Source organism: Toxorhynchites rutilus, chromosome 3, assembly GCF_029784135.1.
Source record: "Toxorhynchites rutilus septentrionalis strain SRP chromosome 3, ASM2978413v1, whole genome shotgun sequence".
Classification (NCBI taxonomy): Eukaryota; Metazoa; Arthropoda; class Insecta; order Diptera; family Culicidae; genus Toxorhynchites; species Toxorhynchites rutilus.
Window position 1 is genome coordinate 125142042 of NC_073746.1, and position 72089 is coordinate 125214130.

Sequence of the window (72089 nt, forward strand, 5' to 3'; positions counted from 1 at the left end):
GCAGGATTGGTGGAAAAAAATTTGATGTCTAAGATGAGTTGAATAAAATTGCGATCAAACCACATTTTCGGCGCTTCGATGCCTTGTTTGTGACGTTCTCGCTACGCCTCACCCCTTGGAATGTTTTTTTCTGAATATAATCAGAACAAAAATAAGTTTCGAAATCGGCTCAGCAACGATACGATGAACGCTATTTTGAGATCTAAAGATCTGATTAAACATGATAGCTATGTATGAGCATCATCAAACATACGAATGACTTGCAAATGTAAAGGTAGTATTTATAGTAAATGAATGAGTATTTTTTTCACTCCAATATAAAATATTTTTCCACAACTAATATTTTCGATTTCGATCGTACAGATTTTTGGAAGAAGAAATACAGATGGGGAAGATTTTTAACCCCTCTGGTACAGATTAAAATGTTGCAACACTGGTTACGAGTTAATAGTAATTTAAAAAAAAATTAAAAAATTAAAAAATTAATAGTAATTTTTAAAAAAACATGAAAAAGTTCTTGTTCGAAAAACTTTTTTCCTATAAAAGGCTATTGTCTATTTTTCAGAATATTAAAAAAAAACATGTTTTGGAGAAAAATGAATTTTAGTTTTCAAAATATTTTTTTTCAATGATTTTTGTTGTTCCATATTTTTTAAAGAAAACCTAAATAATTTCCTTCTTTGAAAAATTACTAATTAAAAAAATGATGTTTAATTTATAACATTTTTATGTATAAATTTTCGTGATTTACATGCTCTGTTAACTTTTTCCAATTAGAAACACGTCAAGAACATGTCAAACGTTTTACGAGTAAAATATAATTTTTTTTAGGAGTCTCCATACAAAAATTCCAAATATTCCTGAAACTATAAAAGATAGAAAGTTGACGTCTTAGACAAAAGTTCATATTTTCATAACAGCTAAAACTTTTTCCAACACACTATATCGCTATCTTGATTTTAAACAAAATTAGGATTATTTCTATTTTTTTCAAAAGAGACATGAAAAGTTGTTGTTAGGACATTTTTTTCCCTGTGAAAGTGCTCATCTTCCGATGTATGGACGACTTGTTGAAAATTGCTAATTGGGCTATTCATATTTTTTTTTTGAGAATTTAAAAAAAAAATTTTTGAGAAAAATGAATTTTAATTTTTTAAATTTTTTTTTCGGCGAATTTTTTTTTAAAGCTGTGTTTTTTTATGAAAATCAGAATAATTACCTCCATTTCATCATTTGACCAGAATTTCGTAAGTATCATAGTTTTTTTTAAATAATTTTTTGTAAAAAACAAGAGATTTTTTTTCCCTTTTCAAAAAAATAGTCTTATTCTTTTTTGAATATTTCAAGCATATAAAGTTGCTTAAAAGATCCATGTGTTTACACCCACAATGTTTCACTGCTATCTGAGATAATGTTGCCAACGACCAGTCGAGATGACATGAAATTCGTCTGCTTGGAATAGAATGAAATGGCTGATTATAAGAAAAAAGTAATGTTACATACGTCCAGTATGTGAAATATCAATATCTACATAATCCGCTATTTGCTCCTCACAGGTTTTTCGAACTTCTGAGTCTTCAATACAATATTTTACGTTTTTTTAGTCGACAGTCTCTTTGAATATACGAGGGCTATCGAAGAAGTAGCAGACGTTTATATAGCAGCGCACATTCTATGTATCACATGAGACTCTAAACTACGACACGATAATTTAGTTGAGTATTGGTTTACCAACATTAACATTTTTGAATGATTTAGTAAGTAAAAATGATAAGCAGTAACATCTCGATTCTATCACATTCGAAAAAAAAATGTTTAGCGTGACATAATGGAAACGTCACATCAGATATTTTTTTCTAAAGTAAAATTTTTTTCTTTCTTTTGGTTCAGTATTATTCCGTACAAGATGAAAATATTTATTTAAAAAAACATTATATCTCTCGTGTTTTGCTATTAGCAATTTCTCCTACTATTCTCAAAGATAGTGTCGTAATGCATCGAAATACCGATTCATAAGCATTTACGACTACCGTCAACTACTGTCGATGGGGGTGAGATTGGGTCAAACGGAGAAAGTTACTATTAGTAATATCTTGACAAATATTGCGAATATTTTTGTCAGCTGTCAACCGTTTAGTAGGAGACATTATTTTCACTACTCTCAATGTATAATACTTAACTGTAGTACAAATAGTTATTGTTCAATAATTCATCAAAGTTTGATGTATTTACACATGTATTTACAGTTTTGGCAGTTCTGATTCCTGCAATGTTTTATTTCTTACCAAATGAGTTAATGTAACGTTTTAATGATTTGATAAATAAACCAGATTCTTCGCAATTATACACTCTGTCCAACTTCTATAAGACCACCCTGATTCTATTTCGTTGCAACACAAACAGTTAGAACTTCAACAACATACATTCATACATTGTTGAATGCTTAGAATAAAGTATATTTAGCGTAAATTTCGTTCAGTTGTTTGTTTATTTATTGTGCTTAAATATGAAAATTTCACCTGTCCAGTTTTATATAGTTTAATTTTATATATGTAGATTCTGCGTACAAAGATTAACCCCCCACCCTCCTTAGATTTTCAACAGGATTAAATTCTGGAGAGCGAGCCGGTCAGTCCAAAAAATTAAGTTTTTGGTCCCTAATACATTGCTTAGTTTCCTTGCTGATATGAATATGATATGATATGTAATTTTTTGGTGACGATATCCACGCAAAAAGGGTAGGAGAGAGGATTCCAGAATATGTATGTAATCCTTGAATGATGTAAAAGCTATCTTGGGCTTTCCGGTTGCACAGAATCCCGCCCGAACCATGCACGAGCCTCCACCAAAATTCCTGGTTGAAAATTACTGTTCCTTATTCCGTGAATCACACCAGTACCCGTTGAAACCATGAGGACAATCCAAATTGAACTTGTTTTCGTCAGTGAAGATAACCCATACTTTGAAGAACTTTTCGTTATGGTATATAGCAAAATGTATTCTTTTGTAAACATTCTTTGTTACAACATACCATGTCCCACTGTCGGTTCATGTGAGCTTTAGCAAAATTTAGACGTTTCCGATGTGAGATGGTGTAATATGAGGAGTTTCAACCTTTTAGGCTCTCTTTATGTGAGGATTTTTTACCAAAATTTAACGAATTGTCACCCGGGCAGTTGAATAGTTGAAATATCGCTTTATTTGCACATGCAATTTTAAGGTTTTCGAACCTGTTCTAGCTATTTCCAGCTTATCCCTGTCAGAGAGCTTCAATTTACGTGGAGCTCTCTCCTTCTTACCGTATCCTTGAGGATTCGTCAAACAATTGAGCATTACTTGATGGGATCGTCCAATCCGACGAGAAATCTCTCTGATACCAACATTTTCTTGCTGAAATGCATCGATTTGTCTTTCTTCTCTCTCCGTGAGGATTTTTCCTTTCGACATTTTCCAGATTTAATTGATCAAAACAACTAAAACACACTTTACTTAGTCGCGGCAATACATACACACACTCTGTACAGATACACGGGCCGAAGGTTGTGCAGTACACTGATCATTCAACAAGAGCCAAAGGTTGCACCGCTCATGACAACTCTACACGAGCTGATGATTGCGCCGGATAGTGACCATTCTATCCTTGATTCCTCGGGTTGAGAAAACGCATCAAGCTAGATATGGGGTACAGACTAGGGGGGCGTTGCTGATTAACCCTTTCGTCGCCCGGTCACCCAGATATGGGTGACACTTTCAACCTAAATGTAACTATAAGATATGTAGAAAAATAATAAAATCATAACAATATTATTGTAATGTTTATTATTAATTTATAGTATGGATGATTTGTACTGCAGTTTTTCGCGAAAACCATATAATATGAATTTGGCATGTGTTATTGTTATTAATTTGTCTTCAAATTAAAAAAAAAGTTAGATCATGTAAAAGTTGACTACAAACTATGTTTGAGCTACATTTAATCATTTATCCGCAAGTTGGGCCCAGTAAGAAACTCAAAAACATCGCTTTGGGCGACGAACATGTTAATGGTCAGCTGCATCCTAATAGGATGTATCCCGTGTCTGGCACACGTACAGAGCATTGGAGACAGCAACATCCCAATTACGATAACACTTGTAATACTAACCTCGAGCCAACCGCGAGTAATCGGTTACATATTACTAACATAGATAATAAGAAAAACTGTCAAAATATTGAACTCCCGGCCCCGTCAGGCTAACGCCATATGAACTTTGATAAACATAAATATTTTGTAAAAAAAAAGATAAAACAAGGAAAATGTAACTGGTCTTATAGAAACTTTGTAAGTAAAAAGTTTGAACAGTTGCCGTGTATATTCAATTTATGTATTGTAATAGATTATGTTCTTCGTTACAAGTAAATTTGATGAACTTCCTTTTACGTTTGATATGATGCCTAGAACTACCAACAATATGTGAACAAAATAATTTTACATTTCCCTCTGAAATTATTGCATCTCTCATGTTTACGTAGTTCTCGAACCGCGAAAGTTCATTCACCTCTAGTATCTGAAGGTACGATTTTCTCTGGCTGCTCGGTTTAGAAGTACGTTTTAGGGAGACATATTCCGGTGTGCTCAATGATAAGGAAGTACAGAGTACGCGCAGCTTGCATATATTTGCAATATGGATTCCCTCAGGCAACTTTGTTTTGAAACACATTTTTGTGGGAACAAAAATACCCCCGACTTACACGTATTGGCAAAGCGGATTCCCCAGTACACATTGATTTTGAAGTCCGTGTTAGGGAAACACATTATGGGCAAAAAAAACCCACTTGCATGTAATTGCAAAGCGGATTCCCACAGGTACATTGATTTTGAAGTCTGTGTTGGGGAAACCGTAAATCGGGCCAATCAAAACGAGGCAGTTAGGGCGTTTAGATAACGCTTAACATTTGATAGTTATTCAATTATTTATCTAAATAAAAATAACATTTTATCAAATGTGATAGATGCGTAGAAATAATCCATATCAATTGATGCAAACATCTTTCCGATCCAGTGAGAAATGCTCGAGTTATAAGCATTCGAAATCTTTCATTTTTTCCGTCATGTTCTGTGTTTAGGTTTTTATTTTACCTCCCATATATTCCGGTTAGACGTAGTCCCACGTCAAAAATCCTTCAACGAATATGGTCGAACTTCAACGATGACAGAGTTATAGAAATTTCTTGTTTTAAACTCTGTTTGCCTCAAACTACAGTACGCTATGTAAGATTGTTTTGTTGCTTGCGATTGAAAGATGAGAAAATTCAGTACAGCAAATAGTTATGAAACGTCTAAATTAGTGGATTTAAATAACATTTTGGAAGTAAAACGTGGTTTTGAACAGGATTGTGGAGTCGGAGAAAAATTCCCCGACTTCGACTTCGACTTCAAAAAAAAAAAAAAAAAAAAATATAAACCACGTTTTTCATTAGATCGTTTTACTATTACTATTATTAGACAATAAAAATCCACGTCAAAATTTGGGATGCCTGTGAAGCAATTTTTTAAGCAGAAAACAGCCTGTCTACGGCGAAAATGAAACTCATAAGAACCAAACCGATTCTTTTTTCACATATTTATAACTTTGATTGTGTCCATAAAGTGATCGTCACAAATTTAAAATAGATATAATTAAATCTACGATTAACCGTTCCTACAGGAACAATGATAAATATTTATTGCATCTCACAACCATAGCTTTCGGTCATGAATTGACGACGTAAATTCCTCCTGTTGTGCTTCTACTATAATTTCACAAATACAATCCAACCTTTGTCTTTGTTTGTCCCTGGTTGGGTGTATCGTTTAAATGGATAATTCACAGCGTTTTTATTCCCATTTTGTTCGCATTATTAATAAACGAAATGAACATGAAAGTATCCTTATCATGAAATAAAACATTGTTCAATGATCTAAATATTTTGATTCTATTAACGAATTTACGCAAAGCTACATCAGTTCATGCGACACCAACACTAGAGCTCAGAACCACAAAAGTGGTGATTTTTGTATTTCTGCGCGCATAAAAGCGAGATTCGGTCATGATTATTTTTATTTTTTTCTAATAAAATTCATTTTGACCATGGAATGTTGTCAGTAAATGGTAAGAAAGTTACATTTCTGTATATTCACAATGGATTGCACTCGCGATTTGGGTTTCATTTAACTGTTTGTATGTTTGGCGGATTACATATTTTCTCGAAACCCCATAAATATGGGTATCTAATGAAAGAACTTGATTAGTAGGACATAGTTATCTATGTAAAGTGGAAATCCAAGATGGCGGCCGTTATAAAATGACAGACTACTAATTTCGTCAAAACCCCATCAATATGGGTATCAAATGAAAGGGCTTGCCTAGTAGATCACAGTTATTTATGAAAAATGTAAATCCAAAATGGCAAAATATGTATTTTTTCAAAACCCCCTCAATATGGGTATCAAATGAAAGTACTTGACTAGTAGAACACAGTTATTCATGAAAAATGTAAATCGAGAATGGCGACCGTTACGAAATGGCAGACTACATTTCCTCTGAAAAGCCCATCATATGGGTATCAGATGAACGGGCTTGACTGTTAAATCACAGTTATTTATGATAAATCCAACCCGCATAAGGGTATTGAATGAAATGGTGCGACTAATATAATATAGCTAATCATGAAAACATTCCATTCGAAATATTTTAAAAACGTTTGAGATATAAAACGGGGAGAAAACTGTGTCGTTATCGAAAACTGCTATACTCTCCCGACTGATAATTTGACATGATCAACATTATATGGATCAAGAGAAATCAGTTCTAGTGATTATAAAAAAGCTGTGTAATGAATTGATTTCTGAGCTGGTAAAGTTATTTACAAATCTTGAGTTAGACGAATTAGTAGCCTAACCAATACTGTTAGATCCTCGTTTCAAGCAGAAAGGTTTTGGGAATAACAGAAAGTACAACTATGCACACCAGTGGTTAAGGATGCTAATAATGACATCCATAGAATACACATTTACGAAACTACCACAAATCGTTGGTGAAGCGCTGTCATCTGTATGGGAGGAGTTTGATGCATTGGTTGGCAATCTTCGATCCTCACATGATCCAAAAGCTGCTGCAACATCTATTGTAGATAATCATTTAGCGAAACCACATTTGCTGAGACTAAGCGACCCTTCGTTCCGGTGGAATGAAAGGAAATTTATCTCTTCGCAGCTCTATCTTTTTTTTTTTTTTAAATATTATTTGTTCCGGCGACTTCAGTACCATGTGAGCGAGTTTTTCCGAAAACAAGACAAGTTTGCAGTGAAAGATGTAGTAGACTTTATATATCAGAGAAAACCTTCAGTAAAGTAATATTTTTACTTTTCTCTGCACTGATTATTGTTTAAAACATTATTTTTTACGTCTTCCATTATTTACATATCCGAATAAACCAGTTCTTGAAAAGAGCCGTCGAGCCGCTCAAATGAGCCGGCTCTTTTCATTGAGCGCACGGCACTGAGCCGCTCACTGAAACGAACCGTTTTGACCATCTCTAGCATATAGGTTATAAGTATTTACTTCCGGACACATTTCAGAAGCTCATGCTGTGGATAATGGTGATGATATCGATATCATATTAAGTTGTTGAAATCATTGATTATGCAGGGTATGCCTTTGGGCCGATAGATGAATGAAACAATGTAAAAAGATGATTTTGTAACTTTCTCAGCGAAGAAAGAATACTTGAAACCAGGAAATTCGAAGAAAAATTCAGATTTTTATGATTATGAACAATTCCTGGTGAGAATTCGATCAAAATCTTCAAAAATCACGACTTATTATCCATTGTACTTATAATAGCCAACTAAATCTCACCTTCACGTTGAAATACAGGTCAGACTCGATTATCCGGAGACTCGATTATCAGGGATTCGATTATCCGGAGTATTTTATTTTTGATTTTCGGAAATTTTGATTAGTTTGTATAATAATTTCATATTGAATAGCTAATATGGGTCTAATGATACCCATCAAATGAAAGAGCTTGACTAGAAGAAAGCAGTTATTTATGAAAAATGCAAATCCAAAATGGCTGCCACCACAAGATGGCGGCTTGTATATTTTCTTAGAACATGAAAGTGCTCGACTGGTAGAACACAGTAGATAATGAAAAATCCAAATCCAAGATGACCGCAGTTCCCAAATAAACAATTACTTTTCAATGGTTCCATTCAGTGGAGGCGATCAGGCGTAGTGGTAACATCCACACCTCTCACTCTAAAGATCACGAGTTCAATTCTCACTCCCGACATTCTTCCGAAAATGGAAGTAAAAAGTGACGAACCAGCCAAAAGTGTTGAAAGTCACTATAATACAGATAAAAAAAATGGTGCCATTCAGCTTGCCCTGTTTGTATGTAAATCAATAGAAAATTGACCCCGTTCCTGTTGACTGATTGATCTGAAAATTAGAATATACCTTCAATTCTATTGTCATAATGAAACTGCGTATTCCATGATCTTGAAAAATTCAATTTGGCAAATTTAAAAAAATCATTTTTTTAATGGTTTTAATGTAGAGAATTATACTAATGATACAGATAATTTACTAAAAACTAGAAAATAAAATAAGTAAAAAAAAATTTTAAGTTAAACGGTTCAATGTACTAAAAGCTAGAAAATAATTAGACAAGTAGCAGTAAGTAGTTATCACAACCGTTCCTTCATTAATCTAAGACCATGATGAGACTAAAATAATATCATGGGGTATATTATTAAACAACTAGCTGTGGATAATGGAAATCCAACGTTTATTTCTTATCTAGTTTTCTTCGGAATATTTTCATGATGTACTGTATTCTATTAGTCAAATCATTTCATTTGATACCGATATCGAGGGGATTGCAAAATATACATAGTCGACCATTTAGTGGCGGCGACCTTTTTAAATTTATGTTGTTTATTATGTTTCGTGTTCTCCAAGTCAAGTCATTAGTCATTTTTTAGCGACGGCCAAATTGAATTTTTCAAGATCATGGAATACGGAGTTTTATAATGACAGTAGAACTAAAGGTGTTTTCCGAATTTTAGATCAATCAGTCAACAGGAACGGGGTCAACTTTCTATTAATGTGGGACAACCCTACAAACATTCAAATATACGTACAAACAGGTCAAGCTGAATGGAATCATTTACAAATGTAATTATTTGTTTTGGAACTGTGGCCATCTTGAAATTGGATTTTTCATGATCTTCCTATGTTCTACTAGTCGAGAACTTTCTTTTGTTACCCATATTCATGAGGTTTTGAAAAAAATGGCGCCATTTTGTGTGGCGCCATCTACTAGTCAATCTCTTTCATTTTATATACATATTGATGGGGTTCTGAGAAAATTTGTAATCCGCCATTTTGTAGCAGCCGCCATCTTTGATTTACATTTTTCATAAATAACTGTGTTCTTCTAGTCAAGCCCTTTCATTTGATACCCACATTGAAGCAATTCTGAGAAAATATGTAATCCGCTATTTTATAGCGGTCGCCATCTTTGATTTACATTTTCCATAAATAATTGTTTTCTTCTGGTCAAGTCCTTTCATTCGATACCCATATTGATGGGGTTTTGGAAAAACCCATATTGATGGGATTTTGAGAAAATATGTACATAATCCGTCATTTTGTAGCGGCCGCCATCTTAGATTTTCAAGACCATGGAATACGCAGTCACCAGACATCAGAGATGAAGATGTGTTCTAAATTTCAGATTAATCGGTCAACAGGAAGAGGGTTAAATTACTATTAATGTGGTACAGCGCCACAGACAAAGTTACAAAGTTACAAAGTCACAAACATACAAACGGGTCAACCTAGATAAAACCGTTTAATAAATAAGTGCAAATCATAATTATATTATGTTTACCGAGAGAAATGTTTCGGAGGATTCGATTATGCGGAGTGAAAAAAAATCAATACTCCGGATAATCCGGACCGGACCTGTACTACATTTTAATTTGTAATAAGTCATATTTGAAATATAAAAAAACAATTTTTCTACAAACTGCATATAATCGAATCAGTAGATGATCAAGTCTGTATATAATCGAGTCAGACATGTATCTTTAAATTGAATTTAAAACATTTCTCTTGAGTCATTTCACGCCCTCAAACTTGTATCTAATTCGATAAATTTATGGCTACTCTTTACATCATCTACACTAAAGTAATTTTGTGCCTCAAACATAACGACGCATAATTTCCTCATATTCGGGAGATATTCTGGTTTCACAGAATTATCCATCAGAGTTTGGAAAGTTACAAATTATTTGAGTGTAGTGAAAATGATTCGGGATTTCAACTCTGGAAAAGTTTAGTCAGTTGATTTATACAACTAACAAAATGTTAGATAAGAAAAGTTAATTACAGTTTCGTATAAGCAGTATTTAAAGCGGCCCATAGACGTTCAATATTATGGCGCAATATTTTGTATAATTTTGATCAATAATATTGAATTTCTATGGGCCGCTTGATGTTTCGTAAATTTGATTAATTTATGCGTTCTCAACGCGATCTACGTTTATGGCAAACCCGAAGTAAATCTTGAGTGAATCTAATCGATCTAGTCAAAGTATGCAAAGTATGTTTTTTTCACAATGTTTGTAACATTCAGTTATTTCTTCAACACTATATACAGGTCGGACTTGATTATCCGGAGTATTGTTTTTTTTTTCACTCCGGATAATCGAGTCCGACCTGTATTCAGCACTATTGTAAAAATAACTGTCAGCCGAATCAACATAATTCCGCTGAGCCATAATGTTTATTTTGGGAAACATGTTTTGATAATGATGAGCTTGTACGAAGTTTTGACTAAAACACGGGAACAGGCGGGAACCGACAATATGTTGATGCTGTTTACATTAGTTCACCACGAAATCCTTTTTCTTTGAAACTGGTAAAGGCTTCTGATCACCCCTCTTTTGCTGATTATTAATTTGAAATGTCAAGCGGTATGTTCAAATCGAATGCTTGACTCGCTCCGCGGGGAAATTTCTCGATTTCAGAAATTATCTGTATTCAAACATAAATCAATATTGCAATCTTCGAATAATCTTGTTTTGTTTTAAATGAAATGTTGTAACAATCTTTGAATTAAAAATATACGTATAGCTTAACGCCAAACCCGTGGCCGAGTGGTTAGCGTCATAACTAACATAACGTTCTGGTCGGGGGAATTTTTCGTCAAAAAAATTTCCTCCGACTTGCACTGTGATCACGCGTATTCTAGAACTTGCCACTCAGAATGCATTCAAGGCGTGTTATTTGGCATAGAAATCTTAACTAAGTACTAATAAAAATGACGCAAGTAATACTACGTTGAGACGGCGAAGTTCCTCTAGGAACGTTAGTGCCATTGAAGAAGAAGAAGAACGCCAAACTCACAATTTCCGTTTGTCCAACTCGTACTTTTGACCCAATATTTCTTGCAAATTTAATTTCTTTTTAATTTTTCCGCATCGCTCAGTTCTGATTCCAATTCACTGACCACTTTCGGTCTATCGGTTGGCAGTGGCAATATCGCCACTCCCCGTTGCTATCTGGAAAGTTTTTTTCTCCACCAGCCGGACGGGGGAAATAAAAAGTTTTACCAAATTGACCGTGAATTTCATCAAATAATAGACAAACCAGAAAAGAAATGAAAAGTGTTCCGTATGCTTTCTCGCTACGAATGGTTTTGTGAGATGTGTGGGATTGAAATATACTCAATTACATAGGAAATGAAGCAGTCAAACATTCGCAGCTGTGTTTCTGTATGTTCTCGTTCGGCATCGGATTAAAATTAGTTTTAAGAAAAATGGAATTTATTTTGTGGATGTTTTCAGAAGTTATTGCTTTGCGATTTTATTGTGATTTAATAATTTGTATTTTCACTCTTTTCCCGATCAGATTAATCATTTTAATCTCGTTTCCTTTCTTTCCAGGTGAGTGAACTGCAACTATAATATGAATGCTCCCAATTCAATAATGGTAAAGTATATTTAAGAATCGACGTTTTCTCAATATTCTATTCATTTAGATATGATCGGTATCGGTTGCAACTAAAGGCCCATTTATACGTTGCTAGTAGCTGACTTGACAATGAGCAGCTACTGACCCGGTGGACTCGCTTGACAATTGGTTGACTCGCCTTGTCCGTTCACACAGTGTGAGCTGCTGGCGAGAAACTAGATACTACGGCACGGGTTTACCAGGGATGCCAGGCGACTTTTCAAATGTCCATCAAATAGTCAGAAACAGCAATCAGGTCCGAATTTGTCAAATGATTGGTCCAAAATCGACTTCTTTATTGGCAGTTTTCATCTTAGGTTTTCAGTTGAATGTATCATCACACAATTTTATAGCAAAACAAACGCTGATCGTGTTTAAAAATACATACTTTGTGCTGAATTTCTTTGAACTGAAGGTACTATCCGAAAAAGCAGAAAGAGAAAAGGATTCGGGCCAGGAATTAGATGCAAAGAAAAGGAGCAACAAATACAATATTGAAGGAACTCTACGATGAGGATCCCCGAGATTACAGAGCAGTGTTGATAATAACACCTGAACAAGTGAAAAAACTGTTGGATTTAATTGCTCCACGAATACAACGCCAAGATACAGTCATGAGGGATGCTGTACCTGCAAGAGTTAAATTAGAAATGACATTGATGTGCCTTTGTTTTGGAATATCGTTGGGATTGTTGTCGATATTTTTTAGAATCTCGAAAACATCCATAGCTCAGATAATTCCGAAAGGATGTGATGTTATAAATGGTAGTCTAAAAGATTTTTTTTTTTAATTTTATTTATTTTGTGAAATGAAAATGATAGTCGATTTGCAGGTGCAATAAATACGCTTCAAAAATTTTAATAATGAATGAAAATGTACTTTTTTAAATCGAATATGTATTCTGTTTCTTAGAACAATACTTTTTTTTGTAAGTTGTGATCTGATAATGATTCTATATTAGAGATTCTCAAGAAAACTATCTCAAAAAGAAAGCGTGCCCCGCCAGCGTGCAAAACGAAATAACAATTATTTCGTTTAGAAACTATGAGGGTTTTATTTGTTTTTCCAATAATTTTCAAGTCTATAAATATCTTCACATATTTTCAAATATCTTAAAAATAGAGACATTTCATTACATTTGGCATCACTGATTCGAACGCTAAATTCTGTTTTTGACGTTGTGAAGCATGCAAGTGCGAGTAAATTCAAAAAACTTTGAAGTAGCTCGCACGCCGGATCACACATGACAATAACTGGCATGATGTGTTCACACGGTGTGAGTAGCTGCACTGCAGTAACTGACTAGACCGACTCGTATGCTTACTCGCACCGTCTGAACCCGGCTTAATAGCCGATAGGAAATTATACTCAAAATGAATCAATTTTGTTTCAATAATGACTTTTTTCCAAAAATCAGGATGAAAATAAATGTTTCTTCAATTCCAATTTTATATTTATTTTTTTTTTTGCTGTATTGTAGAAACAATAGAGGACGAATCATTATACATTAATTTTCGGCGGAGTAAAGTCCACTTTCTCGATAATGAGGTCATATGCCAGGTTACTTTCAATGTTTTCTGCTTCTCCTTCTGAACAAATTTCCTTTCATATACGTCGAGTTCTCGTTCGCTCAAAAAAATCGTTCACCTGTTCCTGTGTGAGTTTTATTCCTACCACAATAAGTGATGTCGAGGGACTGTAATTAAAAAAGGTTTAAAGGTTAAAACATCCCTCCTATCGTCGTGAATCCTGGGATCTGTGGAATACACATCATGAAGGGTTCAAGTGTACACATAATCGTAAAGCTAGGAGCCACGGATATAAGTACATGTTTGTATTTCACTACAAGCTCCTTCACCTCCGACCTACACTTGAAAAGTTACATCAACATTTTCATGGTGTGAGGCATATGTTGGGAAACCTGATAGGGTTGAATGATGTTCGATACATCATCATATGAACGATAGAAAGCGAACATAGCGGGTGCCGGAATGTTTATTTGCAAAGCCCATCCGGGGTGTTTACCGGTCTCATAACAGACATTCGATTTGAAATGTACAAAGCTTCACTGTGAACCCGAAATTCGGAAAATTGTTTTCGACATTTTGTTCGCTGGATTTCCTAACGCTGATCATACAATATTCTGAAAAATTCTACTGCATGCATCTAATGTGCAACGTTTATGGAATACTTATTTCAGACCCCCATTTGGACAGTGCTGTGACTTCAAGGATTTTAATATGCACACTTCTCGGTCACACATACTGATAACAACACACTCCGATAGAACGTGACGAGAATCTCCTTCAATATTTTATTATCAGCATCTTTCTCACCAAACAATCATCCCCATTTTGCGCAATCTCATCTGTGGCGAAGTATTGCTTCGTGCTGGATTCCATAACAACAACAGTAACCTCAGAGTGATGTAATGCAGCATCTATCGATTGACACTGACATAGGAATAAAAAGGGAGCAAATACGAGTACTATATACACTTGGGATTCTGATCGAAATTTCAAGGAGCGCAATGTGCAGACTTTCTGCTCTTGTACAGTTCAAATCCGCTTCGGTGCTAAATTGTGGTATGTTCGGAAAGCTATGGCAGGATGCAACGAATGCAAGTCCCGGGAAATCCGGGATTTCCCGCTGTAGCATAGAATCGCGACTGCACTTTGAAGTAAGAGTTGGATGTTACGGCAAAACAGCGATCGATTGGATGCATAGAATATATAGCAGAATAAAAAAGCTTTCCAACATTAGAAATAGATGGTCGTAATTAAAAACAAACCTGATTTATTTTTTCTCATTTGAAAGTCGGGCGTAGGATTTGATGATGATGTTCAAATAACTATCTAAAAATAGTCAAATATTTCGAATCACTTTCAGTGTTTCATAAATGGCCCATTTTCTCGCATTTGCAAAACAGAAACAAATAATTCAAGCAGAGTTCCTGCCTAGCAGCTTTTGGGTCTGCAATCGTTGAAACCAGAGTAGAATTCCTTTTACTTGTTTTGGTCTTACACGTGAATTATTATTCATCCTACTTCGCTCTCGCAATTGGAAGCTACAGAGACTTTCAATTAAAAATTTATTTTGCCTCATGCTTTGCAAGCCAATAAGATAATCAATCAATGAAGTGCCCTGAGATTGAATCCACGATCATTCGCTCAAAAAATGAATGAGCACCAATTTGTTTCTTTTTTTGCTTTGTAATTGGACAATGATTTGTCGCAGTTGCTGCACTGAAATTATTTTTCAAATTTGGATTTTCCGGTAATTTGTGAAATTGTTTTTTTTATAAAATCAAAGTTTGTTCTTTTTTTCAAAATTATTTTAACATAAACTTGTATAATGCGCATCAATAAGACGCACGATATTCTATAGGTCGAGTAAACTTTAAAAGAGTCCCATAAATCCTGATATCACATATAGAACTGTGCATCCATTTTTCAGAAGCTCAGCAAGGATGCCCTGTATCTGAACAACTACCATTTCGTCTTTGTCTTCAAATGAATCTGATACAGTATTTATTGAGGTTTTTAAAACTGCTTTCGATTTGCGGTGCAAAAAATTAAATTTTCGTCTCCAAAAACGAATGGGTCAAACAAAAATATCTCTGTAATGTAAGAACCTATAAAGGGTGTGTCACATCAAATTGCATCACGGAAAAAACGCTGTAGAAATTCGCCCAGTAGACCGATCCTTTTGAAAATTTTAGACAGTAAAATAAAAACTATTAAACAACTTTTGGCATTTTCTTTTTATTCATACTTCGAGCCCAAGCCCGTATGCTCGCACCTTCCATTTTACCCCGTCCATAAGGTTCTGTACAACGTCAGGTTGTAGTTTTTTTTTAACAGAAATCCATTTTCTCTTGAAGTCCGCCTCCGATTTGACAACTTTTGGGTTCTTCCGGAGGGCCTGCTTCATAATCGCCCAATATTTCTCTATTGGGCGAAGCTCCGGCGCGTTGGGCGGGTTTATTTCCTTTGGCACGAAGGTGACCCCGTTGGCTTCGTACCACTCCAACACGTCCTTTGAATAGTGGCACGAAGCGAGATCCGGCCAGAAGATGGTCGGGCCCTCGTGCTGCTTCAATAGTGGTAGTAAGCGCTTCTGTAGGCACTCCTTAAGGTAAACCTGCTCGTTTACCATGCCGGTCATCACGAAGGGGGCGCTCCGCTTTCCGCAAGAGCAGATCGCTTGCCACACCATGTTCTTTTTGGCAAACTTGGATAGTTTCTGCTTGCGAATCTCCTCCGGAACGCTGAATTGGTCCTCTGCGGAGAAGAACAACAGGCCCGGCAGCTGACGAAAGTCCGCTTTGACGTAGGTTTCGTCGTCCATTACCAGGCAATGCGGCTTCGTCAGCATTTCGGTGTACAGCTTCCGGGCTCGCGTCTTCCCCACCATGTTTTGCCTTTCGTCGCGGTTAGGAGCTTTCTGAACCTTGTATGTACGCAGGCCCTCCCGCTGCTTGGTTCGCTGGACGAATGAACTTGACAAATTCAGCTTATTGGCGACATCCCGGACCGAACTTCTCGGATCACGTCTAAACTGCTTAACTACGCGCTTGTGATCTTTTTCACTGACGGAGCATCCATTTTTGCCGTTCTTCACCTTCCGGTCGATGATTAGGTTCTCGAAGTATCGTTTTAGTACTCTGCTGACCGTGGATTGGACGATTCCCAGCATCTTTCCGATGTCCCGATGTGACAACTCCGGATTCTCGAAATGAGTGCACAGGATTAATTCACGACGCTCTTTTTCGTTCGACGACATTTTTCCAAATTTACGAAAAATTGACAGTGAAGCATGGCCAACGTGATCTATACACTCTTATCTGATTATAAACGAAAGCTGAAGATATAATTCCTAAAAATAAAATTTCTACAGCGTTTTTTCCGTGATGCAATTTGATGTGACACACCCTATAAATACATTTTGCGACTCAAATGAAAGGTGAATTAAGAAGATTAAATGAATTTACGTTTGACTCATTCTAACTCAGTCAGGAAGAATTTTGTTGACTAAGTCAGCAAAAAAATGTGTTAGTCCACAAAAGCTTTGGAAAAAAAATAAAAAGTCGATTTTATTTCTTTCTACTCGTTATTTTTGCCTACTTATCCTACACACAGCTAGTTTAAAATATGAGAGATAAGCATTCTAAAACACGAACCTTGAATTTCATAAAAACGCAAGATGGGATGTACCGTTCTGAATCATATTTCGGACACTTTGTTCTAATATCTTGAAATCCACTGATGATATAACTATAAAATAATATCACAATTGATGAATTTCATGACAACTCGACTGGCCGTTGGCAGCACCATCTCAGATAGCAGTGAAACGTTGTGGGTGTAAAGACATGGGTCATTTAAGCAACTATGCATACTTGAAATATTCAAAAACCAATTAGTCTACTTTTTCGAAAAAGCCTTTTTTTTCTAAATTTTTTACAAAAAATTATACTATAAAAACTATGATACCTACAAAATTCATGACACAAAGATGAAATGTAGGAAATTATTTCAATTTTCACAAAAAAAATACCAAAAATTGTTGGAAAAAAATTTCGCTGACAAAAAAGTTATTTTAAAAATTAAAATTAATTTTTCTCAAAAACTTTTTTTTTTAAATTCCCAAAAATATATATATGAATAGCCTTTACAATTTCCAACAAGCCGTCCATACAGCGGAAGATGGGGAAAAGTTTTTCGAACAACAACTTTTTCATGCATTCTTTGAAAAAAAAAAAAAATACAACTTATCCTAATTTTGTTTGAAGTCAAGATAGCGATATACTGTATTCGACAAAGTTTTAGATCTTGTTAAAATATGTACTTTTGTCGAAGACATCAACTTTCTATAGTTTTTATAGTTTTTGGAATAAAAGTCGATTTTGTATGAAGACTCCTTGTGTGTAAATTCTCACGTTTGACATGTTCTTGACAAGTTTCATGACATGTTTCTAAATAGAGAAAAGTTAGCAGAGAATGTAAATTGCGATAATTTGTACATAAAAATGTAACGAATTGATACTATGTTTTCAAAGAAAAAAAAATGAAAAAGTTGTTGTTCGAACAACTCTTTCCATGTAAATGTGCCTATCGCCTATCGACCAACTTTTTGTAGATCTTATAGTTTTTAAGTTAAGATTTTCCGAAGAAAAAGTTGAAAAAACTCAAAATTTAAAAAAAATTCCTACATTTCCTACATCCTTTGACAAGAATTTTGTAGGTATCATAGTTTTTAAATTATAAATTTCTGTAATAAAAATTAGGAACAAAAATTTGTCTTTTTCAAAAAAGTACTCTAATTCTTTTTCGAATACTTCAAGCATGCAAAGTTGCTTAAATGACCCATGTATTTACACCCACAACGTTTCACTACTATCTGAGATAGTGCTGCCAACTCCTAAGACGATTCGTCAATTGCTTCCTTATAGTAATCCATTGGTTTCACTATCATTTCATATGAAAACTACATTTGAATTTTAACATAATCGGCAAAAATCTGACAACACTACTCATTATCGTTTGTGTTTGACGTTTGCTTAGCGTGAGCACGTAGAATTAACCCGTTCATCAATATTTAAATTTATCCCGTGTTTCATCAGTTCTCATCATCGTTAACAGTTTACTGTGATTGCTTGGTAAGTGTTTCGTAGTTGACTATAAAACATAATCAAGTAGAATGTAATTTTCCTTCAAAAAATTACAAAATAAAGTGTCCGAAATTCGAATCGAACTTTTTCCCTACGATTCGTATTTCGGACAGATGAAATTGATGATACTACAATGTGAGTTTTCAGTCCTATTATATATGCAAAGCGTAGATTCATATAACGCACCAAAATATTTTGAAATCTTGTATAAATGATACACATGTTTTTCAGCCTCAGACCAACAGATAGATATGAGGGAAGCTGAATAATTAGTTGACAATGTGTAACTAGATGAACTTCTAACAGAAGAAACGTTGCTGGTATATCCTGGTAATTCCTGGTAATTCATCAACTCGTGGTAAAAGTAAGCCTCACGTTACTCCTGCAATAGCCACAAGCGAGTCCTGGGATATGTTGTATAAAGAAGTAGAACCTGCGAAGAAGTTGATTGAAATGACGAAGCGCCAAAAATCTTGAGGAAAGGAAAAGGAAACCTGAGTTGAAACGGGAAGAAAGAGAAATCCAAACATTATCTAAGCTGAGAAAGCATGAAGAACGGATGGATCAGAAAAAAAAACTTGAAGAACTGAAAAAAGACAAAAAAAGCTGAAAATTAAAGAATTAATAAAGAGGAATTGGTACAAAATTATAATGAAAAAATAGATGTAACCATGTAACAAAAATTATGAATCAAGATTCATGATCTGATGCCTTCAATTATTTTGTTACTTTAAACAACAAATAACCTGAATTTAAATATATAATTATCATTGAATCAATATAAGCCTTACGGTATTTTAAACCATGAAGCTAAAAGAAACATCAATAAAAGACAAGCATTTTGGAGAAAATATAAAATATCATAAAAGAGGTTGTTGAAAATTATTTCAAGCTAATTAAAAAAACAGTTGGTTACAGTTCTATTACAATTTAACCAGCCATCAATGGTTGTACACAATTTTTAATACATTTGTGTATGCATGGAAGGATGCAGCACACACCAGCCAAGTCGTTGTTATTTTCGGATTTTTGATCATTTTATAGTATTAGTAATTGTACAGAAATCTAAATTGTGCTTAAAACCACAAGAAATCGTCATACAAACAGAGTATCCGAAATTTGATTCCTATTCGCTTTTTTGAAAAGCTTTTTATTCGAGGATTTTTTTATGTTTTCAATCAAATGGGTACCAAAGTAGGAAGCTTAAAAGCATATTGTGCATAAAGTTTAGATCTGTTTTCTGCATCATATACCTCAAGCGTCCGAAATATGATTTACAGATGCAGATACCGATACAGTTTTTCAAAAATCAAAATGTTGCAAGGTGCTCCTCTAAATTTATTTTCTAGTATATGTTTATATTTACTTATATTTTTATACGAACATATCTTGTACACTGTGATTATTATCTATAGCCGCGCACATAATTCTGGCTCAACTCGCAAACCAGGTATATGATTGTAAAAATTGTTATGACACAATTAATGTCAGCTGTATTTGAAAATTAAATTCATAAAATAATTCAAAACACGACACAAGCCCAACATAAAACAATTTGCGAAACAAATTCGTGAAATTCATTGGCTGTTTTCTATAATCGCACTAAAGCTTTGAATTCCTTTGTTTTTTCAACTGGATTCAGATCCGGATGGCGGGTTGAACAGCACTATAGATAAATTGTCGAGTCAGGATTTTGTAGCCGAACAGATGTGCAGTTGTTTTTCAGAAAACCCGATTTCATGTACTCCCCCCTTGGGAGATTTTCGAGGGTCAAAAAATCAAAACTTTGCGCGTTTTGAGGCACCCCTAAATCATGTCCGACTGAGCTGAAATTTTGCACAGTTCTCTGAATTCGATGATGATTTTTTTTTCCATACATTCATTGTCACTCAGGCTGAGTCCCAGAAGATCGATTTTGATAGCTTACCATACGTCTCCATCGAGTCACAACAGCTATGACTAACGCAATCTATAAATGCGTGATTTTTTAAAATACTGACGATATCAGCCGTTTTTGTGTGCGTAGATTTTTTTAATAATAATAAAATTATTTAAAATCTATATATTTAATATTTGATCATAAAAAATTTCTTATCTATCTAAAGTCTGCTTCATTTAATATTGGAACACAAACAATTGCGTGTAGTTCAGTCATTTATTACCGAATTCATAATTTGTTTTTCATACAAATGTAGCATTTTCTTTACTCTTTCATAAAAAAAAATTAAAAAAAATTATTCATTGCTGTTTCGAAGAAATTCTCGTACTTTTCCCGTAATACGGCACATTAGGCGGCGCACACCCTTTTCGTCCACCGTTTTGGCGATTTGATTCCACCAGTTCTTCATTTGAGTCATGTTCCTAACAAGTTTTCCCTTTGCCTTAAGCCTCCGCTTCGTGATTGCCCAGTATTTCTCTATCGGCCGGAACTGGGGGCAGTTTGGGGGGTTGAGGTCCTTCGGTATTACGCTGACCCCGTTCGTTGCGTACCATTCCATAACCGTTTTGCTGTAATGGCAGCTTGCGAGGACCGGCCAAAACATTACTGGACGGTCGTGGGCACGAATAAACGGCAGAATCCGTTTCTGTAGGCACTCTTTTTTGTAGACTTCTGATGTCATTGTCTTGTCAGTGAGAAAGACTTTGGTTTTCTGTCCACAACTGCATATCCCCTGCCAAATCATGTACTTGCGGGCGAATATATCCGCAAACACGAACTCAAATTTTGCAGGTACATCCCCCCGAGCCGTCGCCAAATAAAATTTTTGACCTGGGATTTGCCCAAAGTCCGCCTTCACGTAGGTCTCATCGTCCATCAGAATACATCCGTCGAACTTGGTCAGCACTTGGTCATACAATTTTCGAGCACGGATTCTGGCCACATTGTTCTGCTTCAGCGTCCGATTTGGCTGTTTGCTGGCTCGGAATGACCTTATTCCTTCCCGGAGACGAATTCGTCGCACCGTACTGTGAGCGGCCTGGAACTTATTGGCCAAATCGCGGTCTGAAAGATTGGGATTCCTCTTGACGGCCTTGATGACTTTCCCACGCAGTTTCCGGTCGACAGTTCCACTCCGACGCTTCGAATGCGGCTTCCGAGCCGTCGTCAATGTTTCCTTGTACTGCTTGATAACACGCCATACGGTATTTCTGGGCATTTTAAGCTGTTTAGCTAGCTTAGATGCCGACAACAATGGATTTTCAAGAAAACTGTGCACAATTTTATCTCTCCGTTCGGCTTCCATGGCGGTTGTTTACAAAATGCTATCGTTTGGTGTTATGACATAAATACATGGTGAAAGGTAATGAATTTCCCGACACGTGGGTGAAAAAAGTTTCCAAATCCGTCCACTAGGAGCGCCACAATGAGCAAAAGAATTTGTTCCAATATTAAATGAAGCAGACTTTATCTATGTGTATATAAATGGATTTCTGTCTGTATGTCTGTCTGATTCTTATGGACTCGGAAACTACTGAACCGATCAGCATGAAAATTAGTATGTAGGGGTTCTTGGGGCCGGGAAAGGTTTTCGTGATAGTTTGAGACCCCTCCCCCCTGTCTAAGGGGGGCTGCCATACGAATTAAACACAAATTTCTACACTACTCGGGAATAAATCAAGCAAATGAATCGAAATTTGACATATGGAGGTTTAAGGGTGCAATAAATGATTCTATGGTGGTTAGACTCTCCACCCCCCTCTCGAAGGGGAGGCTGCCATACAAATGAAACATAAAATTCTGCATTACTCGAGAATTAATCAAGCAAATGAAACCAAATAAGGCATATTGAAGGTGCAATAAATGTTTCTATGGTGGTTGGACTCTCCATCCCCTTCTCTGAGGGGGGGGGGGTGTGCTGCCATACAAATGAAACACAAATTTCAAATGAAACCAATTTTGGCATGTGGAGGTTTTAAGGTACAATAAACGTTTTCACGAATAAACGGCAGAATCCGTTTCTGTAGGCACTCTTTTTTGTAGACTTCTGATGTCATTGTCTTGTCAGTGAGAAAGACTTTGGTTTTCTGTCCACAACTGCATATCCCCTGCCAAATCATGTACTTGCGGGCGAATATATCCGCAAACACGAACTCAAATTTTGCAGGTACATCCCCCCGAGCCGTCGCCAAATAAAATTTTTGACCTGGGATTTGCCCAAAGTCCGCCTTCACGTAGGTCTCATCGTCCATCAGAATACATCCGTCGAACTTGGTCAGCACTTGGTCGTACAATTTTCGAGCACGGATTCTGGCCACATTGTTCTGCTTCAGCGTCCGATTTGGCTGTTTGCTGGCTCGGAATGACCTTATTCCTTCCCGGAGACGAATTCGTCGCACCGTACTGTGAGCGGCCTGGAACTTATTGGCCAAATCGCGGTCTGAAAGATTGGGATTCCTCTTGACGGCCTTGATGACTTTCCCACGCAGTTTCCGGTCGACAGTTCCACTCCGACGCTTCGAATGCGGCTTCCGAGCCGTCGTCAATGTTTCCTTGTACTGCTTGATAACACGCCATACGGTATTTCTGGGCATTTTAAGCTGTTTAGCTAGCTTAGATGCCGACAACAATGGATTTTCAAGAAAACTGTGCACAATTTTATCTCTCCGTTCGGCTTCCATGGCGGTTGTTTACAAAATGCTATCGTTTGGTGTTATGACATAAATACATGGTGAAAGGTAATGAATTTCCCGACACGTGGGTGAAAAAAGTTTCCAAATCCGTCCACTAGGAGCGCCACAATGAGCAAAAGAATTTGTTCCAATATTAAATGAAGCAGACTTTATCTATGTGTATATAAATGGATTTCTGTCTGTATGTCTGTCTGATTCTTATGGACTCGGAAACTACTGAACCGATCAGCATGAAAATTAGTATGTAGGGGTTCTTGGGGCCGGGGAAGGTTTTCGTGATAGTTTGAGACCCCTCCCCCCTGTCTAAGGGGGGCTGCCATACGAATTAAACACAAATTTCTACACTACTCGGGAATAAATCAAGCAAATGAATCGAAATTTGACATATGGAGGTTTAAGGGTGCAATAAATGATTCTATGGTGGTTAGACTCTCCACCCCCCTCTCGAAGGGGAGGCTGCCATACAAATGAAACATAAAATTCTGCATTACTCGAGAATTAATCAAGCAAATGAAACCAAATAAGGCATATTGAAGGTGCAATAAATGTTTCTATGGTGGTTGGACTCTCCATCCCCTTCTCTGAGGGGGGGGGGTGTGCTGCCATACAAATGAAACACAAATTTCAAATGAAACCAATTTTGGCATGTGGAGGTTTTAAGGTACAATAAACGTTTTCACGGCAGTTAGATACTCCTCCCCCCTATCTTAGGGGAGGATTCGGTGGCTTCCATACAAATGAAACACAAGTTTCTACATTACACGAGAATCAATCAAGGGAATGAAACCAAATTAGGCATATTGAGGTTTTAGGGTGCAATAAATGTTTCTATGATGGTTAGACTCTCCACCTCCCTCTCTAAGGGGGGGCTGCCATACAAATGAAACACAAATTTCTGCATAACTAGAGAACTAATCAAGCAAATGGAACCAAATTAGGCATATGAAGGTTTTAGGATACAATAAATGTTTCTATGGTGGTTGAACACTCCACCCCCTCTCTGAAGAGGAGCTGTCATACAAATGAAACACAAATTACAGGGGGCACACAAACCCCAACTTCAACAGTACTTGAGAACTAATCAAGCACAATTTGGGATATGAGGGTTTTTGGGTATGAGGAATGTTTCTATGATGGTATGACACCCCTCCCTCCTCTAGAATGAAGAGAGGGTCCCATAAAAATATTACACATATTTCAACCAAAAATATTCCAACCAAACATGACAATTGAAAATTTTCGGAAAACTCTGAAGGAAAAAGGGAAAATTCGGAAAATTTAACTCCCATATGTGACAAGTGATGTTAGTTCCTTTGATGTTTGCGCTAGCGAAATTGATCTTTGTTCGAAACTGGAAATGGGTTTTAATGTGATGGAACGCACTCCTATATGTTCTTCTATCTATACCAATAAAAAAGTTTCGCTTTTCTGTATAAAATATTTATTCCATGTAACGGAGTTGTTATTTGCAAGTGGTAGTAAGAAAACGTAAATGTTTGAAGATATTGATAACAAAAAACAATTTTTGGGCGGGACGAAGTTTGCTGGGTCAGCTAGTAATCTAAAAATAATCTGTGATTTTTCTTGCAATCATTCTTGTACAGGATGCAATTCAAGGCTTTAATTAGGCAAACACTTAATGTACTGTTCAGCCCTGTTACGTTTATTTTGAAGACGAAGCATCGAACGATCTGAAGCTCACTAGTTTTATTGCAATAGCAGATTTTACTAAACATAATCATGTTGGTTTATTTTTGACTCAGCACTCGTTAAGCATAAATTGGCAGTCCTACTTTTTCTCAGATGGAACAGGAAGCCAATATAAACATAAGATGAATGTTTTTGATTTGGGCAACTTGTAAGAATATTTGGGATTGATTTTTCCACAACTCGTCATGGAAAAGGCCCTGTGATGCTGTGGAGGGAATATTGAAACGAAGTGCCGTGAAAGCAAGTTTGTCAGCTGTTTTTGCAATCCGACTACAATAAAATTAAAAGCAAAATGAAAGTAAAATTGTGAAGTAAATTTCTGGAACACTATCCGATGAAAATGAATACCAATGAAAAAACCTCAAAACTGAAATTATATTTTCATTCATCGGTATCCATTCTAATTGGAAGGAACATGTGTGTAATGGTGGTTAAAAAGAAACGCTAGAAAAAATGAAAAAATATATTCTAATATTTTCAAAACCATATACAGGTCGGACTCGATTGTATAGGGTCGACCATTTTTTTTCAACAATTATTTTTAAATCTTATACATAATCGAATCTCAAGAAAACAATGTTTTCATTAATGTTTGAATGTCAAACATTAATAGAAAAATAGCTTTTTTGTGATTCGATTATGTATTGGATTCGAAAATTAACGATGGAAGTGAATTTGCGATTGTATATAATCGAGTCCGACCTGTAGACCTTTATGACGGAGGGGTTCAGCCAAAATTTCTGCTCGGTAAAAATATTTTAAGTTTATAAAAGTACCATTTTGTCTCATATTCCGAACACTTAAGCTTTGATGGCCATTGAACAGTTTCTCATTACTCAAAATGGTACTTTTTTGCGAAATTAATTTAATTGTTGGGTACAATAGAGCCTTCTTTTTCACATGACTGCAATGAAATTGATTTACAAATACATATTCATGGTAAAAAACTAAAAAAATGTTTAACCACATTTGTCTCAAATTCCGAACACCATTTTTGCCTCTGACTCATATTCCGAACACTTTTGTCTCAAATTCCGAACAGCGAAAATGCCTTTTTTTAAAAATCATAACTTCATAATCAAATTCAAGCCAATTAGCTAGTCTGTTTTAGAAAAATGCTATGCTCACAAAAATTGTATTTTGGTTTTTGTAATTATTTATTGTACTTGCTTTTTATTGAAAAAATAACGATACTTGTTTTTTACGGAATCTACTAACGCAAACATTTTATCACTGGTTTTGACAGTGACTTTTTTTTGCAAATGCTTGGTATCATGAATTATACGTTGTATCGATACCTGTTATTGATGTTAAAATGAAGGCTATAGCCCAAAGAATGTCAGGGTTTTGATTATTCAATGATTTATAATATTAAAGTTCAGTAAATTTACAATTGAAAATGAAGTGTTCTGAATTTGAATCATGTGTAGAAACTTGATTTATATTTCGAACACTACTTCAATACTAATTTTAATGAAGATTTCTGAAAAAAATATCATTTTTTTCATTCATTTATTGTAAATTATCACATTCTCTAGCACTTAACATGAAAACAGCAAACAAAATAGTTGAATTAACTACGAAAACTGAAAAATGAATTATGCTTGTTTTTTACGGAATTTGTTAACGCAAACATTTTATCTTTGGTTTTGACTGTCACTTTTTTGCAAATGTTTAATATTATAAATTATAGGCTGTATCGATAACTGTAAATTATGTCAAAATGAAGCCTATATCCCAAAGAATGTCTGTGTTTTCATTATTCAATTATTTATAACATAAAAGTTTGGTAAACTCACATTTAAAAATGAAGTGTTCGGAATTTGAGACTGTTCGGAATATGAGGCAAAACGGTATACGAAGGGTAAGATAGTCTCCAGAACGCATGATGTACTACAATGTGTCTTCACCGTTTCCATGCACGTGATGTATATATTAGAGTCCCAATGAAATGGGTCATCTCGAATTTTCTAAAGGAACTTCCTGCAAAATGTTGATTCCCGAGTAAAAATACCCTATGCAAAATTTCAGCACAATCGGATTTTGATAAATATAATTTTTGCAATGTTCCAAACATAGGAAATTCGAACTAGATCCAAATTGAAAAAAGAACGAACTTGTTCAAGATGTATTAAGAAACATAAAGCATCTGTGTGCCCATCTACTAAATAGGTATGCATAAATTGTGTGCAGTTAATAAACAACAAAAATTGAATTTGAGTGGAAGCCATTCACTTATAGTTTATAGTGTCCTATGTATCGGAGATTGGAATGAGATTGGAGGCCCCCGGAAATTTGCGATGAATTAATAAAATAAAAATTGTGTTACCCTATTAGAATTTACCCAAATGTTTTGAATACACAACTTGTATGTAGGGGAAAAGGGAGGAATTTGGACCACCTAAGCAAATCGCCTAATATTTCCAAACCAATACGGTCTAAATAAAAAATGTCACATTGTATACTGAGCTACACTAGTTTTCTCTCAATAAATAATGTTTAATCATTATATAAAGCTTCAATCTACCAAATATATCATAAAAAAAAAGAGATTATTTTTGGACATTAAAATTTGATGCAGGGTGATTTAGTCCAGTGTGTGTTTCATCGAAAAAAACATACTTATGTTTATGTAAAGTATTTTTGGATAATGTTACAATCAATAAGAATGTTTTGGGATCGATACTAGGTGTCTTGGCCAGATTCCAGACCAGAAAAGTTGGATTGACACCATCTCGAACTCTGCATGAATCTTTTCACTGTTGGTCGAGCATTTTCAAACACTTTTGATGCTTGGTCAAAGAAAATCCGATCTCGATGGCCTACGTTGCTCTTTCAAGCTCCTCTTTCTTCCAACGTTGTCTGTCCATTCCCTTTTTGTAATTCAGCGGCATCTGGAATCAATTAGACAAAAGAAAAGTATCAAACCTGTAGGACCAATTCACCCCCAGAAACGTGTCCATGTCACCCCACACAACAAGCAAAAATTAAAATGCAATTAATTTAATTTATTGTTATCAAACTTACAGTTTCGCTACATCAAATTGTTCCTCTTCTGCAGGCGAACAGAACTTTACTGCACAATACACGAAAAGTTTGTTTAATTAGCGGGAAAAACCTTAAAACCACGATCGGAAAACTCACATTTTTTGACGATCAACGTGCTTGTTGTGTTCATGCTACCGTTTCCCTCTACTTGTGAAGTTTTACCAATGTTTTTTTACTTCAGGTACATACGGTTCAACAATAGAAGGAAATGACATTTTTAAATCCAAGTTGAGCCGCAATTTTTAGATAAAGGAGTGATCTAAATCACCCCGTGTTACCATACAGTTTATACAGTTTTAATGTTATGTCAATGTTCGACTAACTTGTGTCCTCGTAACTTAACTGTTGGTAACCCTAGGACATTTTCTCCAGTGCCATAGGGAAAACGCTCGCCAGACGCCGGTTATAGCTTTTTATCAAACTTCTCCCGTTATCACCATTCGCGATTCTCCCGATCTCTTTCTCTCTCTCGTTCGATGCGATGTGAGTGTGAATACTCAGGTCGCCATGGTGATTGTTTCGAGGGCTTCTGCAAGTTATCACTGGCTGATACTAAACCGACATTGCTCCCCATCTGGCAGCGTTTGCGTTAGTATCGGTGGTACAAACACACACAGCAAACCATGTCGGGCGCGGGTGGGCTAAGGTTGCGGGGGGGGGTTTGTTATGGTTGTTCTTTGGAGAGTGCTGGTTCATCCACAAAACCCAAGTACTTCTGAAGTTCAGTCCTGCTCGGGGAAACACGTGCTCCAGACGACGAGCCTTTCCTTCGTTCTCTCCGATTTTATCGACTCACAAATCGGCCGGTTGAGACCACCGTGTTCTCCAGCCGTCCAGCAGTTCGGAATCTCGGAACGTGCGGTGTGCCCGTCTGTGGTGTTGGTCTCGTGTGAAGCAGATTATAATTACAAGCACCCGCTGGGGACCGATGCCAGTGCACAGATTGCTCCCAGTTTGCAGTGGACATTAAAGCGGACCGATGCAGTGTGTGTGCCAGTGATCTTCAAACAGATGTTGTTCAACTAGAGACAAATAAGCCAAACCTGGTGGGTGGTCTGAAAAGTGAGCCAACGCTTTTAACTAAGCGATACCGACTCGCACTAACGATACATTTTCTCCGATTAACCCAAGCGTTGGCATTTAATTAAATGCATATGTTTTCGAGTGAAAACATGTTCCACCTGGTCCGGTGATTATAGCTCCTTTTTTTCGACAGTGGTGGGTGTACGGGAAGTTGATGGTGTCTGTGCTGGGAGGCAGTGGATAAAAATAGATTCGCCTACCTGTGCGGACGCGTTTGTTGTCGGACTAGAAGCGAAACGGAGGAGTGATTTGCTTCCAGGTCAGCGTTCCAGAAACGCGGCACGGTAAAAATCTGAGTAGCAGCGATGTAGTTGCAAGGCAAGGCACACTGACGAAGCAGCCTTACAGGATATTAAATTAATTGTGGCACTTGGTTTCGGTCGGCCCGCTCGGTGTCTCGTGATGTTCACAAAAAAAATGCCCGTATTCGTGTACAGGTGTCCGGTTTAGCTGCGTAACGAAAGTGGAAGCTGTGGGATGGAAAAAGATACATTAAGAAATATTGAGGATTTGAATGCTGTATGTTGTGCGTTGTGTTGTTGTGTTTGAGAAGCCATTTTGGAACGGTATGGATTGTCATATCTGTTTAATTATGGCAGTAACGAAGTTCGCAAATGTTTTGATCCATTCAACTTCTCTGCTAAGCAAGCAAACCTGAATTACGTACCTATGATACACAAATAGATTTATGAAACACTTGGTTCAACTATAATTAAGGATGATTCGTTGCTTAGCACAAAGCGTTGTTAGTACTATTTTAATTTACTGTGTACTAATTTTATTTTATATAAACTTCGCCGTTAGGAATACTATGGTTTAACCCATCTCTCGTCATTCGTCGTGCGGAATAGAGGGGACTACTTGAGTACTTCTCAGCAGTGTTGCCACATTTTAATATATACTTTTTTTTTCCAAAAATCTGTACCATCGAAAATATTCGTTGTAGAGAAAAAACTAATTTATTAGCATGAAAAAAAAACGCCTAGACCAAAAGTTCAATCTGTTGATCTGGGGCAAAACATACGTCGCACCGTCCGAAGCGAATTCTTTCAGACGCTCCTTGTAAGGAATTCCTTCCTTCTGAAACTGATCAATCATTGCACCAAGCGATATTGCGGCGTAAAAGTCGTCATGTACCTTAATGTTACTTTCTTCAAAATGTAAGAAATTTCGCACGCGGAAACATCTGTACCAATTTGTACTTTTTGACGAAAATCTGTACTCTGTACCGTACAGAATCTGTACCAAAAATAAAGAATAAATCTGTACCTTTCCAGATAAATCTGTACGTGTGGCAACACTGGTGGCAACCAAAATGCTTAACAAGAATAGGACAAGAAGGAGCAAATAACATGAATAAAAAGGATTTTCTGATGACCCTGAATCTGACTGTCTGAATTTTGACATTTGTTAAAAATGCGTCCCATTTTTACTCCAGAGCCTTGATTTATTTTAAAGACTTGTTTCAGCCCGTATGCTGGATCTTAACTTCAACTTTCAACTACTATTTTTTCAAAGATACGAATGTTTCTATTGGATACCAAAAGAAAATTATTAAAGAAAAGAATGTGAATTAATCATAGTATGTTTATTAAGCGTTATTGCAAATCCAGTTCAACTTTCAACACTTTCTGAGGATTCTAATTTTCTCGTCCTTCAAGGCTGCATCTCTTTGGGCGTTAGCCAGCATCTTCATTATTTTATCCTCAAGTTTCTTCGCTTCGAAATGGCGAAAGGCTGCATCTCTTTGGGCGTTAGCCAGCATCTTCATTATTTTATCCTCAAGTTTCTTCGCTTCGAAATTTGCTTGAACCTCTCTTGAACTAAAAAGTTCAAGTGAATTTCAAATAAAAAACCAAAAATCATCATTTTACTCGCTGCGCCATCTGGTTGTAACTTTAACGTAGATTAGTCACATCTACCCTGTTATGTGGTCCCTTGGATATCGAGTTAGACGGCGATGACACAGGATGCGGAGAAGTGGTCGTACGAATTGTATGCAATAGTGAAAGTAAACCGAGATGGAAAATGAAAGATGGGAATATTTTTTAAATCTGTGATGCCACAGATTTTGTTTATGTATGTTACTTTTCTTATAATAGTCTACTACATAGGAAAAATGGTATTATTAAAAGTAAAAAAAGCAAATGAAATGAACAAACAGTTTTTTTTCCTAAATCAATGCTAGCGTTCAAAATCTTATGGGCTCGACATTTTAACAGAATTTGAAATTTCAGTATTTTTGGAGTGTTCTAAACTCAATTTCAATTCAATTTTACTTCTCGTTACGTCGACCAAAAACGTAAGCGAACAAAGTCAGAGTCACACAATATTTTGTTCCTTTGACGGATAAACATTTGACAGTGCATTGGAAAAAAATGTTGCAAGGTTTTTTCATGTAAAATTGAAAAAAAATTAATTGACTCCGTATGACTTAGATTGAGACGAAAAGTTTTCCGCTTGCGTCTTAATTTTAGTCGACTGAAGTTTTCAGCACCCTAATTGTGAAAAAAGTAATCACAATAACTGACAAAAGTCAAACTTCCATGAAGTTGCTCTAGAATCTAAACATAGTAGGCATTAGAATACTATTTCTGAAATCAAAGAAAAAACTAAACATGTTAGTTCGTGATATGTTCTGTTTTTTTTTCATAATGCGAAAAATATGATTTGGAAAACTGTAATTAGTATCTGTATATCCTCTTTCAACGTTATTCGTTGACACATTCAATTCTGTACCATTTGAGTAAATGACTGGTATGCTTAGTGTGTGAACTTCTTATTATTCTGGCTACTAACACAATCAAAGTTCAACACAACCAAAACCCGTGAAACTTCCCACTTTTTATTCTTCATCTCGAAAGTAAACAGCCACATTGAGTTGTATTGGTGTGGTTACATTGCTTCCCACTTGCTTCGTTCGAATTCGTCAGCTTCTATCGAACAAAATTGTTTGTTTCTCTTCGTCAGTTATTGTACAATCAAATTTTCGTGCGTGCTTCGATCCAAGCCTTAGGGAGAGTTGACTTTATAATGCAAAACGTATTAACCCATATTAGGCCAAACGATAATTAATTCATGGCTTTGGAAAGCAACCATATGTTGATGTTTTGGCATCAAATGACAGCTTAGTTTATTAGCTACTACTTACCATCAATTTCATTCATTTTTGTTCAACTTTATTGGGCAATCAATTCGGTTAAAAGCAACTATGTGCGGAAAGCCTCACATAACCTAACAAAAACCAAAACCTAATAAAATGCAAAAAAATGTAAACTTTTCTACAGAATTACTTCGATAAAAAACCACACATCGTGATGTGGGAGAAAAATCATTGGATTGAACCTCCTGCAGGAGGAAAAATGTAGGTTTTGGTCAATATTATTGTTTCGCGGTTTTTTCATTATTTGTCATTTTCCGGAAAACGGAAGAACGGAAAAAATAAATCTTGAAGTTGGGGGTTTCTATAACGCCAATAATGAACATTACACCAATGGCTTCCTTTAAAAAAATAATGTTTACAGCATGGTCGTTAATGGGTTAAACTTTTCATTGTATTTGCTGTTAATGCCGCTCGATGCTGATGGCGAAAGAGTTTATGGTAAACGCGATAAAAAATAAGAACAACGACTAGTTTTTATTAGGGGTGCCACCTGTGTATTGCTCTTGATTTTCGGGAATTTGTGTGGCATTTTGTTTTATTCTGATTGTTAGATATCAATCATATTAGTGTTATTCGAAAACACTTTTTTATTATCTGATGGTATGTTTTGGGAAGGAGTAATTCCAAATGAAATCGACAAATGACAAAACATGAGTATTTTTGATTCGAATGAAAGTGTGTATTCCGTTTGGGTTAGAGGAAATATGAGTTTTCCACAGTAATTGAGAATTTTTTTACTCAAGCGTAACTTTTGAAAAGGGCGTATCGATTTGAGTAAGAGAAATCTTTGATAATTTATATCTCAAAAAATATGAGTCGTACCGAAATAGTGTCTTAGAAAGAGTTATAGAGTATTGATGGTTGAATATGAAAAAAATGTACACTGAGAAATAAAATTAGTACTCTTTTTTTATTTACAAAATAAAAATTCAATTTGCAATATCCAAAATACATATTTTTTAATTTTTTTTAAATTTTTTCATACAAAATAGAAGTCATGCAGAAAATTTAAAAAATGGGCCCAAGATGTTAAAACTATTTTTGACGAACTTTGTGGAACATCGAATTTTTAGGAATTTTTGAAACTTCGAATTTTTGTATGTTAACAATCATTTTTAGCCACAAATTATGAATCCTGATGTGATTTAAAACAAAAAAAGGTTATTATCAATCTCCTTCTAAATGTAGCCATTCTCGAAATATTAAAAAAAAATTCTAATTTATTGTCTTTTTTATAGTAAATAATCCCTTCTGATATGTTTGTCGTGTTATACCGTCATGTACCGTCATGAAATTTCATGAATTTGCTTATAATTTCCAACAACTTTTCCAAATACCTCATAATGGTTAATTTTTTGACTCAAGCGTAACTTTTGAAAAGGGCGTATCGATTTGAGTAAGAGAAATCTTTGATAATTTATATCACAAAAAATATGAGTCGTACCGAAATAGTGTGTTAGAAAGTGTTATAGAGTATTGTTGGCTAAATTTGAAAAAAATACACACTGAGAAGAAAAATTAGTACTCTTCTATTTATTTACAAAATAAAAATTTAATTTGCGATATCAAAAAAAAATGTATTTTTTATATTTTTTTTTTAAATTTTTCATATAAAATAGAAGTTATGTATAAAATTTAAAAAATGTGCCCAAGATGGTAAAACTATTTTTGACGAAATTTGTGGAACATCGAATTTTTAGGAACCTGATTGAAACACAACATTGCAATACTGGAAACCTGTAGATCCCATCCATCCTTTTAGGAATTGTCCGTGATGTTTGATCTTCCAGCTCAATCGGGTGCTTAAGATCGACGTGACGAATGGTTTCTGGTGGATGAATTTGATCTTGTGCAAGCTTGTTACACTTTGATTTCGATTTGATTGAAACTATCTGGTTCCGATTTTCGGTGGGACGTAAATCCTTCTAGCAACAAACTGGCTTATGGTCTGATCTACCATGAAATGATCAATTCAATTTTTTTGTGTACCATGGACAGTTATTACTGCTGTGAATCGTTTGAGCAGTGCTTGCGGTAGGGGTTCGCTATGCATGACATCTCTGAAGTAATTGGGTAATAGACGCTGCATATGCCACATACCGTGGTTCAGTTGGAATGGGACCCAGCTTTGGTATTGGGTGGTATGACTACACTCAAACTAGCTTTGACAGGAAACATTTCATCTTTGGCAGAAATGATGCTTTTTCGTGTCCTGGAGGGTCAAATGCGCAAATAATTAGCTGTTTTAAAAGCTTAAAAAAGGTTTGTATGTATGAGAGCAGACATCTCTTTCTTTATTCTTTTTTCATTTCATTTGGAATTGTACCAAAAAAAATTCCATTCGATGTCAATGGAGAGCAAGATCGAACCAAGGCCAGCTGGAATGCAAAGCTGGTTTTATCTCGAGAACGCTAAGTCCTAGGATTAAACGTTATACATAGTTTGTCATGTAGAATCGCTTGTAGATACCTTTCTACGTGTTACTTTTCTTAAATGGTAATAATCTCACAAAGTATTGAAATTTTAAAAAAAATCAAAAATTTATATCTTCATTTTGGTGAGTTTACCATGGCACCACTATAGCGGAAGTGGGGGCATAGTGATCACCCTAAGAAATATGCCCATTTCCAGCGTCCACATACCGCTCCAATTCCCGTTTCTCGAAGAATATTACAGTTCAACTCATTGTTTTTCAAGATAGCAAACGGATTTTACTATAAAAATTCAAAATAATACATTTTTCATTATTAGAAAAAAAAAGTGAAAAATCGAACATTTTTTTTGCTTGGAGGTAAAGTGGTCACCTAGTGGGGGCAAAGTGGTCACCCGCACATATCAAGCTAAATGGAATAGATTTATGAGTTTTTTTCGTCCAAAATTGTTCAAATGATATTTGATATAATAGGTACATGTATGAAATAAGCTTGGCCTATTCACCTAGAGTCTCAATTTAAATTTTCTCATGCATACAAAAACGTAGTAAGAAAACATAATGTTCCGCACAGTCTTCCATGTTTCACAAAAAACACTGCGTCCGGAATAAACATGTCCGCCCTGCTGTTCACAGTTTTGTGTTTGAGTACAAACATGATTTTTTCGTACCTATGTTAGAAAATGTGACATGTTTGCATTCGTGGTATGTTTGGACATACGATGTTTAATCCCAATGTTTCACATGATGTTCGAACATGGTGTACAGTTTCTCTTGCATTTTCACCCCAAGCACCGGCAGTGCGAAGAGTAGAAGAAGCGAATCGGACACCACACCACCACCACTCAAGGCGTGGTGTGTAGGTATGTTGACATGGAAAAAATGCTTTCCTTTCATGACAATGGGTGCTTCATCAAAAATATTGGGCAAATAAAATAAACCTCTTTTTCTGTTCTGAACAAAATAAACATCGATGGATATGAGAGTTTTTCACATTTGATATCATTATTTAGTGCACGCATCAATTTATATATTGAATTCATGTAACATTCGCTATTATTAGCTATTTGAACAAGTACTAAAATTGAATTATTCAGCAGTGACATGTTAGGCATGACGCTAACCACTCGACCATGGGAGCAACAAGTTTGGCTGGATCTTTGAATACAAATGGCCAATACTGCTTGTTCGCGACGATCGCGACCCGAGCTATAAAACGAGCGGAGAAGAGGAGAAGAAAGGATGATGCAATCGTATGCACACATAGCATATGTAGTGCAGTGTAAGTGTAGCTTTTAGTTTTTTCCTTCATTCCGTTTGTGATAACATCGAGAAATTAATGGTGTGTTTTAGCCGCTGAAATTTCTCTGCTGGTTCTGCTGTGTGCCGCTGAAGGTTGCATCTAAAACTAATTTTTGGGTATTTATTTTTTTGGTCAGCATTTGTACGACGTTGCCCGCTATGCAGTCGGCTCCCCAGACTTTAATTGCCAACATGCACGCAAAAAAAAATAGAAAGCTTCTTTCTATTCAGAGAATGTTTTCTTTGAACGAAACCAAGGATTATTTAACCAGACTTGGAAAATGTGCATGAACGATCTATAAACTTTTACTTAGTCGCGGCAATACATACACACACTCTTTACTGATACACGGGCCGAAGGTTGTGCAGTCCACTGATGATTCAACAAGAGCCAAAGGTTGTACCGCTCATGACAACTCTACACGAGCTGATGATTGCGCCGGCTAGTGATCATTCTATCCTGGATTCCTCGAGTCGAAAAAGGCGCACCATGCTAGATATGGGGTGCAGACTAGGGGGTCGTTGCTGATTAATGGTCAGCTGCATCCCAATAGGAAGTATCCCATGTCGGGCACACGTACAGAGCACTGAAGACTGCAACATCCCAATTATGAGAACACTTGTAATACTAACCTCGAGCCAACCGCGAGTAATCGGTTACATATTACTAACATAGTTGTAAGCAAACATTGTCAAAATATTAGGCTGTCAAAGTCCTGCGGTATTTCTGCGAGGTGTCGTTGTAAGCGCGTAGTTCTAGTTGTATTCATTGTATCGAGTCATACTATAGCTTGTTGGAAAGGTATTTTTGCGCGCTATAATATAGTCCTTGACAGTGTTTTGTTTGGTTAAGTCGTTCGTGAGTTATAGTGTCGCAAATATGAAGCAAAATAAAGAGAGAATCCGACATATTTTACAGTACTACTATGACAAAGGCAAAAATGCATCTCAAGCTGCCAATAAAATTTGTGCAGTTTATGGACCCGATACAGTTTCCATTTCCACCGCACAACGATGGTTTCAACGTTTTCGTTCTGGTGTAGAGGTCGTCGAAGATGCGCCACGCTCCGGAAGGCCTGTCGTCGAAAATTGCGACAAAATCGCTGAATTAGCCGAGAAAGACCGGCATAGTAGCAGCCGTAGCATCGGCCAAGAGCTGGGGATAAGTCATCAAACCGTTATTAACCATTTGAAGAAGCTTGGATTCACAAAGAAGCTCGATGTATGGGTGCCACACACGTTGACGCAAAAAAACATTTTTGACCGTATCGACGCATGTGAATCGCTGCTGAATCGCAACAAAATCGACCCGTTTCTGAAGCGGATGGTGACTGGCGATGAAAAGTGGGTCACTTACGACAACGTGAAGCGCAAACGGTCGTGGTCGAAGCCCGCTGAAGCGGCTCAGACGGTGGCCAAGCCCTCATTAACGGCCAGGAAGGTTCTGCTGTGTGTTTGGTGGGATTGTCAAGGAATAATCTATTATGAGCTGCTTCCCTATGGCCAAACGCTCAATTCGGACCTGTACTGCCAACAACTGGACCGCTTGAAGGTAGCACTCATGAAGAAGAGGCCATCTTTGATAAACAGAGGCCGCATTGTCTTCCATCAGGACAACGCCAGGCCACACACTTCTTTGGTGACGCGCCAGAAGCTCCGGGAGCTCCGATGGGAGGTTCTTTTGCATCCGCCGTATAGTCCGGACCTTGCACCAAGTGACTACCACCTGTTTTTGTCCATGGCGAACGAGCTAGGTAGTCAGAAGTTAGCCACAAAAGAGGCCTGTGAAAATTGGCTATCCGAGTTTTTTGCCAATAAGGAAGCGAGCTTCTATGCAGGGGTATTATGAAGTTGGCATCTCGTTGGGAACAAGTCATCGAACAAAACGGCGCATATTTGACTTAAAACAGATGATTGTAACTAATTTGATGAACAAATGAAAATTCAAAAAAAAATGCCGCAGGACTTTTTTGACAGCCTAATATTGAACTCCCGGCTCCGTTAGGTTGACGCCAAATGAGCCTTAATAAAAATATATATTTTGGTGCATGAACTTATAGCCTCTTAGTTCGTGCAATTTTTGAAATTCGAACTAAATTTCAAGTTCGTTTCTGTGAAAAAGTATTCTACGAAGAAATGTTTTGGGATGAATAATTTCTTTCCGTGTATGAAAAGAAACGAAACGAAAGCAATGAATACTGCGACATCGGGTGACATGTTTGTACATGATGTTCTTGAATTATAAACATCATGTTTGTTTTCACATGTCTATTTTTGTGTATCATTGTGCGTGTTGGGGATAGACACTCAACACTAGCGAGAATCATGTTCGAATTCAAACAAAAACATGGAATTTTCACATCGCGTGGACATGTGTAAGTGTTTTTCGGAAGACTGGTTCCGCATAATGATGCATGGTTTAGTTGGTGTGTCATATTTATCCAGGTTCAAAGTCACAAAAGGATTCTCTTCAAGAGTAGAATGTGATGCTGATATACCGCTTTAGTAAACAGGACATTGTAAGTTGTTATTCGCCTATGACCACTTTGCCCCCAAATATCAAAGTAATTTATTTCTATGCTATTTAATCGCTGAGATTAAACAAAATATCTGTTCACCTCCCCTAGAATATGTAAACAGTCGTCCAAACTGATGATTTGTCCAACATATTAGATTGACTAAACTAAATTTCTCGAGAAATTCCTTAGGTACCATGCGCACAGAACTACGGCCTAATGGCTATCGAGAGAGCAATTTCTGTTTTTATTTATATTTTGACTGTACCGTTAGGGATACCGTGTATGGTTGTAACGAATACTCCCAAAACTACGGCTGGTTGCGATGTTAGTGTTTAGGAAGAACCTGGAAGATTAAGACTGAAATTAATATGTACCATCTAACTATTAAAAAATTGCTATAATATGCATCTCCAGTAATTGAATGATTTTATCAAGAACATGTGACAGCAACGTTTTTTCCTATCTGGTACTGACTACAAAAAAGACAGTCTGCGTCAAAATGAAATTTAACTCAGTTTTATTTGAGTATGACCGCCACAATAGATCAAATAACTGGTCGCAGTGGTAATGTACAAAACAGAGAAGAATATTTTAGCTTAACCCCTTATTTTTCGCTCTTACCAGATTAGTAGAACCGTAACCTTCGCTTTTCTATTCTGAACTGGCTTCATGTCTGACAAAGCGTAGTGATATTAATAAGGAGTTAGTGATAAGTAAGGAGTTTATTTTCAACAATTAAATACAGTTGCAACTATTTTTTGGTAAATCTGTGTCCTTTTATGACATTATGATGCATCGATGAAATTAGAAACAGTTCTGCTTGTTGGTTAACCCTGTTGTTACGAGCGTCGTCTATAGACGACATCTGCGCGACGTCCTGTGTGTACGAGCGTTGTCTTTAGACGACATGAAATTCATACTGCTCTTCGATCACACCAGCGCGATGTGCATACTTTTCGGCGCAGTGCTCCGTACTCAATCAATCAAAACTCAATCAAAGTTTGAAGTTTGGCCACTCTCATTAATTGCTATGAGAAACTGAGGAATACAAATTTTTTAACTTGAGTGCATATGATGAATTAATTTTGCGATCTTCTATTTTTCAAATGCTTTTTTGCAAAAAAAAAACCCAAATCGAACCTTTTTGACTGCTGCTTTTCAATGTGGGATTTACATTACAATTTAGATATGTAAAGAAGTGCAGGAACGACTTTAACAGCAAAAAAAAGAAGAAAACTGCAAAACATTCTATTCAAAATATTTGTTTGTATACGGAAATTGTTGGAGAAAATGATCTTGTTTCGCCTTGATCGATGGGTTGAAACGAATGGCCTACTCTCAGATACACAATATGGGTTCCGCAAGGGCAAGGGGACGAATGATTGTCTTGCGTTGCTTTCTTCAGAAATTCAAATGGCTTACGCCGAAAAAAAAACAAATGGCTTCAGTATTCTTGGACATAAAGGGGGCCTTCGATTCTGTTTCAATAGAGGTTTTGTCGGACAAATTACACTCTCGGGGTCTGCCGCCTCTATTGAATAATATGTTATATAACTTGCTTTGTGAGAAACATTTAAACTTTTCTCACGGAGATTCGGCAGTAAGTCGGGTCTCTTACATGGGCCTCCCCCAGGGCTCATGTTTAAGCCCTCTTTTGTACAACTTCTATGTAAGCGACATCGACAATTGCCTTACACAAAATTGCAGCCTAAGACAACTTGCAAATGATGGAGTGGTGTCTGTCGTAGGATCAAACGAATCCGACCTGCAAAGACCCTTACAAGATACTTTGAACAATTTTTCAACCTGGGCCATTGGGCTAGGGATCGAATTCTCCACGGAGAAAACAGAGATGGTGGTTTTTTCTAGGAAGCATAGACCAGCAAAACCAAAGCTTCAACTTTTGGGTAAACCGATCACTCATGCTATGTCATTCAAGTATCTTGGGGTCTGGTTCGACTCCAAATGTACTTGGGGGCCCATATTAGGTATCTGAGTAAAAAATGTCAACAAAGAATAAACTTTCTCCGTACAATTACCGGCACCTGGTGGGGAGCCCATCCCGAAGATCTTATTATGTTGTATCGAACAACTATTCTCTCAGTGATGGAGTATGGCAGTTTCTGTTTTCAATCAGCTGCCAAAACACACCTCATTAAACTCGAGCGAATTCAGTATCTTTGTCTCCGTATTGCGTTGGGATGTATGCCCTCAACGCATACCATGAGTCTCGAGGTTTTGGCAGGCGTACTCCCACTAAAAGATCGCTTCAATTTATTATCTCTTCGGTTCCTCATTCGGTGTAAGGTTATGAATCCATTGGTGATCGGAAATTTTGAGCAATTGATCGAGCTAAATTTTCATTCTGGATTCATGAGTTCATATCATGAATTCACCTCTATGCAGGTTGTTCCTTCTTCGTATATTCCCAACCGTGTTTGTTTTCCTGACTACATCAATTCCTCTGTACATTTCGATCTGTTCATGAAGGAGAAAATCCAGATTATCTTAGATTGGGGTTCGTTCCTACGATCTTCAATGCAAAGTATGGGCGTATCAATTGTGATAATATGTACTTTACTGATGGGTCCTCTATGAATGAGTCCACAGGATTTGGAGTGTTCAACGTATTTTTTAGCACCTCACACAGTCTTCAGAATCCTTGCTCGGTATATATTGCTGAATTGGCAGCGATATACTGGGCGCTGGACAGCGTCGCCTCACGACCTGTTGAACACTATTACATTGTAACGGATAGTCTTAGCTCTGTCGAAGCTATCCGTTCAGTGAGGCCGGAAAAGCACTCGCCGTACTTCCTTGAGAGAATACGAGAAATTTTGAGTGCTTTATCCAGACGCTGTTATGTCATTACCTTTGTCTGGGTCCCTTCCCATTGCTCAATTCCGGGTAATGAGAGGGCTGACTCATTGGCAAAGGTAGGTGCAATTGAAGGCGACACTTATCAGCGTCAAATCGCCTTCAATGAATTTTATTCTTTAGTCCGCAAAAATACCATCGCTAACTGGCAACGCAAGTGGAATGAAGATGAATTGGGCCGGTGGTTTCACTCGATTATCCCAAAGGTTAGCCTCAAACCGTGGTTCAAAAGTCTGGATTTGAGTCGGGACTTTATTCGCACCTTCTCCCGACTCATGTCCAATCACTGTTCGTTAGATGCACTACTCTTCCGTTTCAATCTTGCCAGCAGCAATCTCTGCGTTTGTGGCCAAGGTTATCACGACATCGAGCACGTTGTTTGGTCGTGCGAGGTGTATCTGGTCGCCAGATCGAATTTAGAAAACTCCCTTCGGGCCCGAGGAAGACAGCCCAATGTGCCGGTGAGAGATGTGTTGGCTCGGTTAGACCTTGATTACATGTCCCATATATATGTTTTCCTCAAAGCTATAGATCTTCGTGTGTGATTGTCCCTACATCCTTATACCCTCCTTTCCTTCCTTCGCGGGTAATTCGTCCCCTTGCTATAAATAGTAGAATAAGTTGAAATGTAAATACACTATAGATATACGAATAGATTTAAGAAATGAGTGTTCATCAACATTGTTACAATTTCCTTATATCCCATCCTTCTCCTAAAAATATGTCACCCTCCTAAACTCGAGTACACCGCGAGTAATCGGTTTTCCACCTTACTAACCATAGATGTAAGAAAAATTGTTTATATATATATATATATATATATATATATATATATATATATATATATATATATATATATATATAGTTTTAAATTATATTTAAGAATTCGGCTCCTTTAAACCTCAGTAACTGAGCCTGTAAAAATAAACGAATTAATAAAAAAAAATATATATATATTTGTTAGTCACTCTTTTCAAAGCTTGGTGTTGGTAGGTTCCAAAGAATCCGAAGTCCGCATGTTAAAATGAATAATCATTCTCATTCGAATAATGTAGTATATTTTTTATCCAAAACTTGATAAGAAATTTGGTTTAATGATGCGTATCCTAGTCCTAGTCCAATAATGAAGGAATTTCGATAAGGCTTAAGATTTACTCATTCTCGAATAGAACGATCCACATTGAATTGAATACAAATGTGACAGAGATATATTCAACAGGCTCATAACAGGAACTGTTTCGAGATATTTTCACTCAACCAATATATAGCTGAAAACTTGAGAACCTCTTCAAGCCCCCCACCCCGCACAGAACGACTTTTAAAATTGCTGCGAAAACTCCCGCAAAGATTCAAATTATTTCCCAACTGTTGTTAATTTTCTCTCGATCTATTTTATTTCCCGATACGCGTCTCGGACAGAACTCTTCATACGTACGGGAACATTCTCTTCCAGTCGATTTGCGTTTTCCTCAATAAAATCGAATCACGCGCCGACAGCGAAACTTTATTCCGCAAAAGTTTCCAACGAGGCAAAACCGGGAACCCCTTCCGGTCGGCTAAGATATAGCTTTCCTTAGCACATAACTTGAGAGAAGATAAGCAAGTGATGGATGCGGTCTTCCGAAACCAGCGGCGGATCATCGAATGGTATGGACGGTAGAACAATCGAAACTTTTCGGCAGTGTGATTTGGAAATTGAACGCATATCATGGCCAGGATTATTTTCCGGTGTTGCACACTTGTGGACACTGTAAATTTACCCACACCGAGCTGCGCTGGCAAGAGAAAGTTTCGATCCGGGTGCTAAAAATACCACAGTTTTTCACAACGGAACTGAAGCGCAGGAAGTTGCTTTTTGTTTTTCCTAGTCTTCCCTGTGATAACTATGAAAACGGTTGTGGTTCTCTGTTGGAAGGACGAAAACGGAGAATAGATTACATTGAACTATAAACTCGTTGGGAGATTGTTTTAGGTTTGCTTTTCTAATCACGCAAAAATAATAGTAGTAGCAATTTTTCATCTCATGAAATACAAAGAGAACCTACTCCGAAGGACGCCGGAGAAAATCTATTCATTCAAAAATTATACGGATAGCTATGAACTGTACGTTGGTAAAAATAATACGGGATTCTGTTGAGTGTTTGATTTAACATTGTATGCTTCCATCAGGCGTCGAAAAAAATGCACACAATCAATTTGATATTCGATAGCACAGTAATGCTTGTGGCTTCCCCGCAATAGCATTTTAAAATATGCTTTTTGTACCCTTTCGAGTGGAATAACAGCGTTCGCCCTATCGGTGGGTGGGATGTAATACATTCTGTGCATTGGTAATCATGTGGAAGTGATGATGGAGAATTGATTGATTGGAACGGAACTGAAGCGTGTTATTACCGAATGGTCCCAGGATTGAGCTCGCTTTCAATGGCGTTAATGTTAGTTTTGTTGCATAGTCAATAAATTTCTTCGATTCAAATCTTGGTTGGGGTGATGGTCATACTTAGAGCATATCCTTGCACTTGTCGAGTGTCCTATTCATGAACTCGGTCTGTTGCATCGTCAGCTTTACTCATGATTTATTATCCTGATAGAACATACAGGCGCTGGCATGAATGCGCGCAATCGGGTTCGGAGTTGTTGCTATGGGTTCGGATTGAATTGATGATGGTGGCGGGAATCAGCATAAGGTTTATATGTTCGACCTAATATATTAATATGCCCTCTAGCTGTTTCGATGTCAATTACTAATAAATGATAGTGGATGCATGCATTGCAGTAAGAACTCGTTTATTTTATCGCTAATACGATTACACATCGAAAACAAGGTTATCGACACAAATTGCAGGCTCATCATATAATAATTGGTTGAATTATTGCTATTAAATGTATTACATAATCCGTAAATTACAGAGATCTAAATGATCATGTTTATTTATAACGATCGGTTATTTGCGGATATTTGAAGTTGATTGTACAATCGCTGCATACATCATGTGCCGCTGTTATTTGAAATTCAAATCGGGCGTCCAATGATTCACACCATATGTTATCTGACAGTCGTTATACTGTCGACTTTAACAGATTTTCATATACAATACACATGATTAACTTAATCAACACTCGCTTTTAACATATTATTTTGATAATATTCAGACAACATCTTCTTTGTTAGAGAAAGGTAAAGTAAAGTTATTCGGTGAATAGATGTTCCCAAATTTCGTGGAATTGAACTTTTATGGAAGTCTTCAGAAACTAGAATCTCTCTTTGTATTGAAACAACAACTCTGTTTATATTTTGTGAATGATAGTTAGAAAGTTTTTTTTTGCTAGAAAACACCTTAGTAACGAGCACTACTTAAGTAGAGAAACACCTTAGTAAAGAAAGAGGTTTTATTCGATAAATGTGAATTTTATGAATTGAATAAAATTAGCTTATCATCTTCTTCGTTCTCACCTTCTTCAGCACTGGGGAGGTTGTTCGTCTCTCAAAACAGTGTCAACCAATAGACCAAGGATCATCTGATCTTCTCGGCCAATCTCTTCTTTATTATCATCATCAATTTCGCTTTCATCAGTATCTAATGAATGGGTTCACTTTGTTCCTAGTATTCTCGATGCTATTTTTGGTACTTGATGAAGGAACTTCGTAAAATCCACTGACAAACCTCCTCATGAGATGTGCTTTCATTTTTTCTGTTTTTGTATATTCTTTAAATTCTTCCAAATCCTTCCAATCCTTTATCATTAAGTTGAAGTTTAAAATTAAAATATTCAAGACTTGTAGTTTTTTGGTCAGTCTCCAGGACTCGGTACCATCAAGGTACCGTTTGATTTGAAATTAGATTTAACTTCATCAAAGCAGCTTCAAGCATCAGCAAGGACTTTCGATTGGAATGTGGATTCGTTCTTCGCGACCGATATTTCATTGTGTCTCCAGACTAGTCATACATTATTTCGGCATAAAAACAATGTTTTATTAATACAGACATTTTTAAACTATACTTCTTGAAGGTCATGCACACCAGTGGTCAGATAATACGAAAGCCATGACCAAAATAAAATAGCAAGATCTCGCGGGTAATGTAGGTTGTACTGTACGTTTGACGATGCTTATATGTACATACGCTTGCCAAACCTAGACGGCATAGTATCATGAAACCGAATTTCTTTATTCCAGCTCCAGAAGTTATAAAATTGAAATAAATCTGTGAAACCTATCTGTACTTTAAGCCAAAAATCTGTAATCTGTACCCGAGAGTTCGAAAAAATCTGTACATTACCAGATAAAACTGTAAACGAAATATTATACGAAGGAAAACTATAAACCGTTATTCATGCATTACTTATTTTCGTCTCAAATGTGTTTTGGAACGGCTACGCCAATGACATAAAAGGCTATGCGTTTTCATCAATGTAGTCGCATGGTGTTTGACAATGTAGGGTAAATGTACCAAGTGTGGAAAAGATATATCATCAACTTAAACTTAAATTTAAAACTTGAAATTTGCAAGCAAATACTCTTAGTTCAAAATTATAAACAATATACTTCTTCTAGCAGTTTTGACACGTTATCCCAAGATTATCACTAATATTTTGATGATTAATCGATTAAATTGTACAAAAAATTTGTTTGAAAATGCCACTTTCATCGGTACGTGAAAGTGTTCGTGAAGTTTCGTCATGAGAGTACCCATTAGGGGCTGTCCATATACCACGTGGACAACTTTAGGGGGGATAGGGGTTACGAGAATGTCCACGCTTGTCCACTGTGAGGGGGGAGGGGGTTCAGATAATGTCCACGTGGACACATTAAATGAATATTTATAAAAACAATCACTTCTGTATTCAACAATACGTGAAACCTATTCTGCCTTTCCAAGAAAAGCCATATTTATCAATCAAAGGGTTGAACTGTCTGATAGTCGAACATCCATATTTTTCATATCTTTGAACTTTTTTTCCGTAAATGTGTATTCTATTTAAGAATAACGTACATGAACTGAGCGTGTTCGATTTACTTTCCTTTAGTTTAGAGAGCCATTGATGGAAATGAAGACGCCTGTTGAGAGAGAGAGAAAATTAAATTCTGGGAACCCCCCGGGCACAACAAAATTTGCTGCACAGGTCGAATTATTTGGTTTCTAAACTTCACTCACCAATACATAAACACGTAAATAGAATCAGGAATGGAAAGGGATAGAAAATAGAAAACAATAAATACGAGAGAAAGCATTGTAACTATTGAAAATAGATTTTAAAAGGAACAGAACATCAAAAAAGTTTTAAAGGAGGCACCTATTACCCAATAGAAAACCCCGATCATTACAATTTCCGAAGGATAGGAGGACAAACCTATTATAAAACCCAAAACCGATTTTTATACCCAAGTACCAAGAACTCATCGTAATATTGAATATAAATTAGTGAATTGTAGTTGTACAGGGTAACTTCTATATAACGTACATTTTACTTTCAAAATTGTACGTTGTATAGAATTGTACGTTATATCGAAGCATAATAAAGAACTCTGGAACGTATCTTATATTACTTTATTGTGTTGCTGTTTGAGTAAGGTTGATGAATAAAATCAATAAGAAAACGAAACCAACTTTTCTCATGATGTTTCCCTTCGTTCTGTTGATTGAAGTTTGATTCATTTAGAATCCGGAATCACAAAACAGTTGTATTTCGGAATTGGTTAAAGTTACAACACAAGCTTTAGTATCAAAATACAGATAATTTATTGTTCTTTCAGAAAAAAAAATTAAAAAAAAATTATTTTTTTGCCTTCGATAATGTGTACGTTATATCGAGGTAAAATGTACGTTATACCGAGTGACGTTATATCGAGGGTACGTTATAACGAGGGTACGTTGTATCGAAGTTTCCCTGTATTATGAAATAAAGTAAAGTTGTGTGATTGGGCGTTTTCACAAAACGATGTGGTTCCAAAATTAAATTTACATTCCGAGTGATTGCGAGGGGGGAACCCATCCACATGGCAAGGGTCCAACACCTAGAGGAAACAACGCCACTAATGTAAAAACTACTTCTTTAAAAGTTTTTAGAACTCCCAAGTTTTGCAAACATGAAGCACGGAAAACTTTTTTTTTTCAATGGTGCACAGATCCTGGATAAGTGTACCTAATAACGAAGACAATCTTCGTTGAAATGTGATATTTTCTGGAATACACTTCTATTGGGTTGTTCGGGAAGTTTGTGTCACTTTTGATGATAATCAAATCGAGACGCAGATCAAGAATAATCCTTAGTACACGACTCAAGAAATAGCTGACTCTTTACAAATAATTATATTTATTGCAATGTATGGTTCTACACTATTTGCCGGGAAACACGCTTTATCAATGCAACGAAAACTCGCAGCCAATGCCAATGCCAATGAGCTTTCGAAAGAGGTTTCCGACTTTGGGGGCAGAAGAGTGGCCACATGGTGGTCAAAATTTACAACGAGGATATATCTCCCGCCTTAAAACCTTAAGAATACTGAGAGTAGTGATCAACTGCAACCTAAATTTCCAGCACCATGTCGACGAGGTGATGAAAAATGTTCCGATTATTTTTTTTAAACGATTACCAAACCTCACCGGAGTAATAACCGAATGATAACGGGTGGCCAAAACTCTAACTGACGTACCTGGCCAGAGATAAACTTCACTGCGGATTATCTTTGGCCTACTACCATCAATACCAGCAGTCTCGGTATGCACTGAAGTAGGGGAACCTCCGTTTGACATCTTCGCGGACGCGGTGAAAATTTCCAGAACTGCAAGCTTTCTCGCCTAAACCAGCGAAGGTGAGGAGACGCACCTGACTGTCTTAACAGGAAATCTTACAATTAGTGACACAATGCAACCTCCCACCGATAGCTAAACAACTTTTGTTTGGGGCCAATGGATGATGCTGGTGGTCCGAGTGAAAAATACCACCAGGAACAACTGAGGCGAGCTTAGTGGGCCTGAAGCAAACTTTGTTGAATTTATCTCACGGAAATACCACGAAAATTGACATTTGAAGCGGCTTGGAGTGGTCCGAAAAATCAAAGGCTCCATAATCATGATCGAAGACGTGAAAGCGATGAGGGAGCAGCGAATCCTGCTCAGATTAAGACCGGCCACTGTAAAATATCACATAACTTCAACAGAAGATTCTTTCACCTCTTTGCGATCTATGTGAGAACCGCTATTCGGTCGAACACATCTTTTGTGTTTGCCTGAAATACGAGAACCTCCGGAACTTTTACGGGATCAGCGGAAGCATTTGTGGTCATCCTTGAAGATAAGCCTTTATAAAATGCTACATTGCTTTGTTTTTCCAAAAGATGCCAACTGGTATTCTAAAATTTTAATAAGAAATTGTGATTCAATGATCCTTGTTTCTTACCTCCGTGAATCACCAGCATTGGCCTGGGTTTTTGGTAATCGGACATCTTCACCAAATGACCAGAAAAAAGAGCTCAATGTGTAAATGTGTTGAAATTCTCGTGATATAAAAATTTGAAACTGTTTATCCGTATCTGTATGTATCAAGTAAACACACCTTGTGGCACTTATTAGGTCGTTTTTGCTGAGACGAACCAGTTTAGCAGAATAGAAGAGGATAGGCTAAAGTCTCAAAAAATAAAGAATAAAAAACGTAATATAACGTAATAACTACGTCAATGGGATTTGGAAGAAACTAAACAGCTATACAAATAACGTTACGGGAAATGTTGGGAAACAAATTGAGGACAAACCGTTACTATTTATAAAGCTAACATTTCTATAAATGTTCAGCCATAGAAAAGAAAATTGGAACAAATTTAAAATGAAATTGAACTGTCCACGTGGACAACAGGGGGAGGGGTAGAGATAAAGTCCACGCTTGTCCATGGAGGGGGAGGGGGGGTGTCTAAAATTGTGCTTTTTCTGTCCACGTGGTATATGGACAGCCCCTTATACGGTGTCACAAAAAAGCGTATTAACAGAAATCGTATAATATTTTAATAATATTTTCCAACACAATACTATTTATAAATTTCAGCTCAATCGGACATGATTTAGGGGTGCCTCAAAGCACTCAAAGTTTTGATTTTTGGCCACTCAGGCTAAGCCCAAGAAGGTCGATTTTCGAGCAAAAATTTTATTCGGAATAACACCAGATCTCGACTTTGTTTTTGTATTTTGAAGCCATTTGGCATCAAAAACATTTTTTCGATTTTTCTAATTTCATGTATTCATTTTTTGGGAGATTTTCGAGGGTCAAAAAATAAAAAATGGGAACCAAATATGTATGCCTTGTTCTACGAGGAATGTTTGGAAGATTTTAACAATATACTCATTGAAGATGTGGGCATCCATCCATCCAACCTCGACCACCGTCCCCATTAAATAGCCGTGAGGGGCTCTCAAAAATAACATCAATCAGATTCGCATTCGAATTACCAATTAGCCAATTAGCTTTAGTCTTTTTGAAAAAATATTGTAATTGCAAAAAAAAAAAAATATTGTTTTATTAATTGAATGTATTTGTTTTTATAGATTACACGGTTTTGAGACAAAAAGCGCCATATTTTTTCATATTTATTCTTTTATTTTTTTTATTACATAATTTTTTGGTGTTGAGTACTTTTGTAAAACATTTGGCTTGGACGCGCTGTCTGAAAATTCTCGCGCAAGACGTTCCTTTCCGTAGCGATCTATAATTCTCACAACAGCGGTTAACACCCATATTCGAGGAAACTCGGGCGGCGTGTGTAGAGCAATTGATCCATAGTGGATTCCAGAGTTTCGTCCAGCGATATTTGTGCACAATAGATGTTCTAAAGTAATACTCAAGGACACCAATTGTTGAATCCGATTGATTCTACGAGTTGCTCTGCCCCTGAAATTTACATATACCCGGTTTGGATTCGAGTGCATTAGCATAAAAAATTTATCGTGAAATTCTAATCATTGTTTCAAACCCCCGTCAGGATCGGCAAGATGGAAGCTTATAACCCTTAAACTTAGAGGAAACCAAAGCGTCGAACTTTAAGCGATGATTTCATTGGAAATAATAAAAGGGAAGGCCACCCTTTATTCGAAAGTGACATGCATTTCGATTCATACCTTCCCTGCCCAAAGATGTATAGTTGTAACCGGTAAACGCGTTTTCTTGTTTTCAACAGAATAATCATGACTGTGAAAAACTGTGAAAAAAGCGTCAATTTATGCGATCTGACGTTGGTAATTTCGGCAACACAATCTATCGGCACCACGACCAGGCGCATACCAATGGTGCGACGTCATTAATGCGTACAAATGACTGTTACGTCAGAATGGGTTTTTCAATAACTCTCAAATGTTTACGAACAAACATACCTTGTTCTTATGTTTAGCTTATGTATCATATGGTAAAGAATGTGTATCAGTTACAAAGCGGATTTTGGTCATGTTGGTGCTTACGTCAACCATGCATATTTGGGCACAATACATACTTGATTAAAATTAATTTTTAATGATGAACAAATCATTCAACAATTAAACTAGAAGCAACTCAATTTTCCTACACGCAGAAACACAAAAATAACTCCATTGCCACTGTAATTATAACACTTCGCTGCGTTAATTGCAGAACGCTAAATATTAGAAACTTTCAACGTCAAATTCTTAATCAGCAGCAGGCGAATGAACTGCAAGGTTTAAAGCCTCTCTAAAACAAAAATATAAGATAAGATAAGATAAGCTGAAATCTCAGAAAGCCGATCATCATTACCATTACATAACTAAACGATTTTGCACCTGTTGGGCATTCGATCAAACTTCGCAGATCCGTTGGAAAACAATCTCTATCTCTAACGCTTCTCCTAAAAAAAACAAAGGTATTCCCCTGAACATACACGAAAAGGTAAAGGAAATCAAGGATGTGCCAAGCTTTCCGACACATTGTTCACTAGCTAACATTTGGCTACAATCGGTGGTTTTGAAAGTCTTTTATCGGTCCTTCTCCATATCGTTCCATATCAGCAGCTTGATAAAAACCATGCCGAACCAATGGTACCCCGGAAGTAATGAAATTTCTGTATTGGAAGTAAATATTTACATATCATCTATCGTGTTCCCTATTTCCCCAGTATCCTTCCTACCATCGGATGGAATGTAGAACAATCTCTCGCCGCTCGCCATCCTCAAAACCAGGAAAGCTTTTACAGTGCCGCTTCAAATTTCAACGTGTCGCTGACAGATGCTCTCAGATTCAGGAACCAGAAACTAAGCTTGAGAACACTTCCCTCCACCCCAAAAAATATCCATCATTTAAATTGAAGGGAATTCCACGAGTGTGCACCGTAAACTGTAAAACGCAAACATTCCGTCCGGCCAATCGCGAGTTTTGCGAATGATGTTGAAGTCACAATCTGGTTGGGTTCGCCGGAAAAGGCAATCTTTGGGAGATGAACAGATAAGATTGTATTGAATCCTCTGCTGGATTGACACGGCATGTCGTCCGACATAACGCAAATCAAAACAGAGGTGAAAGCTGCTTGACACATCCAATTATTTTCCCTCGCAAGGCAACGTGATTTTTTTACTTCCATTTTCTCGCTGTCCGCGAATGATGGTACATCCTACAGTTGGAAGGACGAGACCATTTCCCAGAAAGTACTTTGGGAGGGATTATATCGAAAAAATACACGCCATCAATGGGCATTGTTGGGAAAATGGAAAACATATTTTGTGCTTTTCTTGTGATACTTGTTTTTACACTGAATAATGATATAATCATTCGTGTTAAATGATTAGTGTTGCTGGTCCTCAATGCGAGAACAAAAGAAGATAATTGTCCTAAATATACCTTCAGTTCAGATACAAAACCAACAGCACATGCAATTTGGATTAAGTTATAAGGCCACTCGCATTCATCATGCTCGCCGTCCGAGGATCGTAAAATATGAAAGAAATGATGAGCAATGATGCCACAGGTTACTTTTACTGGCTTTAGAAGACTCTCGCCTTGAGTCGCACGATGAATGGCATTTTTCAATCAAAGGAATTTTCCAGCTCATCCTGTCAGCTCAACGCTAGCCAGTGGTGGCTCATTTCGAGGCTAGGGATGTGCCTTCCGTCATTTTTTTTTACCCAAGATGTCAACATTCTGAGCGTTCTTGACTGTAGAATTGAAATTAATTTCTATCATCAACACGATTTGCTCCGAGTTTGAGGTTTTCATCCCCCACGTCCCACCCGTTGAGCACTCCTAATGCCAGTCGTAAAACTTTTTTTCCCGTGGCAAAACTCTGGAAGGGGGTTCGCTTTTTTTTTTTGAAGCGTTTCCTGCGAACAAAACATTCCATCATAGTCACATAATCACGTGAAGCAGAAGAGCAACCAACCGACCGTGGTCTATACGATGCCGGAGACATAAAGACCGTGCGCGGGAATGAATGGGAAGTGACGGAAGATGCCGTCTATCAATATCCGGCGGCTTCGAGAGCTGTCTGTTGATGGCAGACCACCATTAGGATGCTCGGGCTCAAACGAACGGCGGCAGCATTCGGCCGTGTCGAAGAGCCATAATAAAAATAGCTGAATAATAAATTGCCGTGATGCCTGTACACGGAGTGATGCGAGAGCCTGCGCTAACGAGGACCAACTGCTGATAGATGGATCCAGGTTACAAGTGATAGCACATGGAGCGGGATAGTATTTGTGTGTGTGTTGAGGAACTTTTCACAATTGAATGACTTTACCGAATTCTCTTCGAGTGCAATAAATTCCAGATCCGAACCTTGAGAGGCTCTTATTGTTGTAATAATGACACAGATTGGTTGCTGCTTTCAAATCGAAAGATCTGTACTTCCGGATCACATCGTTCGCGCTATAAGCTAGAAGAATAAAACAATGTATAGATTTTAATGCAAATGTTGCATATTCTAGTAGTTCGTCGACAAGACACTGTTCAGACAGGAGCTCAGCAAACGTAGTAAGGTGAGGGAATACGTGCTCAACGATTCTGTTCTCCTGTTGGATTACGTCACTTAGAACGAACAATTGAGTTAGCAGAACCAACTGCTATGTAGTCTTTTTTTAGAAACAATTTTTCGAACAGTTTTTGAAACTGTAAAATTAATTGTAATTCCCGTAATCTATATGAATAAGAAGTGTTTTTTACTAATGCTATTTTGAATCACTGACAATTCAGGAATATAAAACTCTTATGCTTCTCCTACACTAGCCTTCCAAATTCCTTCCGAATGTACTCCAATGCAGTATCATAAAAAAATCTAGAGTTTTAAGAAATTTAGCCTCCTGTGTTTCACCTGAAACAACTAACCCTACGTCAAGACTACTTCATTCTTTCTGTGAGGGTGCCAAATCAGAAAACACGTCAGGTTTTCATGAAATAGTATGCATGAATAAGTATAAATAAGCCATTCGCAATTTCTAATACAGTATTTATATTTAGTATTAGTATATTTTTTTCCACTCCGGATAATCGAGTCAAAACAATTTTCTTCTTTATTTGTTTTTTTTTGCATGTATTTTTCGTTTTTTGGAAATAAAAAAGGAATTTGATTTTTGATTCATCCCCTTAAAGTCAGAAAACACCTTTCTCGCATCAACAAAATTAATGTATCAAGATTCTCTCTCAGGAGGTGATAGACGATCATATTTGATGAAAAAAAATTGTAAGCGGTTGTATTCAGGACACGACCGCATATTTTCGACGTAGAGCTACGCAATTATATTATGCAATCTACTTGTTTACCACTTCGAATATTATTTTAGAATGCATCGCAATTTTTGTAATAGATTATGTTCTTCGTTACAAGTAAATTTGATGAACGTCCTTTTACGTTTGATATGATGCCTAGGATCATTTTATTTTACATTTCCTTCTGAAATTATTCCACATCTCATGTTTACGTAGTTCTCGAACCGCGAAAGTTCATTCACTTCTAGTATCTGAAATGACGATTTTCCCAGGCTTCTCAGTTTAAAAGTACGTTTTAGGGAAACATATTCCGGTCTGCACAACGACAAGCGAGTAAAAAAGTACTTGCATGTATTTGCAAAGTGGATTCCCCCAGACGCATTAATTTTGAAGTTCGTGGTAGGGAAACACAGCTCAGTGGAAAAAAATACCCCCGACTTGCATGTCTTGACAAAGCGGGCTTTCCCAGGCACATTGATTTTGAAGTCCGTGTTAGGGAAACACAGCTCGGTGTTGGGGAAACCGTAAATCGGGCCAATCAACCCTTGGCAGTTAGGGCGATTAAATATCGCATGACATTTTACAGTCATTCAATTGTTCATCTAATAAAAAATAATATTTCACTAATTGTGATAGACGCGTAGAAATAAGTTCCTATCAATTGATGCAAACATCTTTCCGATCTGTTAAGAAATGTTCGAGTTATAAGCATTCGAAATACGAGTAGAGTTGGCACACAAATCGGCAGAACAAATGTATGGGAAAAAAAGGAAGTTATTCCAGTTTTCCTAAATTTAAACAGTTTAGAGATTAGCGAATTGTAATATATAGCATATAAAACAAATCTTAGAAAATTTCCGATTGGATTGGTATGCAAATCATGAGAATTTGTTCACAGTGAAAATAGTTATTAACGTTAACTTTATTTAAAAAAAACGTGACCTATTTTCTGATTTGGCACCCTTCCTGAAAGACGTTAAAAATCCTCCTACGCATATGTTCGAATTTCAATAATGACAGAGTTACAGAACTTTTTTTTTTGTTTCGGACTTTGTTGCTTCAAACTGGTGCTTTCATTTGAAAGATGAGAAAATTTAGTACAGGATATAGTAGTGGAACAACAAAATTAGTGAATTTTAATAACATTTTGGAACTTAAAAGTTAATAATTTTTAATGTGTTATTATTAATTTTATCCTAAAAGTTTATATTAAACTAGATTGTTTCTATCAATTAAAATGAAGTTCTTTAACCGCTCCACAATTTGTTCTTTGACGCACAACTTCTATCTTAATTTGGCTGCAATATCGATATAAACAATTCCTGGTGAAAATTCAAGGAAAATCTTTAAAAATCGCGATTTTTACCCCCACTGTACATGTAATAGCCACTTAAACTTCACCTTAACGTTAAAAGGTTACATTTCTTCATGAATTAAGCCAATCGAGTCCGAAATTGTATATAATCGAATCACATATAATCGAGTCTGTATATAATCGAGTCCGACCTGTACTGTATTCTATTAGTCAAATCATTTCAATTGATACCAAAATTGAGGGGATTGAAAAAAATACATAGTCGACCATTTTGTGGCGGCGACCTTTTCGAATTTATGTTGTTCATAGTGTAGTGTATTCTCCAAATCAAATAATTTAAAAAAAATAAAAATAAAAATGAAAGGACTATAAAAATATTCTTGTTTATCACATTAAAATTCGGAATGTATTGAAATTTTATGAAAATATATGAAGTTTTAATGACCCTGAAACGGGATGTGGTGTGGTTGATTGATAATTCATTGTTGTCCCGAGAACGCCAGAGCAATACACAAGCTGGGCATATGTCACAATTAATTCTCTTATGCCAACGTGTGGATTGTACTGAGTATTCATTGCGAACGCCATCGTGGCGGTCTTTTCCGCAGTTGACATACAGTCGGTCACAGGCATTTAAATATTGTTCCACCATTACCATGATTCCACATTTCTTAACCTTCTCAATCTACCCTTGGCAACGCATTAAAATAAAAACAATGTGTGCGTGTGATGCAAAACTATAGAAGCAATCAACACCAGACGACATGTAAAGGGCTCTGAAGAGAAGAGAAACATTTGCAACTCGTGCTCTACCCTTGCACAAAAATGGCACTCTTACGACCCGGCCTGGTCCGAACAATCGGATATGTGATAGCAAGAGAGGAAGACACATTAGTTTCTTCATATTACTTTGTTTATAAATGTTGTCAAACACTTAACACCAAAACATTAAAACTTAAAGTGAAGGTGGAAGTTAGCCATTGTAGTAGTATAGGTAAAACCACGTGTAAAAATGGGGTAATAGTGCTTGTGAGAGAAGAGCAAAGCACACGTAAATAGATCAAATCACTTATCAGACTGCGTGGCGCTTCATTGACACGAGTCTTTGAATACATTTGAAAAAAATAACAATTTAATACTCAAATAAAATGTATGAGCGATATGTTCCGATGAACAATTGAAAATATAAATATATGTAGAAGGTGCATTTGCATATGAAGTAAAATTCTGATTATACGCGAGTGTAACATGAGCAAATTTATAACACATGCAAATTGGGGCGAATTGGTATTAACAAGTTTTTCCGCATAGTAACTCGTTGTTGATAATTCCTTAATATTTTCCTGCGTTGATCGTATTGTTTTCACATATTCACGTTGGAGTGTCTTAACCCTTCTCTTCGTTGGCCGAGGCATTTTGATTGAATGTAATACTTTACCGTTTACTGTTTTTGAAAGCATAGGCAACCGTGGCAGTGTTCCGAGCTCTGCAATACAATTTGCTTACAATTTGTTAAAGTTGCCTAAACTTACATTATAGACCCATTAAACGTTAAAAATAATAATTGTATTGATACCAACACAATTTTATTCTATTGATTTTCATGACATGAAACGCTATCAGGAATAACATTTTATTGAGTGGTTTTTATAGGTGTTTCAATGATGTTGTCTGGATTCAGTGTCGAAAAAATAACGATGCTTTCACCAAAACAAACAAAACCATTGCCGAAAATTGAAAAATGAAAATTTAACTTTCAGAGCATGAAAGAAATGAGAGACATTGTGGCAGCCATTTGTGGCTAGCTTCCACCTTCACCTTAACACTAAAAAACACTTGAAACACATCCTGGATCCGCACCAGGGAAAGGGTTCAGAAAGGGCATTGAATATAAAATAATACTTTTTGCCACTTACCTTTACAATAACCTGCAACAATATAAATATTGTTATATTGGGCTAAATAAATAACAAAAAGCGCTTACCTGTTCTGTCCAGAACCTTCGGGACTCATCGTTCACAACTCACTTCAGCACAAAACAAAATATAAACAATAACATTGCAGATTGAAAACAATGACAATCGCATTGCCATAGGATAGGAACACATGGAAACGAACCTGCTATAAAACAAAGCCACATTGTTTATAGCGAATATTCTAGAATACCCGAGCAAAAATCCAACAATAGAATTTACTGTAGCGTGTACCGTATAAATAGGGCACGCAATGTTCAGTACATTTAGAGGCGAATGGACTGCAAAGTTTAAAGCCTCTTAAAAACAAAGAATCAATCAATCAATCAGTACATTGTTCAGTATCAACTAAACCATCAAAGTGAAATGTTCAGTGGCAATTAAATATTGTAGTGAATTGTTCAGTCGAAAATAAACTATCGAAGTGAAACAGTAAAATTGTGAAACATATCTATTGACCTGAAATTCACATGGTGAAGTGAAGTGTTTAGTGGGTCGAAGTACCAGAAATGTCGGAAAGTGTCTGGGTCCAGTTTCGAGTCCGCCAGTCGTCGATTTTCTCCCGTAGCAGGCACTGTAGGAGGTTATGAAGTTATGTAAGTTGCGATTTCTGTTCTAGTCTCGCTAGTCTCGTCGACCAGCAATCTTCCGCAGGACTAATATTTAACTTAAAAAATGTTAATTTTTTTTCAAGGCTGATGTCACAGCACGTATGTTAAAAACTGTTTTCTCTACGAACGGATTTTGCATAGCATTAGTAAATTCTCTGAAATTGCTATGATATGCTATGCATTACGATTCCCTAATCCGTAAACGAAGTAAATTGAATAAAATTGGAAGCATTTACATTTTCCCATACATAGATTACGTATGTTTATCATACCTACCGACAATAACAAACAACCAATGCAACAGCTTTGTCAGCCTCATTACGATTCGGCAGTTATCCCGCTAGCGAACAGTCAGAGGCTACGGCGAAGATGTCCAAAATGGTGTTTCAACAGGCCATGCACCAGAGGCGACTGAACTGCTAAAGTTCAAAGCCAAGACTCTTTCTCAATCTCTCTGTTTGCCAAATTAAATTCTCAATCCAGCTAGCACGAGCATTCTTTCCTATTTCCAGGTGGTATCACTCACTAAGGTTTTGTCAATGCGATGCAATTCCGTTTTCATGACGTCTGGTGAATAGTGCTTATGCGTGTTTTGCCTTATACGCATACATTGTGGCTGTTTTCATACGTTGCCAAAGGTAGATTTAACTATTTTCTATACCGTGGTTATTCTGTTTATGCCCGCAGTGGGAAGCTGAAGAGACGCTAAAACATTAATTGGGAAATCACTGGGGAAATTGGCAATTTGTTGACGAGTAAGCGTCACCGCAATGAATGTGCTAAAATGTGTAGTGTTTTTGACGTAGGACTACGTCTTCCATTTCTGTGCCGGGGTGTAAGTTCAATGTTTCGAAAACGAGAGCGTGATGCTTGTAGTACGAGGGTTTGAACGTTAATGACTCTTTGCCGGCTGAACGAAGTGTCCAAGAGTTATATGATTGTTAATAATTGACTCAAAAACTTGTTTCAAAAGCCCAAAAATAGCTTTGAAAACAGGCCATTGAAATAACACAAAACTGTATATACAGCCATTGTATGCCAAACCGATATAGTGGTTCTCAGATTATCGTCAAAAGTGGTGATTTTGTTCTTTATCGCAAAACTTCAGACCCGTATTTTTTTAATTTTATTTTAGATTTTAGATTCATCGGCCAGCAGTAAGGGGGTTAAATTTCTATTAATGTGAGACAGCGCTACAAAGTTACAAAGTTACCTACGTACATACAAACGAGTCATATAATCGACCCATGCTGTATACTAAAGAGTTTTGCGGTTTCCCGGATCGAAAATCTTTGCTCCGCACTCCATACTCCATACTAAGGCTTCTAACATATCCTTTGCAACTCCTTTAATGAGAAATTTAATCGTCAACTTTTGATCCGTCCGGAATGAATATCATTTTCTGAATGTGCTTTTTATTCCGAACATGGGGTTGTGAAATTCCGTTGTTTATTGATTTTATATATTTTTCTGTTAACAGCTAGGTACTATGTTTGACACTAAACTGAATTGACACAATAGAAACTATCAGTTACATTAATTCAACATGCAAAAATGCCATGGTATTGGCATGATATTGCATGTAATAAAAAAGTGTCCGGATTCAAAAGCATCACTCCAATAGAAGGAAAAGCTATGCGAGAAATCCTAGCTTCCAAAAATTATGTAGACATGCATATAGAAAAGTCATGGTTAGTTGGAATGACACAAAATGTAAAACAAAAGAATAATGTTAAAATGTATGATCACAAACAACATAACAAATATTGATAATGCTACCTACTGACACTGTCATATATGGTAATTTTGATAGCTAATATAAACAAAATTGAAAAAAAAAGAAATCTCGATTCTTTCCAGTTTTTTTTTCGAATTTATTCAGCTTTTCAAAAAAAATGATTGGCATCTCTATTTCCGAATTGTGTTTACCGCTTCGTTAGACCCGTTTTGACAGCATTGAAGACATAAAAACGAACTGCTGCGTGAAGTGAAGGCAATTCCGGAATACAGCTATAAAAACGTGTTCCTATGAATGGATTGTGTGGGGAAGGCGACAACATGAATATAGATGATAAATAAAGCATTTTATTCAAAAACACAAATTTCCGGTATGTATTTGAGTTCTTGCAAAAATAAAGTTGGGATATATAACTAACTTTATTTTTGCATCAAATTAAACAGGCTAGTGAGTAAAGCGCGATTATTTAAGGAAAGCTTCAGTGCAATGTCCAATCAAAAAAGTTCAACTGTATCAACGGTGTTAGCTACCGTTTTGAATCATATTTCGGACAGCTTAATATTTCGGACACTCTTTATAAATAATTTGAAATGCTTAATCTCCTGATGATATAACTAAAGGGTTACTCTGAAGAATCAATTGTGATATAAATTTTATAGTTTTATGATCAGGGAACTAAGCTTTTCAGGTTATTTATAAAGAGTGTCCGAAATATGAAGCTGTCCGAAATATGATTCATAACGGTATTTTCTCCTAGAAAAATAGCGTAAACGAAAAATACCGTTGCATCCCAGTATTTCATCGAAGAAATCTAGAAGACCGGAGAACCCTTCAACAATTAATTACGCTCATTTGATATTGCACATTTTCCTTGCAAGAACCCTTGACTGCACCGCTCGGGGCAATGAAAATTAACTGTCTGCATTAATTTGGGAATTAGTTTCTCGCCCATCGAATCGACTCGGAGTAAATCAAACTTGAACGTTTTCCATGCCTTCCCGAATCTTGCGACCGTTTTCTAGACACAAACGTGACCGAGAGGAACATAAACAAATTTAAATTACTTAAAGCACAACAGAGGGAACTCGGGCATACCGGTTGTGTCCATTCGTCAGCATCAACCCCATTGTTGGCAGTCGCTATTCGCACCCCAGTTTTCGCCAAACCACAAGACTGAACCGCTAGCTTTGGTCCACCATAACCGGTGGTGGGGATTCCACTGTGAATGGTTGGATGAATAATGGAATCATTGTGTTTTGGTTTGAAGCTGCTCCGTCATCTTCTGTCTGCGTTTGTTTTTCGGCTTTATTGCAGCAATTATGGTGCATAATGATCGCGAGAATTATTCCTTCCTTTGAAACGAAAATGTGCTGGGAAAGAGTAGATTAATCAATTGTTAAAATTAAATATTATTTTGGGTGTTTCATCCTATGTCTTCTCGAAATTTGAGTCAGCATGATTAGATACCATACCACACGTGATTCAATGTTTTGATTAAGTAAATAAAAGATATTCTGTTTTCTCATACAATCAATTTATATTACTACAGGTCAGGTTCGATTGTATACAGACTCGATTATATATGATTCGATCATATACACTTTTGGACTCGATTATATACATACATAATCAGTTGAACGCCGTGGTGGCTCGTGCTGTCTCAATTATTCGTCTCCGTTCTACTCGGTCCTGGGCCACTCGTCGCCAATTCCTTAAGCTTCCCGTCACTCGCAAGTCGGCTTCAATCTGGTCGAGCCACCTGACACGTTGAGTCCCTCTATTTCTGGTGCCGGTGGGGTCATCGAAAAAAACGGATTTCGCTGCACTGTCGTCCGGCATCCTCGCGACATGTCCGGCCCACCGTAACCTCCCGACTTTCGCCAGGTGTACAATGGGAATCTCTCCAAGTAGTGCCTGTAGCTCGTGGTTCATACGTCTGCGCCACTCTTCGCTCTCCGTTTGTACTCCACCAAAAATAGTCCGCAGCACTTTCCGCTCAAAGACGGCCAGAGCGCGTATGTCCTCCGTGAGCAGCGTCTTAGTCTCGAGTCCATAAAGGACCACTGGTCTTATTAAGGTTAGCTTTGTGCGACGCCGCATTCTCCTTGACCGAAGCGTCTTGCGGAGCGCAAAGTATGCACGATTCCCGCTTGAATGCGCCGTTGAATCTCTTTCGTGGTATTTTTGTCGGCGGTGATCAGAGATCCCAAGTACACGAATTCATCAACCACTTCCAGTTCATCGCCGCCCACTGTCACTGTCCGCGGGAGACTCACCGTTTTCTCCTTTAAGCCTCTTCCCACCATTCTTGACGCATTAATTAATAGTCCCACCCTCCTGGCCTCCGCTTTTAGTCTGGCGTAGTTTGCCTCAGCCGTCGCAAAGTTTCTTGTTATTGAGTCAATATCATCTGCGAAGCCCAGGAGTTGGGTACTTTTGTTGAAAATCGTGCCCCTCGTTTCGATGTCCTCACGTCGGATTACACCCTCAAGGGTGCTATTAAATAGCATACAGGATATTCCATCCCCTCTGCGTGATTCAAAAGGGCTCGAGAGAGCCCCCGAAACACGCACGTAGCACATAACTCGTTCCAGGGTAGCTTTGATCAGCCGTGTCAGTTTGTCCGGAAAACCGTAGTCGTGCATGATCTGCCATAGCTGTTCTCGATCGACTGTATCATAAGCTGTCTCAAAGTCTATGAATATGTGATGAGTGGTAACGTTGTACTCCCGACATTTCTGGAGGATTTATCGGAGGGCAAAAATCTGGTCCGCAGTGGCGCGGGCCCCCATGAAGCCCGCTCACCTTCTCATAGAACTTGCGCGTATCATTAGCCTGAAATAGTTGTTCTAATTCGTCACGATCCCTGTCCTCCTGCTGGCGCTTTTTTCGCCTCAGTATCGTGGTCAACTTATTCCGCGCTCGTCGATATTTGGCCAAATTCTCCCCCTTGGCAATGCTTAGATAGTTTTTCCAAGCTGTATTGTTTCTCTCCGTCGCTTGCTGGCAGTCCCCGTCGAACCAGTCGTTTCTTGGGCTCGTAGTTTCCTCACCTAGTACCGCGGTTGTGGTCTCTTCGATGGCAGAGCTAATCTTACTCCAGCCGTCTTCGAGATTCGAAGCATTTAGCTCCCCAGAGGAGGGTAGTGCCTCATCCTACAGGCGCGCGTAATTCTCGGCTGCTTGCGGGTCTTTTAACTGCCGAATGTTAAACCGAGGAGGGCGGTTTTGCCGTGAGTTGTAAGCTATCGATAGTTTTGAGCGCACATGTACTCCTACTAGGTAATGATCCGAGTCAATATCCGCACCGCGCAGGTAGCGTATGTTGTTGATGTTTGAGAAAAAAATCGGCCTTTGATGAGGACGTGGTCAATTTGGTTTGTTGTATGTTGGTCAGGTGATCTCCAAGTGACCTTATGGATATCCTTGCGGGGGAAGAAAGTGCTTCTGATCACCAGGCCTCGGGAAGCTGCGAAGTTGATGCACCACTGGCCGTTGTCGTTCATGTCGGTGTGTAGACTGCACGGGCCTATCGCCGGTCTGTACATTGCTCCCCTACCTACCTGGGCGTATATCCCCGATGACGATCTTGATGTCCCGTGGTGAACAGCTGTCGTATGTCGCTTCCAGCTGCACATAGAACGCTTCCTTCTCGTTGTCGGGTCTGCCTTCGTGCGGCCTTTTATCCTCAATACATACATCCTTTCGTTGATCGCCTTCCAACTAATAACGCGATCCAACATTCTGCCCAACACTACATAGCCCGTTCCAAGCTCGTTGGTAGCCCCACCGCTCTGGTAAAACTGGGCCTTACCGCCGCGGACCTTCCACACCTTCTCACCCTTGCGACAGATTTCCTGCAAAGTCACGATACCAAACTTGTGGAGCTCTAACTGCTCGAGCAGTATTCGATCGCCACCCACGAAATTTAGCGATGTGCAGTTCCAGGTACCAAGCTTCCATTCCATGTCCTTATTTCGTTGCCTGGATCCATGCCGGATATTCCGAGTCGTAATTAATTGAGTATTCGTAGTAGGTTATTTTAGGTAGGTTGCCTTACTAAGACCACGCTACCGAGTCTCGTGATGGGGCTGCCATCTTAGCTATAGTGTTCGAGACAACACGTTTCTTGATTCGGCCGCCCGCTTCGGGTCAGACGCTGTCGTGTGCCGCTCCTAACATGGGGAACAGACGCGCACTAAATGAGAAAGCTTCACCCTCCGGAGGGGAGAACAGAAGCCCCACCTTCCCTGTCAGCATACGACCTAGATCCCACCGGGGTTGGTTACGCGATCTTCACTATGGTTGCTCGTATCCCGGGTGGCACCACGGGGAGGTAGGGATAGGAGTTACTGGATAAGAGGCTGAAGACCACAATTGGGGTCTATTTTATACCTGCAGGTACGCAAAGTACCGATGGTACGCATTATCCAGTCGTTCACCAACTCGATTATATACAGTTTGATTTTTTTTATTTCAAATATCACTAATTTCAAGCGAAAATGTAACCTTTCAGCGTTAAAGTGCAATTTAAGTGGCTATTATGAGTACAGTGAGGGAAAAATCGTGATTTTCTAAAATTTTGCTTGAATTTTCACCAGGAATTGTAAATATCGATATTGCAGCGAAAATAAGAAAGATAGAAGTTGGGTGTCAAAGAACAAATTGTAAAGCGGCTGGAAAGCTTCAACTTAATTGATAGAAACAATCAAGTTAAATATGAATCTTCATGATAAAATTATTCATATCACACTAAAAATTACTAACTTTTAAGTTTTTACTTCCGAAATGTTATTTAAATCCACTAATTCAGATGTTCCACTACTATATCTTGTACTACATTTTCTCATCTTTCAAATGAAAGCAATAGAATCGTCTTCCGTAGCGCAATTTTTAATGTAGAGCCAGTTTTAGGCAACAGAGTTCGAAACAGAAAAAAAAGTTCTAAAACTCTGTCAATGTTGAAATCCGAATATAGGGTAAATGATCTTGGTTTGTCCAGTCGAAAATATGATCATGGTTTGCCCACTTTTTTGAATGCTCTAATTCAGCGCTCCTGTGTCAAATAAGGCCTTCGAATGTTTCGAAACATATAAATGAAATTGCCTTTTACATGATTTATAGTAGTTTGATAGTATATTTTTACGAAATCACATGTTTTAAAGGATTATAAAATGTACCTTCTATTTGTGTCAATGCCACCCTCATTCGAGCTAACTTTTAATCGATCACCAGATGATTATTTGGCACGTATTCAGACCTTTTCTGGATTACAACACTTATAAATATTGTAAACATCATGCTTGCTCACCATTTGTATCGGATTTACATAGCTAAACCATTAAATTAACGCATTTTGATGAACTCAATTCTGATCATGAGTTGTCCAATTCAATAATGTTGTTTTGTCCACATGATTTCTATGGCAACCGCTTGGCGCGCTGCAGTTTGTTTATGTTTGTTTATGGTGTGCTTCGCGCATAGCAGAAGTATGGTTTTTCTGTGTTGATTGTGTTGAGGTGAACACTTCTAAAATGCCCAAGAAAAGGCAATATTCTGAAGAAAGCCTAAATTATGAATGAATCAATATGATGACAGTAAACTCAAGCAATGATAAATGCAACATCTAATTGTGAATTCGAATGTTTTCATTCAAAAATGGAGATTTCTAAAACCGGACAAACCATGATCATTTTTTTGGGCAAACCATGATCAGAGGTGGTCAAACCATGATCATAATTCTTCTTTAAGGAAAATCGTTAAAAAACATAAAAAATTGAATAATTTCAACACCTTATGGTAGTATTAGCAACTAGAGACTTGGGGCTTTTCAACAAACCCAAACTCGTATCGATTATGTGTTATTTACATGAAGAAAAATCGATTTGCATTTACTAGTTGCGTAAAAACACCCCAAATTGGACAAACCAAGATCATTTACCCTATGCGTAGAAGAATTTTTTTCATCAAACATGATCGTCTATCACCTCCTGAGATATTCTGTATAATTTTGTTTATGTTATTTTTTTAGGAGTTTTCTGATTTTAAAGGGATGATCAAAAATAAAATTCTTCTTTTATATTCAAAAAACGGAACATATATGTATTCGGTCATTCCATGCAAAACCGATATAGTGGTTATCAGATTATCGTGAAAAGTGGTAGTTTTGTTCTTTATCGCAAAACATTAGAGGTTTTATGCTGGCAGCTTTCTGCTAGGAGTATTTTATGTTGAAAGTCGGAAATTCGAGATAAAAATGGAATGGATATTTTTAAACAAATAAGAAATTTGGGTCTTAGAGGTTTAATAGGGTTCGCTTTCCGAAACAAAATTTTTCCTTTTCTCTAGACATTACACTATGAATTCAATGAATTTTTGGCTGAAACTCAATGGAAATGCAGCGGTTTAAGTGTCATCTGCTCATATTTAAAGCCTTGCGAGCTATATAGATGAATGGTTGGCGTCAGAAATAGAAATAAGTTTCCGCAAGAGTATTACCCATTTCACAAATGCTCCAAAAATGTGAATAACGGTCTGCTCCAGGTAACATCAAGCTGAAACTGCTAAGAAAGAAATATATAAATTTGAATTTCAAAAACACTTCCTTTCTATTTGCATGCAACATTTTCCTATGATAGTCCCAATCGGTATCTCCAAAAACAAATGAGATTTGTAGAAATGTAGGACGAATGAATGAATGCTTCATACGAAGGGCTCAAAAAATGACTATATGCTGAAAACAGAGAGATTGATTTGAGTTTGAACCAGAAAAAAAGATGAAACGGGCCCAACTTACTATAGGGATGTATTCAGATGTGCACAAAACGAAGAATAATTTTCTACGTATGGTATGACCAACAATCGAATAATGCTGTCCATTTCCACATCAAAACGATGTCAATAATGCCGAAATGGCAATATGCAAACAGCTCTAATTTGCATACCGAAAGAATACTCGTCTTGAGCCAAACAACATCACTTGACCTCCAGATAGCATCTAGGGGTGGGGCACTATCCGTGCCTGAACTAGGCGTCTCTTGACGAGTTGTCTTCTGCCGACTAAGGTCATGGTTGCATGGATGAGCAAAAAGTCGTGATGTGGTTCGTTGATGAGATGAGTAAGCACAATTGAAAGCATAATGAAAACATAAGAGCCATGGAGCTGTGCTCAATCTGGCCGACCAGGGATGAAAACGGGAGCGGGGGACGAACCTTCGCCTCGTCGCTGGAAGCCTGGTTGCTGGTAGCAAATTGGGCAAACTTAGCCAACCCGATGACCGTTGAGGCCGGGATGAATTGCGAAGATTGAATTTTCAATTGGGATAATGGAACGGAGCGAAACTGTCGTGCCCAACTCAAGTTATGACGAGCAGGGAGGCTGTGATTGGATACGAAGATAGGGCGCGAGTCAACGAATGAACATGGTAGATTTCATTCAATTTCCGGAGTTGCAAACGATAGTGGGCTGAGACAATATTTGGTCACTGAACGGAATGTTTTTTAAGAGATGTCATCACGGAAGGGAAAATCTGTTATTGGATCTATCATTCGGAACTGAAACGAATTCTAAAATTATATCATCGTTTCAATAAGGGTAAATCAAACTCTAGAAATAGTAGAAATTATTCCCTTATTTCGTGCAGCAACCAGGAATGTTGCTTTTTACAGCAGTAAACTTCTGCAAAACAAGACGCTTTTCATCCCCTGAAGTATTATGTTCATTGAAAATTTAAAAACACCTTAATGAAGGTAAAAAAAATGTTTGAGTCATTTGTAAATTGAAAAAATACGTTAAATTCGCATCGAATCAGAATGTAAATTCCACCACAAACATCGACTCCAAATTTCCAACCACAGAATCACCGAAATGATTTCTGTTTCTCTAATTGCGTCTGTTCAGCGCCCATCGGTATATATGCGAAACAAGACAAGAATAATGTGCTATCTGTGGAACGTGGCAACGTAACGAAGATGCTGGCTTCGTTGCTTTAAAAGGACCCAGGTTATCCCCCGGCTGTACCCATGCACACTTCCCAAACAAGCAATACATTATTCACAAGCAGCACACTTGTTCGTAGCTTGTCCCGGCGCCGGGTGTCGTCATGTTCACAGTGAGCACTTTTATGTTCTGCCGAGGAAATTGCTATCTGTGAGATGATTTGCTTGGCCAACCACTCAAAGACCGCAGGAAAAAAAACATACTTTTGCGCTATTCCGTGAGAAAACTTTAGAGTGTAAAAACGAGATGAGCCCATTTTATCCACGGAGAAATTCTGGCGGTGGCTTGGGAAGCTTTTGTAGAGATTTTTTCAGAATTTCTCTTTTGTCTTAAATCTCCGCAAAGTATAATGAAAGAAGTGGAGGTAAGATAAAAAAAGTGGCGTGCTGTTACGAGTGTTATATTCATAGATATGACTAATTGCATAGTTAATGAGAAGATGAAAAGCTCTACTTTCTAATGAAGATTTTCAGACTGAAAGGACATTTTGTTAAAGACGTTCACTAGTAGGTTAAAATTTAATGTAAATGTAGTCGATATATTCGTCGACGTATGCAACAAGTCTCTACCTTCTTTCAAAAATATCAAGCCAGCATTTCAATTCTCATTTGTCTTTGTTGTTAATCATAATTTAAAATCCTTCGGTTACAATTTTGTGTTAATGAGAAATAAGTTTTAGTATTCTGAAAATAACAAAAAAAAAAGTTAGTTAATCGTATTAACAAAACTTACACGTTCAAAGTTTTGGATCTTTATTAACCAACCGTTTATAGTTTTATATCAAACTTGAAATTATTGAGCGCAAAATCAGAACTCCTATACTCGCGCACGGTGTCACAGACTGTGAGTGTCTCTATAATATTGCTATTGCGTATTTTTAGTCGTTGTTGGTATTTAATAGGTTGCCCGGAAAGTAACAGCCGATTTTTTTCATTACAAATAATTTACTTTTTTTTTGTACATAGAGTGAATGCATAAAGATGGGATGTACATCATTGTAAAGCTTGAACTCTTTAGGAATATTTCACAAACAAATTTTAATCTTGGTGTGTGTATTGGGCTGGGGAATATTCTCGTAGCGTAACTTTTATTTAAACAAAAAATAATAAATATATCACTTAGTTGATCAATTATATTTTCGCCGCAGTGCAATTTTTCCACCAATTTGCGACTGGTTTGGCGCCCGTTCTCTTTCAAAAGTGAGTTGAAGCATTCTTCATCGAATTCAGAAGGGATGTGTCATCAATGTCAAAGTCGCCATTTTTCAACTTTGCAAACCATTTTTGTGCTGTAAATCTTCTCCATAGACGCCGCAAATGTTCCAGGCTGCTTCAGCAGCTTTTTGACCTCGGTGAAAAGCAAGGAAGAGCAGGTGTCGAAAATGATGGTTTTTGCCTCCTGGGTATTCCATTTTAAAGTCTCAAAACTAATATAAAATTCAATAGCTCAAAAATACAGTTAACATAGTTTTGTAGAGCAGAAAGAGTTCTATGGAATGAATTACTTACCTTTGCCAAACAGCAAATGAATGGCAAAAATGCAATCCAGATCACTGAAATTGTGAATGGTGTTTATGGTGTCGATACTGTAACAGTAAAATATGTGCAATTTAATTTTTGTACCTCAATTTATTGTTTAATGTATTAAAAAAACTAAACAAAATACACTAATAAAAAAAACTAAATAAAATACACTCATTCAAGATCTCTACTATCATCAAATGGGCCGTTTGAAGCTAGCGACTGTCTAGAAATGTCCTGAATCTGTCAACAGAGGTGATGTTTTGTTCCATCTGGACAACACAAGGACACACAACTCCAGGAGCTTGATTTGGATGTATTAATGCATCCACCATATAGACCGAACCTGGCACCAAGCGATTAGCACCTTTTTTCTCGTATTGCAAAACTTCCTGGGTGATAAGAAATTGGGATCAAGAAAAGATTGTTAAAATCTATTGCTAGAGTTTTTCGTCAATAAGGACCAAGAGGCATTTCGAAGCTACCTTTAGAATGGTAACAAATTTTCCAACAAAACGGTACATATTTCACCCAAATCGGCAATCCAAAAAAATTAAAATAGTTTTGAATTTCATGTAAAAATAATGGATAACTTTATCCCCAACGTAATATATACAAAGATAGTTTTGTTTGAATAAAAAATTTCCCCTGAGTCTTTGATGATTAATTGTTCAATAAACAATGGTCGCATCGTAATTCGAATAGTAGTTTTGGAATTTTTTTGAAATCGATGCAAAAATTTTGAATAATTTTTTTCCTCAAAATAAAAGCTATCCTAATACAGAATGTATTTGAGTTTTCAAAACAAAAAAAGGAAAATTATGAATTTTTGAATTTTTGTCAATTATATTTCAATGCAAAAAATAACCAGGCAAAGTAAGCCGTCCGACATTCGCTAATGCGCGGGCGAACCTAACTGGTTTGCTTGCGAGAGGCCGCCGCTCCCGACGGTGGGTCGGTGACCAACTCGGATTACGTCATCTCGCAACTTGGGACCGCCTCGTTTCCTAATCACTGTTAGATGGAGACTTCGTCCCCGTTACTTTAACCTCAGAATAAATTTTATTGCAAAAAAAAAATCCTAATTAAAATTTTGCTCCGTTGGCGTTAATACGTAAATTTCGTAGCGTTTTTAATTATTCTTATTCGGTTTGTGAAAATACATTCAAACATTATATTTTTTTACATTTTTTTGTCATTCTAACTGATCCTGACTATTCTTCATGAATGTCTACATAATTTTTGGAAGCTAAAAATCCTCGCATAGTTTTTGTTCTTGTTCTATTTCTTAGTTTTGTTTTGTTCGAATTCTTTTCTGAAAACATTTATTCAACGGTTGCTGTGAAATGCGGAATGTTGGAATATTTTTTCTCAATTTGGGAAACGCACAATTATTGTCATTCATTTTTAGTGACAAAATTCCACCCTAAAAGAAAGAAACATCCTCGCCTTCGTTCACAGTGAAGTCAGTAAAATCCAGGTTTCGGATCTTCCTAATTTCACTATCGATATCCTGGATTTAATTTCGATCGCAAATATTCGGAGGACTTTGTAGAAGGGAGCAATTGACATATACTTCATTTCTATGACATCAGTTGGATCAATTATCGTCTTGTTGATGATCAAAGTACTATTAAAATTAAGTCGTCTTAGAACTTGATTGCAAAGTGCAATGTAGAAACTTATAGAATCGGCTACGGCTCTGTTAGAAATTTTACATTCGAAGTTTACATTACATATATTTATTCATTAATGAACATTTCAGTCGCAACACCATTACCCAAACTGACATATTTTTCCTGATCGAACTTTACGTTGTTCAGATTGGTTATTTTTTTCATATTGTCTACCTAAAAAAAGTTATCCAAAAGTGTCCTGAATAATCTTGAAGCAAAACACTTGAATATGACGAAAAACTAAAAAAGTTGGATAAAACTGTGAGAATTTGAAAAAGTTCGCTTTTTTTTCTTTCGGCTGTTTTGCTGTGTGTATGTGTAATAGACAAAATATGAGAAAGAAACTAAATCGATTTTGTTTCGGGTTTTTTTTTATTTTAAAATTTCTTAGACTAATACTCATTAATTTATGTATAATTTTCTTCGTGGAAATTTCATGTATGATCTTTATGTTTTATTGAGAAATCTACAAAAAACTATTTTATCGATCTTGGTATCGTATCTTGGTTATTTAAGGTTTTCAGGAAATTTCAAGAACCACCTTTTATAAAAATAGTCACTGGCGTTAAAATAAATATGACCAGAAGATGTATAGTGTGGTATTTGAAAGCAAAGCGCAGCCAAACGAAAAATGACAGCAAAATATGTTTCGTATCGTTACACGTTTTACAATGTTTTACAAAACAAACATGTTTGAAGTTTAATTTCATTTCATTCAATATTAATAGAATTTATTCCAGTTTATTTGAAATGATTTACCAGTTTTTATTCTAAATTACCAAATAGTAATCAGTAACTACAAATAGTTTCCTGGATTCTCAATTTGTATGTTATCTTTTAGATGCCATTATACATTTCCTCTTAAAAGTCGGTAACAGTCAGGTTTTATGCTGCAAAACGCCACGGAATCGATCTTATATTTATTAATGAATGTACATGTACAGGTCGGACTCGATTATCCGGAGACTCGATTATCCGGGATTCGATAATCCGAAATTTTAGTCTCGATTATCCGGAGTACAGGGTAACTTCGATATAACGATAGGACAATTAGAAGACGAAGCCAACCTTTCTTGTGATG

General features: G+C 37.0%; 1 long non-coding RNA gene across 1 annotated transcript; it reads right to left on the reverse strand.

Annotated features, from left to right (window-relative positions):
- Positions 1–27649: 27649 nt before the first annotated feature.
- On the reverse strand, positions 27650–57548 carry LOC129773224 (uncharacterized). Its single transcript, XR_008742668.1, has 5 exons — positions 57476–57548; positions 57408–57419; positions 28208–29664; positions 28091–28139; positions 27650–27957 (listed from the first exon to the last, which is right to left on the reverse strand). It is a non-coding gene; the product is annotated as an uncharacterized LOC129773224 (long non-coding RNA).
- Positions 57549–72089: the final 14541 nt, after the last annotated feature.